Source organism: Mercurialis annua, linkage group LG3 (genome assembly GCF_937616625.2).
Source record: "Mercurialis annua linkage group LG3, ddMerAnnu1.2, whole genome shotgun sequence".
NCBI lineage: Eukaryota > Viridiplantae > Streptophyta > Magnoliopsida > Malpighiales > Euphorbiaceae > Mercurialis > Mercurialis annua.
Genome location: NC_065572.1, coordinates 51,438,493 through 51,510,581, shown reverse-complemented (window position 1 = coordinate 51,510,581; position 72,089 = coordinate 51,438,493). Strand labels below are relative to the sequence as shown.

The window sequence follows — 72,089 nt, the reverse complement described above, 5'->3', positions numbered from 1 at the left end:
CAGAAATCCATTCATGAAATAAAAGAAAGAAGGAAGGCAAAAATAGCACAATTCCATGCCTATGATAAAAGAAGAAGAAAATCTAACTACTAAAGCATTCCCAAACGATGTAGAGGTAGAAGAGGAAGGAGTAGAGATCAAAAAATTCTTGAAGGCTGATGTTGCAATATTCGCAGCTAAACATCCGCTCAAATTCCAAACCTGTGATACAAAAGAAAACAAAGGTTTGCGAAGTCAAATATAAATCCATAGAGGAAAGCACTACATCACCTTGAGACATCAGGGAGGCTGGTCATTTGGTCTTTTCAATTAATAAAACGTGGTGTCAAGACCAAGTCGCGAAAGACGCTGAAGGAGCAAACACTAACTTACTTTATCACTGAGATGACATAAAACAAGAAGAATCAGAGAGGAAAGAAGAGCTCACATGGAATATTTGTGAGATGGATCCTCGAGCGAATAAGGAACGGGACCAGGATTAGTATTAATACTAATCGAGTACGCAATACATCTCCAATTCAACGCCAATAATAACATAGCAGGTACCTAATCTTTTTACTTATTTTAAAAATTTACATATGCAGCCCTTATAACAGGGTTATCAATAGCAAAGAAATCAAAAGTGGAGAATCTGAAAATACATAGTTACTCACAACTAGTCACTAGTCAAATGGCAGAGTAATTCCAGGATAAGAATGCAAATATAGCTAAGTACATTCCAAGGAATATTGGAAGAGTTTGAGATATCATCCCCATACCTAAAGAAGAGAAAGAAGTTCTCGAGAGAAATAAAAGAAGCTATACCATTGGCAGGAGGAACCAACAGGGCAAAATCCCTTGAAAAGAAGAAGACATAGAGCGATGTTGATCTGGAGAAAGATGAAGGCGGAAGCAAGAGGCGGGAGAAAGAAGCAAAAATTAATTCTGAGAGACGATGCAGATGACACAGATGACGCGGATGACGCAGATGACACAAATGACGCGGATGACGCAGATGACGTGAATGATGCAGATGATACAGATGGCGTGAATGACGCGGATGACGCAGATGACGTGAATGATGCAGATGATATAGATGACGCGGATGACGCGGATGACGTGGATGACCCAGAAAAACTCCCAAAAGGTATGTTTGCTATACATGCCGCCGAAGCTGACATTTGTTTTTTTTAAAAGAAGAAGAAATGGATCCATAAATAGAAAGTGTTCTAAGACTGCGGGCCAGTTCAAATCAAACATAAGTGCCCCAACCACGAAAGAACACTAGAAGTTGTGCCTCAATGGGCATATACAGTATAAAGAAAGCTAGCTAAAGTAAAATAGAAGGTATACGCAACCATGTATATCAAGTATAGTATCATTAAAAGAAGGATCTTTTCAGAAGGAAAGGTCCAATTAACGAAATAGAAAGGTCGTTCCATATGAAGGAACGATCTGATTGATTAGAAGAATTGTTCTAGTTGAGCGATCCATTTGATGAGCAGGAAGGATTATATCCATTTGGCCAATAAGAAGAAATGATGATGCTTTTAGAATATTCACTCTATGAGAAGGAGAAGCTATACCAGACATCATTTCATTAGAAGAAATGATAATCTTGTCATGAGAAGGAGATACAGGTACCAGGCATCAATCCACTGGAACAAAGGAATGGCGCTTTATTAAGAAACTACTATACTAGAAGTCATATCAATAGAAGATATGGACACTACCCCAACGAGAGCATATCGCAATGTACTAGAAATACTGAAGTTGATTGCACAATTCAACAACCATAAATAAGTGAAACAAGCATTGATGAATGGAATACATCTCTCCTAGAAACATACGTAAAGCCTCCAAGATCAGACTTTGAATACGAAACTTGATCTTCTTTATACTAGACACGAGGGCCATAGAATTTGAAGAACCCGTATTCTCCAAATGCAGTTTAAAAGTAGAAGACATAACGTCTACGCCCTTTGAGGTCGTTATAGTATGGATACAGAAGCATAAGAAGCAATACATTTTAAATTTTTGAATAAGAAGTAGCAAGTGGCGATATTTTATAAGACAACAAGGCAAAGTTTGCCATGTACATCTGGAACCATCCTCTCTCAAATCACACAAGTATCGGATACCAGACAAACAACCATAAATAGTTGAACAAAGGCTGAAGGGAGGGGAGGGACTAATGATGGATACGCAAGTAATCAGACATCAAACAAGTAGATTCAGACACAGATACGCAGACACAGACACCTTATCTGAAGATTAAGCTGCTGTAACTAACTTATTGCCAAAATCCCTATCTTATAGGGATCATCATTATAACTAAATAAGAAGAGTTTAAACAGAACTCTACTACATGAGACCTGAAGCTAAGTCAATATCAACGTCTATACCTATAAATAGACATGGAAGTTAAGGTAAAAACCCTAATTCATTCTCTTAAAGCTACGTCATTTATCTTTAAACCTTACAAGGTATCTGACTTAGGCATCGGAGTGTTGTCGGACACAACGTCCGACTCATTCTAACTTGTGTTCGTGATCGCAGGTCATCAAGAGAAGACATTACCGTTCAAAGAACCATCACCACTCATAGGCTCTTCTAAATTTAGAATGATGTCTTTCCTCTTTGGGTTATCTGAGAAGATTCTATTTGTCTTGAAGATTCAGCTGGTTTTGTAAGCACCCAACTCTTGGGCTAACTAATTTTTACAAGATTTATCTATTTCCTATTGAATTGCTTATAGTTATCTGAACCTTGTTCAAACAATTTTGTTACTTTAGAAATGTTTCTCACTCCTGAATTTGTCGTGTTGATAAGTCTAAAGACAATCCTAGTGTAATACGCCAAATATTTGGCCCGAGAACTCATTTTATTCATCTTAGAGAGTTAACGAATTTCCCAAACATTTATCGCTTAAAGCTATCAAATAAGTTGGATAGGCTTGAAACCAAACTGGACCATTTGCTAGGTTAGTCTGAACTCCTGATATTAGCTCTTCTTTAAATTCCTTCCATCTTTTGTATAAGACTGTTGCTATTACAGGACTGTCTGCTGGGAGATTAAACAAAGGGACTAATCTTACTTGGACTAAGCCAACATGGATGTATTTGTATTCTTTTTTAGACTTGTTCATCATTTCTCTAATTTTTATAAGTGTAATCAGAGATACATCCAACGTTTCTAATTCTGTGCTAGAAACCTGAGCTGTGGACTCAGATTGGGAGACATTAACTATTGATTTGAAGCTAAATCTAGACATACTATAAATAGAATTGATGTCTACCTTAGGCATTTTCCATTTTAGACAGTTTCTAGATGGATCCTCGTACTGAAAAGATTCTTCATGCACCAGAGTAGTACCAATAGTACTAACTCGTCATCCATGTCAACTCCTGAAGTGTTCATCATGAATAATTGAGCTGTCTATAAACTAGATTCATCATTATCAATTTCATATTCAGAAACTACTTCATAAATTGAATCTACTTCAGAGTCCATATCAGAAAATTCTTCTTCATCTATTGCTTCATATGCTAGACTCTCATTTTCAAAGAATACTCTCCTAATATTTTATCTTCGTTTATTCTTTTGAGGACATGTATCGGCTTTATGACTCTTAGAGCCACACACCCAGCAACAAGAACAGTTACTCAAAGGTTTTTTCTTAGGACATTTTAGTTCTCTCCCATATATTTTCTTGAACGCATCTATCCTATATTTGTCTCTAAGGTTAGTTATTTTTCTAATAAACCTACATTGTTTGTCAGACTTTCTGTTTTCCTCTCTATCCTTTCTCAATATTCTTTGTCTTGGGTTTTATAGGTTCATAACGCAGCGGAATTTCAAAAATTTATCAAAAATCCAAACTAAGATCCATGTAATTTAAATAAATAGATTAATAGCATAATTAATACTTACTTGTATGTCGAATTCAAACGGCAATGTAGGAAGGAAGGAGGTGATTCACTTTGGTGATACCTGGCCTCGGATCAGAAACGCCTCCAAAAGAATGCATCCTCTACGAGTATCCACACGAATAGACCTTAGCCAAAACTAGTGCTTGTGTGCTAGCACTATTGCTTCACAAGCAATTTCGAATTATTTAGTGATTTAGTTAATAATGAATTTCGTGATTCACAAACCCATTCCTTAATGTGTATTTATAGGCATACAACAACATTAGGGTTTGAGACAAATTCATATTTCAATCTCATTATAATTCTTACAAGTTTATGTTTAACAAAAACTCATTTTTGATAATCACACATATATATTAATTATTATAATTATTATCTTCAAAAGATAATAACTTAAAGAAAACACTTATCCTTAAATTTCGAATTTCAATTAATATATATATTACGAATTATATATATAATAAACTATTAATCACTTAATTCCACTGGGCTTGTACAATCCCTAACTGTTTTGGGCATGTTCTTACTGTGCGACCCTGTAGGTTCATATAACGTTGGCAGTAGGTCCGAAATTCCTATTTCGGCCCACAAGTCATAAGTGGCCTCTAGCAAGACATTATGACTATCCAAGGTATACGAATATCGATAATCCGATTTAACCATTTACAATAATATTTTAATCCCTTTGTCTCTCGATATCCTGACTGAATATAAGGCATAGTCATGTCATCTTTATAATATTTAATCATTAGTTTCTTGATTCCAAGTAGACTGAAAATGATAACTCTTTATCAATTCATTTACCATGGCCATGCATTTCCTTCAGTCTATCTTTTTCAAGGGGCCCATAGATATCTTACTTAAATAGATGAGGGACAAATTCCTTCTCAGTCACTCACATTTCTCACATAGTTACTTACATATCCAATGACAATCTATTTTACTATCCTGTAAAGATAATGTAAGACTGTATTAAAACATGAAATAGCTATGTAGAAATCCATGGTGATTTCAAGATCAAAGGATTATACTAATATAACTATAATAAGAATTACTTATGACAGTTATCTATGTAGTAGTATTCTCAAGGTGGGTCATCCAGTGTCTTATTTCTCAAATAGCACTTATGATTTGAATTTATATCTCATATACATACATGGTTAGTTAAACATAATCATTAGTCAACATCATACTAGTCTCAATGTTCTATTTAGATCAGGGATAGATGGAATATAATTCTTTGAACGAAGGATCACTTTATCCCCTGAACTTGGCACAAAGTATCAAAAACGTCCAAATTAGCAAAACTGGATCACTTTTACCCTGAATTTGGCGAAACCGGCTCAAAATCCCCCCCGATGCTGATGTGGCAATAAATTGGAGAGTGAGATTTCAAATTTTAAATAATTTACTCTAATTAACCTAAACTAATTAAACAATTAACTTAATTAATTTTATTTAACTAAATGTTTAATATGATTATAAACCGATAAATTCATCGGTTTTTTCTTTTACACCGCTACCACCACCGTCCCTTTTCCTCCACCTCCACGAACCACCGCTCGAAATCCACAAACCACCACCCAAAGATCCATAGCCGCCCAAAGCCGAGGAGTCTCCGTTGAAAGACGAGCCCATCTGGGTTCGTCTGTCAACGGAGACTACAGATCGTCTCTGTTCAGAGACGAACCCAGATGGATTCGTCACTTAACAGAGATGAAGATCGTCTCTCAACTAAGACGAAGGTCGTCTCCCACAAAGACGAGCTCGTCTCTGTGAGAGACAAAGCTCATCGTCTCTCACAGAGACGAGCTCGTCGTCTCTCACAGAGATGAGCTCGTCGTCTCTGTGAGAGACGGTGATTAGCAGCTGCCGGATTCCGGCAACTACTCATCAATTATAAAAAAATCGATTTATTTGTAAAAAGTACAAAAAGGCCCCTTTTATTTTTAGTTAATATAAATTTAATATGTAAAGTTTTAAAATTAAAAAAGTTAAATTGTTTTTTTTAATTATTATAGACTGATTTTAAATAATTAAAAAAATTCAGTATCAATTTAAACCTTTTACCATGAAAAACCACTTAGGGAAAAAAACCACTATAAAAACCCGAAGAGTGTATATCACTCTGTTAGGTGAGAGTGGGGAGGGGGGTTTTTGTACCAAATTTGACAAGTTCAGGGTAAAAGTGATCATGTTTTGCTAATTTGGACGTTTTTGATACTTTGTGTCAAGTTCGGGGGGTAAAGTGATCCTTTGTTCATAATTCCTTATAAAACCTAAGGGTTCTACTATGAAGTCACATACTTGATGACCTCGAAAGAATTAACCATTCAAGTAATTTAATCACAATATAAAATAATAAAAACTGCCAATCAATAAATAACAAAACGATAAAGTCAATACATGGTCAAATATGATTGACCTAGTGCATATCACTAACACTTTTCTTCCTATATATTTTGAAACTTTTCTTCCTTGTAGAATATCCTGTCTTGGATTTTTCTTCTGCTCCAGAATAACATCCATACCTTCCTAAAATATACTCAATCTGAGAACAACAACTCTTATTTAAATAAGGAAGACATTTCGTGTCTTGCCTTACTTGGAGTTATGTGCATGCTTTTCTCATAACATATTTCACAGCTGGTATCCTTCCTCCTAAACCATTGACCACTTTGTCTTCATTTAAGAGAAGTTGAAATGCAGTCTTTGCTGCTTCCGGCCAAGGATCCGGGAGTGTAGCAAAAAATAATTCTGAAATGTAATTTTGGGCTGCCAAGTCTAAGTTATAATAATATTTTTGAAATTCACATGCAAAGTTATCGAAATAGCACATGTCATAGATTTGTAGCTTCATTAAATCCATCAAATATTGTTCTTTTTCTAATGACTATGTGGACAATGAGAAATTATAAAATTCTATTTTTAAGGCATATACCACTATAGCTAGCACTCCATCAGCAAACACTTCTCTATCGATTTCTTCTTTCATTGGAGTGTGAGATATTAAGGCTTAAATGCACAAAAAATCATCAACTTTCGCGTGTTTTTGGTATTTAACATGAACTTTTAATTTTGACGTAAAAATACATGAACTATCAAATTTTTGCATATAAGACCAAGTTTGCATTTTTTTTCAAAAAACGATGTCGTTTTAAGGCAAAAACGGTGCCGTTTTATGGGAAAAACGGTGTCGTTTTATGCCCAAAATAATGTTCGTGTTATTATTGCAAAAATCAGATAGTTCGTGTATTTTTATGCCAAAATTAAAAGTTTGTGTTAAATACCAAAAACACGCGAAAGTTGGTGATTTTTTATGCATTTAAGCCGAGATATTAATGATTCCTAATATTTTTAAGCATTTCCAACCAAAGTGGCTCTGCACAATTCGTAGGCACCTCTAGAAGTGTAACCACCTGATTTGACCGTAAATCTAATCATAATAATCCACTCGTATATTTTTTTCAGACGCATGTTTTTCACAATCTAAGTTGAGAAATGTTGTTGGGCTAATTACCGGTCTCAGAAGGTTATCCTTAGGTACAAATTCTTATTTTGTCCTATGAGGATAATTAGCTTTGTAAATTATTCTTTTCGTAGAGACTAACTCATTAAATATTCTGTCATCCATATACAGAGGAGTTTCTTCTACCAAACTTATGGATTTTCTAAGTCTTGAGCTAAATTTTTATTGTTCATGTTGGCTGCTTTAGTTGTTGGATCTGCAATAAAGGAACAATTTTTTCTTTTCTAAGCTGAAGAATTTCTTTTTCAAATATTGGCCCTTTTACATTTTTTTAAACCTTTTTCTTTTTCGATTGCGTCTAACCTTTCATTACCAGTTTTCCTACTTCGTTTGCCAAAGTAGATCTTTCTTCTGGGGAATCACCTAAAATTCCTTTTGTATGAAAATGTTCAAGGAATTGGTGCACTTCACTTTGCACGTTGTGTAGTAAAGTCAATTCCGATGGATTACTAGAATTTGAAATTTCGGTTGGATTACCCATTAAACTAGCTTAAATAAGCTTAATTTAATTAATTATTGTTCAAATAGTGGTACTTACCCTATTTCAGAAGTTTATTTGCTTCTTATTTGAGTATTAGAAATAGATGAACTAATTTGAAAATATTTTTTTTTACTTGTCGGTACTGCTGCCTAAAAATTCTAGGAACCAAATCTATCTATTTTTGATATTTAAAATTCTGGTAAGTTGAAGCGGGGACCTACTCTAGATGTATTATGCAAGTACAGGGACCTAAAGTGCAATATTCAAAGTGTAGGAATTTAAGATAAAAAATGACAAAAATACAGGAACTTGGGGATGGTTTATCTCAAAAAGTGCATTGAAATGGTGAATGATGAATCGATTGTTTTATAAAAATTTATTGTTATTGATATTTAGCATAATTTTAATTAAAAAAACTATAATATGTGTAAGCATATTAATGATAATTAGTTTCTTATCCTGCAGTTCTTCTCCGTGGCTGGACTCCCGCTCTGTTACCTAAAACTCACAAGACAACCGTTAGAGAGACGCCAGAGGAATATTCCGGCGTGCCCTCTCCGACGGTCAAGTTAATATTTAGTGAGAGAAAGAAAGAGAAATGAAAGATTGGAGTAATTAGTGAGAGAAAGAATATTACCCGTTTATCTTTGTGGTCTTAGGTTATTTATATCTGTTGACTTTGTTGGGGTTTGGTACGAGGTAGGTCTATTTCGTCCGTACTGTCAGACAGGTTTTGGGGCTAGGTGTCAGTACCTTTTTGGCCTGCTTCTGTCAGTAGATGTTTTATATCCGTTTGGATGTGTTCTTCACGTTATTGGTGATGGTGTGATGTCTGTTACTAAGCACTGGTTCCGGTCAACGCGTTACTCGGCTGTATCGAGTGTATTCGGTTATAGACGAGATTATTTAGATTGTTGTCCTTTCAGTTTCTGGATGTGTATGTACCGGGGATACATGTGCTCGGTTTAAGATGAGTTTGTTTAAGTTGTTGTCCTTTATGTGCCTGACTGATTGTGTACCGAGGATACATGTGCTCAGAATATTCAGGCTGTTATCACAAACCTCCCCCCTAAGAGACCGAATATTTATGTTCGGAGCTTCGTGGATCGTGGTTTGTGTTTGTTACGTAGTCGAGTGTGGCTGCGGGTGCACGTGTCCTGTCTTTTTAACTTTTGGCGGTTACTTGTTGATGACGTTTGGTGAAGCGTTTTTGACACTTGTCAATTTGATATTAATGGTTGCTTTTAATAATGTCTGTTCGCATGTTCATGACTGTTGGGTTGCACCTACTCGGCCCTTATATAATGTTTTGTCATTTTTTCGTTTTTTACTTTTAGCCTTGATTTTCTCTCTCTTCGTTTCTCTGTATTGCTGTTCCTGTGTTGAGGCTTTGTTCCAGACAATATTCGAGTGTTCATCAGTAAGTTCTTAATTTTTCTTCTTTTTTATTTGGCATTGAATCTCGTTTGCGGTTTTTTTCTGTTTTTTTTATGTTTTGTTCTAGATTTGTTCTTCATTTTTCTGGGGTAGGATAGCGATTCCAGATTTTTCGGGTGGGTGAGTTTGATTTTGTTTTTTGTTTCCCGCCTTGTGATTTTTGAATTTATATCTTAGTGAACATGTCTGTTGAAGAGGATTCTCAGAATAAGGTAGAAGGGGCAGATTATGATGAGAGGGATTATGTTATGGAGCAGGTGGAGCCCGAGTGTATGGACTCTGAGGCGACTTCTTCTACTAGGTCTCGAAAGTTGTATAAAAGTAAGACCGAGACCGCTGAAAAGAGGCAAGTGATGATGGAGACTACCTTTGCGAAGGTTAGGTTAGCCGATTTAGTGTACTGGGCGAAACGTTTTAAGATTCCTTCCGAGTATAAATTAGAGTTGTCTCCGCCGTCGGTTACTCTGAACTCTCCTGTGGAGTCTGAGTATATAGTTATCTGCTTAGAGCATTTGCAGTCGGGTGTTAGGTTTCCTTTGTGTGATGAGTTAAAGTCTTTACTTAAGTTTTACGGGATGCCACTTAGTCAGTTTCATCCTAACGCTATTAGGCATTTCTTTACCTTTTTAAATTTGTGTAAGGCCAACGATATTCCCTTCTCGGTAAGGTTGTTTGCTAGCGTCTATAGTATGATCTTTGCTGGACCTTATGATTTTGCTACGTTTAAGATTTTAAGGAAAGAGAAGAAGGTAACTGAGAATGTAACCACTTCTTTAAAAAGATTTAGAGTAGATTGGTTTAGAGTGAGGCACCCTACAGAATTTGCCGATTTCCCCCAATATTGGCTTGCAAGCTCACCCGAGCATAAGTTCGTTAGGTGGGAAGCTGCTGAGCAAGGACCATATGATCTTCTTCGGGCTGTTTTGAAAAGGACTGGGCCGGTTGATACTTATAAGTTTGTTCCTAAGGTGGAGTTGGTGACTATTGACCCTAACGCCGAAGGTTGTTTTTAATTTGTGGTATTGTGCTCGGTTTTCCTATTGTCGCTTTTCTTGGCTTATATTATTTTGTATTTTTGTGCAGTGTTGGATCTTACTGTGATGGAGCATGCCCGGAAGTCTCGTCCCGTAAGTAAAGAAAAGTTGAAGAATGTTGGGACTTCTAAAGCCGGTACCCTTCCTCCTTCTCCTGTTGTTGTTAATTCTGGTGCCGGCTCTTCAGAAGTTCCGATTAGTGTTGTGCCGGTGACAACTGTATCGGTGAAAGAAGGTGCTCCGGAGAATGTATGTGCTGCCGGGGAGGTGCCAAAGTCTCGCACCAAAACAGTTGTCCAGAGGCGTCCGGGTATGGAGACAGACGAGGATAGCCTCCGAACTGACGATGACGAAACGGATCGTGTTCCGTATGTTGTGCTTTGAATGATGTTGGGCCGAATGTTACTGACGATATTACTAAGAAAAGGAAACGGGATGGGAAGAATGTGATGGATGAAGTTTTGGTTGAGGTTCCGTCTGGTGGTTTGGATATTTCTCCCATAAATGTAGCTGCCTGGTTGCGGGGGAAAAGTTTGGTTGCGTCCGTGGAGAATCCGAAGACGGCTATGAAGTTGGCAACTACTACTTTTCTTCCTCGGGATAGGTCTTTGCTAAAACATACTGAACCTAAGGAATTTACGGGATTGGGGATGAGTTATCTTCTTCAGGTTTGTTGAGTATTTGCTCGTTTTTTTTAATGTATGTGTCTTGTGTTGTCTTTGTAGGCTATGAATCATTTCGTTTGTGCTTATGTTTATCAACGAGATTTGGTGAATCAAGCTGCCGAGGATCATGTGGCTGCGACCGCGGTTTTTTCTTCTTTGGAGAATGAACATTGCTCGGAGCAATGTGGAGTCGTTGTTGGCTTATCAGACTGGGGAGTTTAAGAAAGATATTGCCGAGCTGAAGTCCTCTTTGTCCGATGTTACTAAGAAATCTGAGGAGCATGACCAACGCATTTCCGAGTTTGAGAATGAGAAAAACAAGCTTTGGTCGAATATGTCTGTTCAGAAAGAAGAGTATGAGCGTAACCTCGGTCTTAAGCAGAAGGAGGTGGATGATCTGGCTCTCCAGCTGTCTGAGGCCAAATCAAGTGTTGATGCTGCAAAAAGGGCGCAGCTGGTCGAGTCTGGGCAATTGATTCGTTATATCGAGGAGGATTTAATTAGCCGAGTAGGGCCTTTACTGCCAGCTGATGTTGATTCCGATGTTTTGCATTTGGATGTTGCCGGCTTGTATCTGAAGATGATTGCCGACAGAGAGAAAAGGCTAGAGGAAGAGCTTGATCGTGAATTGTAAGAAGCTGCTGGCGCTGCTAAAGTTGTTGACGAACGGGTGCACGTGGATGTGGATGATCAACCTCTTGAGGTTCGTGATTATGAAGAGGCGGGGATGAGCGAGGGTGTATCTGTCTCGGGTACTGGTGTGTCGGTGCCCGATGAAGTGAATAATGTCGAGATCAGTCCTTGAGGATTTTGTGTTTATTAATTTTTGTTAGAAACAGTTTGTTGATATTTTTTCGTTGTATTTGAATTTAAATGTTTGTTTTTCTGTTGGTTTATTCTCTTCCTTGTTATTTGTGGCTTGTTTGTGTATGTGTGTTTGGTGTTATGACGAATTGAATTCCCCCTTCTTCTTTTTTAGCCGAGCAAGAGCTCGTTTTTCGAATGGGTGATAATCTTAGTACTTATTAGAGCAAGGGCTTGACTTTTTCACGGATAATAAATTATTTTTTTAGCTTAGCAAGAGCTCATTTATTGAATAGGTGATAACCTTAGTACTTATTAGAGCAAGGGCTCGACTTCTTCACGGATAGTAAATTATTTTTTAGCCGAGCAAGAGCTCGTTTCTTGAATAGGTGATAACCTTAGTACTTATACAAATTTCTGTTCTTTTTAATTGTTTCTTTCTTTATTTTTGGGGGAAAACTGGCATTCTTGTCTACAACCAACTTTTGACTTAATTGCCGATGGAAAAACCCCCGACCGACTCGACTGATCTTACTGGTAGAATCGCTTAAGGACCTTAGCATTCCATGTCCTAGGTAGGTCTCTGCCAGATAGGTATTGCAGATAGTATGCTCCGCCTTTTCCCACTTTTTTGACCGAGTATGGTCCTTCCCAGTCAGCTGTAGCTTATCTACGCCGGTGTTACCATTCGTGATGTCTGCTCGACGTAACACCAAATCTCCGATGTTGAATGTCAGGTGCTTTACCCGCTTGTTGTGGAAGTTTTCCATTCTCTATTTGTAGGCTTCAATATGTGTTAAGGATGTTTCTCTGCGCTCTTCTAGCATGTCCAAACAGATCTTCATATTTTCTTCATTTTTCTTTGTGTCAAAGTATAACACCCTCAGTGTCGACATTCCTATTTCGACCGGGATCATTGCTTCGCATCCTTATGTCAGGTTGTATGGTGTTTTTCCTGTTCCTGCTGTTGTCATTGTTCTGTATGACCATAAAATGTTATGTAGTTCTTTTGTCCATCTGCCCTTGGCTTCATCTAACCGTTTCTTCAAACCATTGACAATTGTTCGATTGGTGACCTCGGTCATCCCATTAGTTTATGGATGGGTGACCGAGGTGAATCGTAAGTCGATTCCTTTATAAGCGCAGTAGTCCTTGAATCCCTTGTTGTCGAACTGTTTGTCGTTATCCGTTATTACTATCGTTGGTATGCCGAACCTGCAAATTATTTCTCTTCTAAAGAATTTCAAAACTCTGGCAGTTGTAATTTTTGACACCGCTTCTGCCTCTACCCACTTTGAGAAATGATCTACAGCCACTATCATGAAACGGACTTGCTCTGCTGCCGTGGGGAAAGGTCCGACGATATCCATTCCCCGCGTACTGAACGGCCATGGGATGATGATAGGGGTTTGATCGGTGGTTGGTTGATGATGTACGTTTTGGTAAATCTGACATTTTTCACATCTTTTTACTAGCTCGACTGCGTCTTCTGACATGGAAGGTTAGTAGTAGCCTTGTCGGATTGCTTTATGATAGAGAGCAAGGTGGGCGACATGGCTACCACAAGTTCCTTCGTGAATCTCTTTGAGAACATAGTGTCCTTCTTCTTTAGTCAAACACCTAGACCAGGGGTGTGTGTATGACTTGTGGTATAGCACTCGATCTCGATAAGCAAAATGGGGTGCCCTTCTTTTAACTTTCTTAGCTACTTTTTTGTCCTCTGGTAGGATGTCACTCTCCGTATACGCTATGATCTGCTGCATCCATTCATCTAGTGGTCGAGTGAGGAAGATTGCTTCCGGGTTTTGTATGCTGCTATGTCGTTGAATGGAGAATGATATTCCTGGTATCTTGGTTTTGCTGCTCCGGCTTTGGCTAGGATATCTGCCTTTTCATTTTCTGATCTCGGGATTTGCTCCAATTTCTATGTTCCTCTGTCCTCGCTTATCTTCGTCAATAGTTCCTTAACTCGCTCTGCATATCTTTTCATGTCTGCATCTTTGATTTCAAAAGTTCACAGCACTTGGTTAACTATTAATTAAGAATCGCTCTGTATGTTGATTACTTCGGTTTTGACGACTGTGGCCATTCGCAGTCTTGCAATTAGCGCTTCATACTCCGCCGAGTTGTTTGTGGATGGGAAGTCGAAATGAATAGAATGTTGTAGTTTGATTGAATGTGGTCCGTCGAGCACAATTCCTGCCTCTGAACCGGAAGTATTTGACGCTCCCTCTACCTGGAGGTTCCAGGAGACTATGCTCATGTCAGTCTTGCTTGGTCATGCGAGGTTGTTTCTGCCACAAAATCCGCTAACACCTGAGCTTTCAACGCTTGTCTTGGTTCGAATTTGATGTCGTAAGATCCTAGTAATACCGACCAATTCACCGATCTTCCTGATGTTTCCGGTCTGCTCAGCGCCTTTTTGAGTGGTTGATTAGTTTGAATTATGACCGTGTGGGCTTGGAAGTATCTTTTCAATTTTTCCACTGTGAGGACCAGAGCGATAGCAAACTTTTCAATCTTGTTGTATCTCAGTTCGGCTCCCTTAAGAACTTTTCTTGTGTAACATATGAGTTTTTGTTTTCCATGATCTTCCTTGACTAGTACCGATGCTACTGTCTCGTTGGTTGATGATAGATACAGGTAGAGCGTATCACCAGTGTCTGGTCGCCCGAGGAGGGGTGATGTTGTTATGAAGGTTTTTAATTCGTCGAAAGCTTGTTGACATTCTTGATTCCATTCGAAGTTTTTGATGTTCCTCAAGGTTTTGAAAAAAGGAAGACATCGTTTAGCCGAACAGGTCCGAGGGCTGTGATTCGCCCGTTTAGTTTCTGTACCTCTTTGGCCGTTGTTGGTGCTTTCATTTCCAAGATGGCTTGTATCTTTTCTGGGTTTGCTTCGATACCTCTCTATGAGATGAGGTAACCAAGGAACTTTCCTGCTGGAACCCCGAAAGCGCACTTGTCCGGGTTCAATTTGAGCCTGTACTTTCTTAACTTCTGAAAAACTTGTTCTAGGTCCTTTGCGTGATCTTCCACCTTTACCGACTTCACTATGATGTCGTCTACATATACTTCCATGTTTCGCCCGATTTGATCCTTGAAGACGAAGTTCATCAGTCTTTGATACATGGCTCCGACGTTTTTTAAGCCGAAAGGCATTTGCTTGTAACAGTATGTGCCCCCGCCGGTAATGAAACTAGTTTTTTCCTCATCGTCTTTGTGCATTGGTATTTAGTGGTAGCCCTGCGCCGCGTCAATGAAAGAATAAACTTCATATCCGCTAGTAGAGTCTACTAGTTGATCTATGTTTGGCAGAGGGTAACTGTCTTTTGGACATGCTCTATTTAAATCGGTGAAATCAATACACAATCTCCATTTTCCATTCGGCTTCTTTATAAGCACCACATTAGACAACCATTCCGGGTAGTATACTCGGCGTATGAATCCGGCCGCTAACAGTTTGTCTACCTTATTTCGGATAGCTATCTATCTGTCTACTGCGAAAGCTCTTTTTCTTTGTTTTACCGGTTTGTGGGCGGGGTTGACATTGAGTTTGTTTGTGATGATGCTTGGATCAACTCCCTCAATTTCTCCTGGAGTGTTAACAAACTCGACTTCGTTTCGAACTAACATGTCGGTTATGTCCTTCTTGGCTGTAGTGGGTCGATCAGCCCCGACCATGACTGATCTTGGGTTAACACCCCTTAATTCCACCTCTTCCAGTTTTCCGTGGGGCTCTAGCTTGCCTTCGTCGGAGTCGGGTATTTCATTGTCTCGATGGCTAGCGTCTCCGAGACTTCCTCCATTGATACTAAGTAACACATCTTGGCTATGTCCTGCCGGCCCTTTGCTGTTATCACTCCTCTCATTGTCGGGATTTTCATTGATAAATATCAGATGCATGTCACCACACTTGTAGTGTAGAGCATTGACCGACCGAGGATAACATTGTATGCTAGGGGCATGTCGACCACCAAAAATAGTGTTTTGAACTTGGCCGTAAGACCTGTTAATCCGCCTGACTGGTTTCCATTATCTTGTCCGAGTTCAACAGTTAGTTCGGCGACTCCTTCGGCTTGTACTTGGGATCCTCCGAGGCCGACCAGTGGTGTACTAGCCTTTTTTTAAGTTCAGCACCGAGCAACCAATACCGAGATAAGCTTCTTTGGTGATCAGATTAACTGAGCTGCCTTCATTTATCAGCTGCCTCATAACCCAGAAATTTTCGATTAAACCCGATATGACTAGTGGATCCTGGTGAGGAAAATCGATCCCTTCCCCATCTTCCAAGGTGAAACTAACGTCAGGCCACACTTCTGTCGTGGCTATGTGCATCACCAATTTTTGCCTTTTTTTTGACCTCGTTTGTACTCAGGATTGGTTATTCCCCCGTCTATCGTGTTGATGACTCCGGCTACATTTTGCCTCTTTGGTGGGGGACCGCTGTCTCGCCTGGTGTTCGGATTAGTTGGGTTGTTCCTCCCGAGTGTGAACGTTTTATTATGGGCAACGAAATCCTTTAATCGGCCTATTTGCACTAGTTGGTCGATTTCTTTTTTGAGGCTACCACACTCGTCGGTGATGTGTCCATGCTCTTCATGGAATTGACAGTATTTTTGCTTATCTCCTTCATCCTGCATTTTGGGTGGATATTGGACTGGTTCGTTGTTATTCTGTATCCACATTAAGATATGCGATCGGTGGAGTGTTGAGCGGGATAAAGACTTGATCCTCTAGCTTTACCGGTCGATGTGGTTCTCTCCGAGGTGACGGTGGTTGTCGCTGTTCCCTCGGGCCGAACCGGCCTGGCTGGTGGTGTTGGTTGAAAGTCGGCCTCGGAATCGAGACATGGTTTGTTGTTTGGGCGGCTTTTCTCCGTTGTTCCTCATCTAGATTTATGTAATTCCACGCCCGATCCATGAGTTGAGCGTAAGTTTGCACCGGATTGGTGATCAAATTATCGCGGAATGCCATCATTGTTGTATTATCTTTCATGGCGTCTATCACTGTATCGTCGTTTCCTACTTCCACCGCCTCGGCATTGAATCTTCCTATGTAGCTTTGCAAATTTTCTCCCGGTTTCTGATAGCAGAGTTTGAGGTCGCTGGATTTCTTTTTGCGTTGTATGCTCGGGGCGAAGTGTGTTCGAAACGCTCTTGCCAATTCGTTAAAACTTTGAATCGATCCCTCTTTTAAGCTTTGGTACCATATTGTTGTGGGTCCTTTTAGGGTTGTCGGAAATAACTTACAGACCGCTGCTTCGGATAAACTTTGTACCATCATGACTACTTGAAAGCAGCTTAAGTGGGTGACGGAGTCCCTCATCCCATTGTAATCATCCAGCTGTGGTGTCTTGTAATTCAGAGGGAAAGGCTCGTCCCAGATTTCGCTTGACAAAGGATTTCCAACATCCAAGAAACTCGTGTTTCTTGGCTCCCGCCTCTTAATTTTTTCCATCTCGGTTCGCACTCTTTCCGTTATTTCTTGCTCTAAGTTTATCTTCATACCGGATCCAAGCGCCCGAGCTGTGCACACTCTCCTCGATTTCTACTCGCTTGGGTGTTTCCTTTGTTCCCTCGGGTCCCTTTGGGCCTTCGCGTTGTGTCTGCCCTTCTCCTGGGTGTTGCTGGTTTGCCAGTTCTTTCTTAGGTGTGGCGTCTTTAGGCGTTGTTTGTGTTTGGTAGAATTCGGGTGGATGGGGAGCAGGTCCTGGTATGTACTGTGGGGTGGCGATTTGATGTCCGGGATGAGTCTGTAGCGACGACTGGGCATGTCCTTGCTGGATTTGCTGGAGGATGGCTAATTGCTTAGCGTGGAATTCGATGTATTCCTGTATTTGTGCAGGGGTGGGGTTTCGGCTTTCAGTGATCGGGGTGGCTATGGGGGCCGAGGTGGTGATGATTGTAAATGTAAGATTAATAGGGGCTATCCCAGGTCGTAGAGAAAAGTTTTGCGCTGTCTGAGGTGTAGGTGTAAAGTACGAGGTCGGCGGAAGGGTTCCGGGTATTCCCCATGGATGCTGTGTGGTGACTCCGGAGACGGCGCCAAGGAGCGCGTTGGCCCCGGAGGTAGTGGTCGGGCAAAACGAGCTGTCACCAATCTGTCTTCTGGGAGGGGCGTTCATTCCTTCATTTTCTGCATTGTTCTGAGTGTTGATTTCTCTTATCGGGGGGTCATCTCCTTCTGATGTACTCATTCCTACCGTCCTCTGATGAGTTAGAAAGGGAGATCTTTCTTGTCTTACGTTTCCACAGACGGCGCCAAATGATAATTAGTTTCTTATCCTGCAGTTCTTCTCCGTGGCTGGACTCCCGCTCTGTTACCTGAAACTCACAAGACAACCGTTAGAGAGACGCCAGAGGAATATTCCGGCGTGCCCTCTCCGACGGTCAAGTTAATATTTAGTGAGAGAAATGAAAGATTAGAGTAATTAGTGAGAGAAAGAATATTACCCGTTTATCTTTGTGGTCTTAGGTTATTTATATCTATTGACTTTGTTGGGGTTTGGTACGAGGTAGGTCTATTCCGTCCGTACTGTCAGACAAGTTTTGGGGCTAGGTGTTAGTACCTTTTTGGCCTGCTTCTGTCAGTAGATGTTTTATATCCGTTTGGATGTGTTCTTCACGTTATTGGTGATGGTGTGATGTCTGTTACTAAGCACTGGATCCGGTCAACGCGTTACTCGGCTGTATCGAGTGTATTCGGTTAAAGACGAGATTATTTAGATTGTTGTCCTTTCTGTTTCTGGATGTGTATGTACCGGGGATACATGTGCTCGGTTTAAGATGAGTTTGTTTAAGTTGTTTGCCTGACTGAATGTGTACCGAGGATACATGTGCTCGGAATATTCAGGTTGTTATCAATTAATAATTGCGTATCATGTAGTATGAGAATTTGAAAATATATATTATTCAAATATTTATGAATTTATTTAGACATTATTTATATAATATCCTACTTTTAAAATTTAATTTCATCTTTTTAAGTCGTATTTTTATAATTTCACTTCTTTACCTAAATGAAAAACTTAATTTCAAAAAAACGTACTATAAAAACACTGTAGAATACACTACATGAAAACACAAAAAAGTAAAAAAATCTATAAAACCAATACATAAATCTTAAAAGAAATATAAAATTATAAAATAGGTATCTCAGGTAAAAAAAATATGACATGTAAATAAGTTAAAAAAAATGCTAAGATAATTATTTTAAAAAGAAAAAATCTAAAAAAATTTCTCATTATTTATATATTACGTTAATTTTTTGGTTATTTAGAAAAATTATGTTTTGGTATAAAAAAAGAAATAAAAAAATTATTAATAATATTTAAAAAAAATTGTTATTAATGAGGTTTAAATAGGGATTATTTTTAAAATATCTCATTTTGAAATATATTTACAACAAATTTGTGTATCTTTTCACAATTTTCCACTATATACTAATAACAAACATATTTACAAAAATACCTATTATATATAGAAGCTTTATCTAATTTTAGGTTAAAATTTTACATAACCACACTCTCGTTTCTCTCTCTCTTCTCTATCTCTCTCAAAATTCTCTCTTATTTTTTTCTTATTTTTCATTTCATTTTCCGTTTATCTCTTCCGGTTGTTTTTTCGTTCGCCTCTTCCGTTCGCTTTCCGTTCGTCTATTCCGATGAGTTTCTCCTCTTTTCCTGTCGCTTTTTCATTCGGCTCTTCCGTTCGCACTATAGATTTCTCGACATTGTTTTTGTATTTTTTATAATTTTTTAGGTTTTTGTGATGATTTAAACATTTTGGAAATAAATTATTATAGATCTATGATTTTTTTTATTTATAAAATTGTTCTACTATTCATATAATTATTTTGTCTTTTTCATAGATTTGTTTATTTATTTTAATGCTACTGATTTTATAAAAAACGAATTGATTTTTGGTGTATTTGCAGTGTTTTTATAATATATTTACGTTATAGTGTAATTTTGGTATATTTATAGTGTATTTCTGGTTTTTTTTGGTATATTTATGTCTTATTGGTGTATTTTTGCCCTTATTTCTAGTATATATATGGTGCATTTGCAGAGTTTATGATATATTTGTAGTGTTTATGGTATATTTACAGTGTTTTTATGTTATACGCACAAAAACACTACAAAAATGCCATAAATACACAATATATACAGTATTTTTACACTATAAAAACATCATAAGTACACTAAAAACATAATAAATACACTATAAGACACCATAGTTACACTAAAGATACGATAAAAATACCAAAAAAAAAAATCTATAAATTATTAAAAGTGAAGTATTTGTGAAATTAAAAAAAAGGTACTTTTCATAAAAAGAAAAGTTAGAAAATTAAAGAATAAAAAAACAATGTAAAGCTGTAAATAAAATATATAGTGTAGGCAATTCCCTCGTTAAATAGTGTTTTATAAGTGTTGTTGAGAATTCATGGTATTATAAAAATAAATAGGAGTAGTACAAAAAATAGCGGCGGTATATAACTAAACCGAGTTAAGACTCCAGTTTGAATGGCCCAAATCTTAGAAGGGAATACGCCATCAAGTCCAAAAAACATAATGTACAGAAAATTGGGGGCAGAAAGGGAACTCACGTGCATGAAATGCCATATCCCATGGAGACGGGATCCTCCACAGGTAACCTGGTCCATGCTGGTATACAATTGAGCGAGGGCGGGAAAATTCCCAATCATACGTTGTAATCAGATCCTTATCCACAACACCAACATAACATAGGGAGGCAATTGGATACAAAACAAGGCAGTCCTCAACAGATAAAGGCAAAAAAACTCGAGTGATCTGGTCAACATCATGATCGTTCCTCGGGATGCAACCCTGATAACGGGAATACAAGTCTGTATATCGAAGGGTATGACCCTTAATCTTTGGCACAAAGCCCAACATCTCGAAGATGTAATCATCCCGCTCAAAAGAATCTAGAAAAACGCTATTGAATGACACCGCTTGTCCACCAAACTCTATCCCGGTAATGAGTAAGAAATCAAGTGGAGTGACCGTCATCTCTCTTCTCGGTAAATGAAAAGTGTGGGTAGTATCCATCCACCTCCCCATCAGGGCATGGAACGAGGGACCATCACCTTTCCTTGTCGAAGTAAATAGAGCGCATGCATAGTGACTGAAGCCAACATCGTCTATCTGAGACTGAACTAACTGGGGTAGAGACTCAAACCACTGCTGAGTTTGGACAAATTTTCATGATGTACGAAAAACGTCCTACCTTGAGATTGCAAGAACATCAAGTTTTTTAATAGCGGTAATGGAATAGCCTGAAAGTAAGCCCGAAAATCAAAATCCGGTAATGGAATAACCCACCAGTTCCAAAGTCGACCATAAGCCTGGGCGAGCTCCCCCGAAACCCGCTCCTCTCACAAAAGCACCACCGGAAGAAAAACAACGGCAATGAAATTTTATGTTCGTTCTCTGATGAGATTGACACCGATTTCTTGTGATATAAACAAATAGGTTTTTTATGTGCGTTGTAGATGCCATATAATAAAAATAAAGGTTTGAGAGGAAGAGGGAGACAAAGAGAAAAGCGGCTGGATAATTGTTTTGTGTGAATGAAACCCTAATAAGAGAAAGACATTTTTGTAATTACTTTATAGAAATAAGTACTAAAGGTAATTAGAATTTTACGACCCATTTTTGTGTAATTACTTTTAAAAGATGGGTTAGTTAAGGATAATTCCGCATTTAATAGACCATTTTGAATCTCTATTTAATAGAAGTGCATTAAAATGGTGAATGATGAATCGATTGTTTTATAAGAATATTGTTATTGGTAGTTAGCATAATATCAATTAAAAAAAACTATAATATGCGTAAGCATATTAATAATTGCGTATCATATAATATGAGAATTTGAAAATACACATTATTCAAATATGTATGAATATATTTTGAGATTATTTATATAATATCGTACTTTTAAAATTTAATTTCACCTTTTTGAATCATGTTATTATAATTTCACTTTCAACCTAAATCAAAAATTTAATTTCAAAAAGAGAAATTTAGAAAAAATATTCTAATTTTTAAAATATTTGTAAAACTTACCTCACTGTTAAAAAGTTAAGCAAAATACTCTTGTTTTTTCTTATTTTATATTCTTACTCCAATATATTTGTAAATTATTTATTTACTCTGAATATTTCTTACTAATACTCCTTAACTTTTTTAGTTTTTAGTTTTTACTATTCTTCTCTCGTCGATCTCTCATCTTTCAATTTAGGTCTTCGATTTTAATTTTTTTCCGTTTGTTGCCATTGGTGTAGATTCTCAAATCACCACTACAAAAAGCCACAACAATAACACAGACCATGGCTGGTATAAGGTCATATACGCCAAGCGCCAACTGAAGCAATAGAAACCGTTGAAATCTGTCGCCGTTTTCTAGAATTGGTGACGGTACGAACTAGGGAACCTATTTAAATTAGGGACTAAGTCGAATCATTTAATCTCAATTAACTGCAAATGCTGATGAAGCAATGACTAATGTGAGTTCTTTAATCAGAGTTTCTCTTTGATTTTTACTTTAATCTTGAAATAATTGAAACAACTGAGTTTTCTCTTAACTATGTTCTTTTAATTTTATATTATTTGATTGAACTTTTAAATTGATTATTGTTTTGTTAAGGATCTGATAGTAATGATAGATTGTTGTATCCTTTACATTATAGTGTTGATATAAAGGGGAAGTGCTAACTTCAAAAGTGTGCTTTTTTTTTATTGGTGGTTTAGATGACATATGACCTCCTTTTTCATAGAATATTGTTTATATTTACTTTGTCACTAGCAAAGTTAAAATTTTAAGGATATCGAATGCTAATTGCAAAAAGAACATATATTATTACACAGTCTTGAATGCATTTTTAATGATAATTAGTTCAAATATTGTTGTTTTCTTCACAGTTATTCCACCGCATTCGTAGTGAATCCTTTTTGTATATTATATTTGGAGACATATTCAACTGTTAATTTTATCCTTCCTTGAGTAATTATGACATATTCAACTGTTGATTCTGATCGCTGACCTTCAGTTAAGGGCTTGATGCATTTCAAAGCTCAGGTAAGTTCTTCAAGATATCCAGGAAATTGCAGCAAACTTGCAAGAAGTTTGCTGGTAACATGTTACTCGTCTCGCTAACCAATTCGCAGATTTGCAAGAAGTTTACTAACAGCATGTTACTCGTCTTGCTAACCAATTCGCACATGGCTACGCATCTCAGGCAAGCAACGTGGAAGGTTCTATCTAGAATTTCACAATCCTTGTTAAGATGATGGATTCTAGAGGCAAAATAAGAGTGCAACAACAAGAATAGGCTAATGATATTATGAGTAAAGTGGGTTCTAGTTTTATTGTGTTGGTTCTTTGTTCTAGTTTGTACCTTTGTTGTACTATTTTATCCATAAAAAAAGGATGATCATTAGCCCAAGACTAATAATGGTCCTTTGCAAGGATCTTGATTTGACTCAAACTTATATCACTTTTAAATGTCACAGGAGCAAATTTTTACTATTATTATTTTTTAATTTAATTTGTACTTCTATTGTATTATGATTTCGTTTTTCTTCTCTATTGACCTTTCATTATACCCATTAATGCCTTGCTATAGCTTGACCTCTTTTTCCTACTATAATAACTCAATTTTTTGTACTAAAATTTTATAAATATTCCACAAATTCTTATTTTTGTTATTAATCACTCATTGTTAAAAAAATTAGAAAACTAAATCAAAAATAAATATCTATAATAATAGGGTTAATTTCTAAAAAAATCACGAACTTTACACAAAATTTCATTTTAATCATGACCTTTAAAAGTTGTCATTTAAAGGCACGAACTTTCATTTTATTTCAAATCTATCACCAAAGTAAATTTCGGTGTATTTTATTTGACTAAAAATTCCTAATCCTAGATACTCTAACTGAAAGATAATAAGATTTGATGTTGATTAATAACTTGGGTCTTTCATTATTGGTTTAGTGAAGAATTTAGTTAACTGAAATGATGAATTTGAAACAATATTAAAGTTCGTGCCTTTAAATGGCAACTTTTAAAGGTCATGATTAAAATGAAACTTCGTGTAAAGTTCGTGATTTTTTTAAGAATTAACCCATAATAATATTATAATAAGATTATGATAAGACTATGGTAAAATATTATCTAATTCTTCATAAATTATGTAAAGTAAGTTATGCAAAAATTATGATAATATTATGATAAAATTATGATAAAATCATTGATAATATAATGATAAGATTTAGATAATATTATGATAAAGTTATTGATGGTTTTGATGATGGTGATCTCAACTAACTCCAACCTATCAAGGATAAACGGGTTTGAAAGATTCGAGCCGGTGTGTGGCTCGAACACTCTCCGATGCCTAAGTTAGATCTTGGATGACAATAGTAGAAAAAGTGAATATGAGTTGTACCTGACCTAGGTGTTATCTTATATAATCCTTCAGTTATTGTGTTATGGTGTAAGTCTTCTTCTTCATTCGAATTCATCTTCTTGTTAAGATTAGTTCGAGCTCAATCTTATCCCTAATGTTAGTGTTATCTGATTACTCTATATGTTTGCTCGGGTAACCATTCGTACTGGGTCAAAGTCTCGTTGGGCCTACCCTCTGGATCAGTGCCTTACTTCTCTTGTGTGAGTCTGGTACATATGTTGTATCCATCATTAGTCTTTCCATACAAGAGTATATTTTCTAAAGTATTTATGCTTATTCTGTGGCTTTCTTTTGGATTAAGTCTCTGATCTGCTTCATTTTGGATCTGGTAACATAATGTGTCCTTTTTTAGAGTCATGTCAGAACGAATGTGCTATTCATTGGAGTAAAATCATAAATTCTTACACATGGAGAGTAAAAACATTAAATTAATAAAAAACGTGAGGTATTTTAATTAACTTTTCCGCATTGAGGTAATATTTACAAATATTTTTATATTTTAAGTAAATATGTAAATTTTTCTTTCAAAAATACATACTATAAAAACATTATAAAAAAATATCATTGGAAAATGAAAAAAATAAAAAGATTTATAAAAAACATAATTTTTTTTTAAAAAAAGAAAATATATTTTTGAAATTAAAATTGTTTTGTACCTCAAGTAAAAAAAAATATAAATAAGTAAAAAAAAGATGCTGAAATAATTATCTATACTATATATAAAAGCACGGATGGGGGGGGACAAGCAAATTTACCGAATAATCCTTTTCAGTTTATTACTAAATAAAGGTTGTATAGTCATTAACTAATTAGTTATTTAATTAATTACTATTGTAATTAAAGTCCTTATTAGAATAGGTAGCTAAATTATCTCCAATTCAGTTTTAGTATATAATAAATAGCTAAATTGTCTCCAAATTATTAGGAATAAATATCTTTTAGTTTGATTTAACTATAAAGTTAAAATATTGTATTTGGTCAATATATTATTAATTAAATTTATATCTTATTATTTTTAAAGATATTATTAATAAAATTAAGTTAATTATTTAATTATGTTTATTATAAAACCAAAAAAAGAATAAATTCAGCATGGAAAAAAATTTAATAACCGAATAAATTTACTAATATGTTTATTGACGAGTTACGTTACGAGCCATGTGCATAGCACGTAACGCAAAACTAGTGTTTTAAAAAGAAATACTTTAAGAAATTTTGTCAACTGTTTATATTGGCTTAATCACAAAAAAAACCCCACCTTTTATCCCCTTTCCAAATGTACTCTGATGTTGTAATTTTATCTGCTGCACCCTAATTCACATCTTTGGTATTCAATTTTACCATCAAATACTAAATTAATCTCTTTTCTATTTGTAAAAGTTAAAATAAGTCATTCATTTTTAACTTTTTGTGTGAAAAAGAATTCAAACGAGTACTTTATAAGGATTTTTATGATTTTTTCGAGTAAAAAGAGTTCAATTTGATTTTGAAAATGAAATTGAAATTTAAAGGTGCGAATTAGTGACTGCAGCTGAAAGGGGTTAAAAGAGAGGTTTTTTTTTTTTTATTAAGCCATTTATATATTATGTTATTTTTTTTGTTATTAATTAAATTGATGTTCCAAATAAAGAAAGCAATTGGATTTGGTGGAAGAAATAAGTTGAAGAAAATTGCAATCGACGACGGAGAGGAAAAATGGCATCGGCGATGTCCGGCGAAGGGAGGAGTTTGAAGTACGACGCGTTCCTTAATTTCAGAGGCGCAGACACGCGGCATAACTTTGTGAGCCATCTCTACGATGCTCTAAGACGAAAGGGAATCACAACTTTCATGGACCATGGAATCCAGAGAGCGGAGGACGTCAGTTCATCGCTCCTCAAAGCAATTGAAGAGTCCCGTAGTTCAATAGTGATTTTTTCAAAGAATTACGCAGCTTCTCCCTGGTGCTTGGATGAACTTGTGAAAATTTTGGAATGCAAAAGACGGGCGGGACAAAGGGTTTTACCAGTCTTCTACGATATTGATCCGTCGGAGGTAAACTCTCTGCGGGGGAGTTACGGGGAAGCGCTTTCTCAACTTAAAATTCGATATCCCGACAAGATGCATAGCTGGGCGGATGCTTTGAGAGCGGTTTCCAACCTCAGCGGATTGGTTTCAGGGGATACTCGGTAGGTACTCAACTGCTTTTCCTTTTCTTTTTTTCATCAGTACAATACAACAACTACTTAAGCTTTTCTTTTTTATCAGCCCTGAATCTTTGCTTGTCCATGATATTGTTACCTATGTTTCCAAGACATTGCCCCAACCATCATGCAACCTCCACGACGATGGCTTAATTGGAATCGACTCGCGTGTTCGACAAGTGGAATCATTGCTTTGCCTGGATTCGTTTGATACCCGCATTATCGGAATCTGGGGAATGGGAGGCATAGGTAAGACTACCATCGCTAAAGCTGTTTTCGACCGACTGCGTGGAAACTTTGACAACTGCTGCTTTTTCACGGAGAACTTGAGAAAATCTCCACCTCTGCATTTGGAAAGGGAATCTCTTTGTGATAAAACTCCCACGCGTAAAAAAGTTCTTATTGTTCTTGATGATGTCGATAAAACAGTCGATTTTAACTCCTTACTTGGAGGGCTGGATCGGTTCGCACCTGGGAGTAGAATCATTGTAACATCCCGGGACAGACATGTGCTTGAATTTTGTAGAGTGAACAGTGTGTACGAGGTTCAAGCATTGAACAACCATGAATCTCTGCAGCTCCTTTGCCTTTCTGCTTTTAAAGGGAGCTTGCCACTTGAAAGTTATAGGGATCTCTTAAACAGGGTCACAACATATGCTAAGGGGCTTCCCCTGGCTCTTAAGATATGTGGTTCCTATCTCTTTGGAAGAAGCGAAATAGAATGGGAAAGTGCATTGAATAAATTGCAAACCTGCTTTGATTCTCGGATTCAGCAGGTGCTGTGCATAAGCTATGACAAACTAGATAACCATGAAAAGGAGATTTTCCTTGATATTGCATGCTTCTTCAGGGGTCAAGGCATAGATCGTGTCAAGGAAATTCTATATGACTCCGGATTTGATGTGGATATAGGAATCGCTTCTCTTCTTAATAAATCTCTAATATCTATCTTTGATAAAAAGCTTGAAATGCATGATTTGCTACAGCATATGGGTAGGCAAATTGTTCGCCAAGAGTCCGCTTCTAAGCTGGGCAGCCGTAGCAGGTTATGGGACTCCAACGATATTTATCAGGTGTTGGCTTATAATCAGGTAAAAGCTAAACTGTTAAGACTTCTGCATTATCCATTTTTTGCATGTTAGGTCTAACAATATGTTTAAAATTTCTTATCCTACAAGATGTTGTTCTTTTTGAAAAACTTGTGTTTTTCTTTTGCATTAAGTTGGACTCACTCTTTTCATTCGTCTCTGAAGGGGACTGAAGCAGTGAGGGGTATAAACTTAGATGTGTCCAGAATACGCAAGCTGAACATAAGCTCTCATGCATTCACAAAGATGCGCAATCTTAAATTCCTGAAGTTCTATACTCCCTTTACTAAATCCGTGGAAGACGACAGCTCATTGTATGCTTTGGAAGGCCTTGTTCATCTTCCTGCCAGCCTTAGACTACTTCATTGGCAAAGCTATCCATCCAAGTCCCTGCCATCAAATTTTGATCCAAGTCGGCTTGTTGATCTTAACTTGTGCTTTAGCAATCTCGAGCTTCTTTGGGAGGGAACCAAGGTATAATTTGATGATTGAGAGATGCTTCTTTTCTTCAAATAATTCTGATATAGGACGATGTAGTTAATCTTGTGGTGTCATTTCTGTTACAGTGCCTTCATAATTTGAAGCGAATCGACTTGAGTCACTCCAAACGCTTAGTGAAAATGCCAGACTTTTCATTGGCCCCAAATCTTGAGAGTATGAGTCTTGAAAGCTGCTCATCTTTATCTGAAGTTCACTCCTCCATTCAACATCTCAACAAGCTTGCAATCCTCAATTTGAAAGACTGCATTAAACTCAAGTCTCTTTCAATTACAACGAATTTGGTATCTCTCGAAATGCTCAATATATCTGGCTGTTCAAGGATCAACAAGCTCGGAGGAAGCTCACCAAATATAAAAAGTTTATTCCTGGATGGGACTGTAATAAGAGAACTTCCCCAATCAATTCAGCATGTCAGGAAACTTGTTTGCTTGAGTCTCAAAAACTGCAAATTGCTGAAGACACTTCCTAGTGAAATATGTAACTTGCAATCACTCAAGACTCTTAATCTCTTAGGATGTTCAAGGCTGGAGAATTTTCCTGAGATTTTGGAGCCTATGAAGAATCTTGAGATTCTTAGGCTGGATGGGACAGCCATTAGAGAGGTACCTAAGACCAGAGAAATGGATAATCTTAAAATCTTGTCATTTGGAGATTGCAATCTGTTTGAAATCCCCAATGATATTTGCCGATTTTCCTCGATAGAGCATTTAAATCTCTCTGGAAATAACTTTTCTAGCTTACCTTTGAACATTAAACAAATGATTCAGCTTAAATTACTTGATTTAAGTTCCTGCACTAATCTTCGATCGTTGCCAGAGCTACCTTCACATATAGAATATCTAAATGCACATGATTGTACATCTTTAGAAAATGTATCGATTCCGTCAAGTGTGCTCACAGTGTCAGAATGGAGCCGTCCTATGTTTTTGTTTACAAATTGCTTCAAATTGGATTTCAGTGCTCTGCTGAATAGCCAGTTTATACATGATCAGGTGCTCCCTCTCTCTCTTTCTCACTGGATCTTAAATATATGATCGCTAAATAAAGAAAATGAAATGTCATTCTTCTGTAATTGATTTTCCTGGTTTTAATGAGACAGGGGTCTGCAGTGTTGCCATCTTCTGGTATTTGCTTTCCTGGAAGTAAAATCCCAGAGCAAATTAGCCATCAAAGTGTTGGGTGTTCAATGGCTGTTTCACTTCCTGAGCATTGGATTAATGGTAATTTTAGGGGATTTGCGCTAGCAGCTGTTCTTGGATTTAAGGACTACCTTGACAATCATGGTTTTTTTGTTAAATGCAAAATCAAATTAAGAACCAAGCACGAAGAAAATATATCTCTGCAACATGATTTCATCATTTTCCATGGGCGTTCTGGCCATTGGAATAGCTCCAGAATCCTAGGGTCTGATCATGTCTTCCTGAGTTACAATCACTATATCAATCTAGTGGAAATATTGGGAGATATATGGCAGAACGAAAGCTGTCATAGTACAGCCTTGTTTGACTTTTATGCTGTGGACAGTATAGGAAGGCCATTGCAGGGTTGCGAAGTTCGAGAGTGTGGATTCAGTTTACAACTTGCTGAAGATGAGAATGAGTACAATCCAAGTCGTTGTTACTATTAGAAACGTATATATGCATCAGCCATCCCGAGGTGAGATTTATTTTGATGATTATGATAAAGAAGACTTCAAATGATGCTTAACTTTACATATTAGATTCATTTATTGAGCTATCAAAAAGTCCTTTTAGTATGTGAATTATGATACTGTAAATTTAGGATCACATTGGTGAATATAAGAAATTTTACTGCTGTAATCTTTTAATTATGAAGACAATGTTTTAAGATGTAAAATTCCCATTTATATTTCTCAGGTATCATTGTATTATTATCTTTTGCATAACACGGCTTCCCACTGATTCCTTCTTCCGGCCAGGTAAATGTGACGTGTAGTTGACACCTGTAACCACTTTTCCCGGGTATCGGCATTTAGACTAATTTTTACATGTGCTACCTGACTTCAAGGCTTCTGTCCGTGGCAGTTCCCAATTTTTAACTGGTATTGTACCACTCAATATTTTAAATAGTAACTACAAAAACCTTGTTTCTTAATTCCTGGCAGAAACGATATGTCATCATAGCTTGACGTAGGTTTAATTTGCTTGCTAAGTGGCACAGACACTTCATTCTATCAGCATTTTCCGGTTTGGAAACGTGTCAAAAATTTGACTTTTCGGACACTAAATTTCATTTTTAGCATAGGAAACATAGTATGCTTGAGTTTTAAAGATTCATATTTTAGAGGTGAAATTGAGCTTATAGGAATTAGTGTTTTCAAAAGTTATGTGAAAGAAATTGGGTTTTAGGGATGGCCATGGAAAAGAAGCTTAAAGTCAGGTGTGGCAGATGAATTGACCAAAACTTTTGTTGAGGATGGAATAAAGATGGAAGCGATGTAGGCTGAGGATTGAAAGGCTTTGATAGTCATTTCCAGGAAAAGTTGTGAAGATTTTGTTAGCACCAAGAGATGGAAGCATTTACAGAAGCAGATCACTTGTTTTTTATAGTATGAACTATGAAGTCAGACTCGGGTGGATGGAAGCATTTACAGAAGCAGAGCATCATCCAAGTGGATTGCCTGGGTTTGTTCATTTCACCACTTATCTTGCTACTATATGAATCTATGTCAGGTACTTATTTCTTTCAAGCAGATTATACTAGCTTTTGTTCTGTCACTAATATTAGTCGTTAAATCTTTTGTTTTCCATTCGTAAATGTTAGTTTCCAGTGTTCTATGATGAAAGTAACTGCCAAAAGAAACTTTAGAGGGAAAAGTAATATGTTTGGAGAACTTGCTATCTATGAAGCACCGACACTCCGTCGGAGTGCCGTATCTAGGGGGTCGACACGGGGACACGCGGGGGACACGGCGGGGATACGTACCCGATACGCCACGTGGCGTGTCCCCCGTATCTTTGACTGGTCAAAGGGGGGGACACGCCGGGGACACTTCGGGGATACTTCTAGTGGCATTTTAGTTAATTTTAGATTTTTTTGTATGGATTTTCTTTCATAAAAAAAATTAAATAAATGGGTCCAAACCCAAATACAATTAGATAATAACATAAACTAAACCCTATTTTTAATTTTAAAAAAATACAGCAGCCCTCTATTTTAAAAAGAGAAAACCACAAAAATATTACTATTTAAATAGAAAATAACAAAAATACACACCAACCTAATAATTTACATTGATACCAAAAAAAGATAAAAGTTTACATATTCTAACCAAACCACTAAATAGGAGACACATGGCACACATAAAAAGCAAAAAAAAAAGGTAAAAAAACGTATCATAACTGGTCAAAAACGCGTCTGACATGCGTCAGAATCGCGTCTGACACGCGCGTCAGTGACGCGTCAGCGCGTGTCAGCGAATCTAACATGTCAAATTAATTTAAATATGTATCAGTTATGTATCAGCTATGTATCTGATACGTATCCGGAATGTGTCACTGGTTCATTTTTTCATATTTTTAAAAATATAAATAAATAAATAAATTTATGTGTGTATATATACACACACACATATTATTTTAGGTACTATTTATGTGTATATGTATAATATATTTTAAATTTAAAGATATATGTATCACATGCTTTAAGACGCATAAATTACGTTATAAAAAAGTGTATATATTATGGATTAAAAATATACGTATCAATCATATATAAATTATATATATAAATTGCTTTTAATATGTATTCAATATATGTATTTAAAAAACGTGTTTTCCTATTAAATATTTGATGCTTGCTACGTCCTTTTATTTTTTCATGTTGCACGAGGTTTTTCTTTTTAGCTCAATTTATTGTTTATATATATAATGTATTTACGATGTATCGGCCATGTATTTACAGTGTATTGCAAGATATAGATGATACATCGGTAATGTATTAAAATTTTATTATTAATTTTTCTCATCTATATTTATAATGTATCGATGGTGTATTTATGATGTATCGGTAATGTATTACGATGTATCGATAATGTATCCGTCATTTTAAAATTTAATTCGTTAAAATAATCTAAAAAATTTAAACATGTATCATCTATGTATCTGCTACGTATCGGAAAAATATCATCTATATATCACTAATACACACATGTATCGGTCAATTTGAAAATTATTTTGTTGAAAATAATAATTCTGAGTTGGAGATGGATTCTAAAATTTATAATCAATGTTGTATCAACGAAATTCATTTTGTTTAAATAATAATAAAAAAAGAATATGTATCTACAATGTATTAGTGGTGTATTTATAATGTGTCGACGATCTATTTACAATGTGTCGGTGGTGTATATACACGATGTATACATTATTATGTATATACATAATAAATTAAACCAATAATTATATAATGCTTTCACTAAATTTAGCACCGGTTTAAGTTAATCTTACACATATGAGTTTAAATCAAAAATGTAAATTTTTATAATTTTCTAATATGTATAAAAAATTGAAATTTCAGAAATAATTCAGATACGTCTAAAAAATAAGTCGTATGCATTTTAAAAACTTTCAGATACATTTAAAAAATAACACCGATACGTCTCAAATACAGCTCCGCTACATTCTTCGAAATAAAATAAATAATCTAAACTTCTTATAATATATATTGATAAAACTATTAAACTACAAAACAAAACAAAAACATAAAAGAAAAATCAATAAAAAAAAATATATTAATAAACATCATAGGATGACACGTTTCAGATACATCTAACAAATATCACATAATACATAGAAAAATACAACAATGATACATTTTAGATACACATTTAACCAAACATCATTACCAATACAACTAGTAGAAGATGAATCATATATTTGCATCACTAGCAAAGCTTTTATTTATAAGCTCATTATTTAGACTCTTTACATGTGCCACAGCAAATGGTTTTACATTATTATTAATCCCTTATAAGATCGGGTATGGACAAAAATGTTGCTTTGTATATACTTGGCCTTCCTAAACATCAGCATGGACATGTTGGTCTTGATCATAGAGCACATAACTATCAATTGGCCCGTGATTTGTTTCCATCCACTCTTTACTGATTCTCTTATCACATTCAACAAACTACCAAGACACTCAATAGCATAACATTGGCTTTCAATTGGCTCCTAACTAGTCATAACATACTGCAAGGATTGCATATGCATAAAAAAATTAATCGAAGGATATTCTTTCCTCAGCTGCAGTTAGTGAACCTTCGGGCACGATCCCACATCCATTTTCTGTAACAAAAAACAACGATTATGAATGTACACAATCAGAGCAAAATCTCAAACTATAAAGCTGAAAATATCATTATCCAGTATTAAAACACCCATAATATACATTGAAACAAGCATTATTCATCTGTTTGCTGTTTATTTAGCACTAGGGTTAACTTCTAAACATCAAGATTAACTTCAGTCACTTAAATCGACTTCAAAATTCGAACTTTTTTCTTCAAATCTCTAATTTTGATTTTCAATAATAAAGACACCTCAATAATTTATGGCAAACTTTAAAGAGAACTAAATACAAACCTGGATACTAAAGCCGCCGCCTAGAGAAACACTATGAGATTCAGCATAGAGGAAATCGCCGGCGGGAAGTATTACCGAGGGAAGCTTGTATTATCATATGGCGCTCTTCACAATCAACTTCCGAAGCCAAAGCTGCCAAATCGAATCCAAAAAAGAAAGGACCTTGCAATACTGTATTTGCGTTGTATACTTTTTGTTGGTTTAATGGATCCACCGAACATTTCATCGGAATCAGGTGGTGGTGGTGAGGTAGGATTGAGTGTGCCACGGCTTGTAAAGAAATAGGTAAAAAATGTAATAATTTTGCCAGCTAAGCTATTTAATGTGAAGCCCATGAGATAGAAGAGAAAAGATTACATTACGTTGGTATTTGAGAAAATAATTGCCGTGTTCCTAATTATTCCGTAATTTTCTCTTTTAAAAAAGAAGCAGTAGGCTGTTTTAGAAGAAAAAAAAACAAACAAAACAGCAGCCTCTATTTTTTTTTTAAAAATATAGTAGCCCCTATTTAAAAAAAAAACACAGCAGCCCTATTTCAAAAAAATTACAGCAGTCCCTCTCTTTAAAAAACGAACCCTAACTCACTTCTTTATGTTGGAATTGTTAGTTCAACTAACTTACGTATTACTTGCGCATCTTATGACATAATATTTATTGTTTTTTCATCTTGAAACCTTATATACGAGTAGATATATATATATATTTTTTTTTAAAAAAAATTGCCGTGTCCCCGCCGTATCCGTGTCCTATTTTTTTTCTAAAATGCCGTTCCCCGTACCCGTACCCGTATCGGTGCTTCATAGCTTGCTATTATATTCATTCTGTTCCACACTTTAGCAAGAATTTTATTGAACCGTTGTGTAATTTTAATGAAACAATGTTATGAATTGGGGAAGATTTGTCTGAACTCTAATTCTAATTGTTTAGTTAGAAAATGCAATTATTTGTTGATGCTCAGTTGCTTGTTTTTGGTTTGGCTGTAGGCTGTCTGGAGGTCCCTTCGGTCATGCTCGCAACTTCCTTGTCATGGATAGTGTTAATGCTGGCATATCCTGTGTCATGAAAATAATTAGAGGCTAGGAATACGTTCAATCCCGGTCCAATTTTGAATCAAAGAAAGAACGTGATAAATTTGAATCTGTTTGCATTATTTCCAGCAACTTTCCGGAAAACTGTTTGTCGTTTGATATGAGGAAGGGATGGGTGAGATTGGGAGTGAAGATAATGATGATGATTGGGCATGAATATAAGAGTAATTGCACAAAATTTGGATGATATGGCTGCCACGTGGACCAAAAAAGTGTGCCAATAATATTTAGGGTATAATCGAAACACGAAAATGCAAAAGTGGGTAAAATTGGTGATTTTTCAACGTCGGGGTGGAATTGAAAAAGGGCTAAAAGGTAGAGTTTTTAAGACATTAGGCCTTTTCTTGGTAATTGAATTTTATCGTTATTTTGTTTGTTTTCGATTTGATTGGAATTTAAATTTTAGGGTTTTGAAAAAATTGGATTTATAATGAAACTCACCGAGAATTTGGTGTTGATTGGAACTCTTTGATGTTGAGCTACTGATTTTAGAGCTTACTTTTGCTGTTCTAATCATTAAATTCAATCATTATTTACATTTCACTGTTTTACATGTATGTTTTTGGTTCTGAGGTTGTATTTTCACTACTAGAAAACAGGTGTTTAGCGACGGATATTTCCGTCGCTAAACACCTAAGATCCGTCGCTAATTACAATTAGCGACGGATTACCGACGGACTCGGTCCGTCGGTAAATTTTGGGTCGCTAATTGTAATAGCGACCCAAAAGACTGTCTGTCGCCAACTTACCGACGGAATATTCCGTCGGTAAGTTGGAGGCAGAAGGTCGGTAAATTGGTCGGCCAACCGACCAATTTACCGACGGAATTACCGACGGAATTTCCGTCGCCAAGTTAGCGACGGAAATTCCGTCGGTAATTCCGTCGCTGTTTCTTTCAATTGGCGACGGAAAATTCCGTCGCCAACTGCAAGAAACAGTCGTGTCATGTTTAATTAGCGACGGAAAATCCGTCGCTAAAGTTAAACCAGGTAGTCGCTAAATTACCTATTTTTGGCAAAATTTTATTTTTTTACGGCTTATTTTCATATTTTTTCTGTTATTCGTTAGACCTGTTAAATATACCATTCACATACATAAGAAACAATAAATATATATAACCAAATCCGTAATATATATATATATATATAAACGTCAAAAAGCATACAAAAAACATTAATATTAAAGTATACGAACAAAAAACATAAATATGTCAAAGTGTATCACAAGCCTACTCTAAACTGGTGGTGTCATCAGCAGGAGGGGGTGGGGGTGGTGGGAACTGCGGGCGTAACTCGGGTGGGAGTGTAGTCATCAGCCGCGCAAGCTCAGTACGGATCCGCTCGTCGAAACCCGCCTCCACACTACGGATCCGCTGCTCGACCCGCTCTTCGAAACCCGCCTCCACAGTACGAATCCGCTGCTCGAGCCGCTCCTCAACCTCCCTAGCAATACGCTGCTCTATGTCCTCAGTACTAACGTTCCCCTGCTGGGATGATCCGCCGCGGCGCAATCGGCTAGCGCTGCTCTGGCCGATGTAGGATGCTGAAGCCGATCCAATACCGTAGACTCGCTGCTTCTTGACTGCCTCGAGAGACAAAAACAGCTCGTTCTCGTCGATCGGCTCTGGAGTCGACGAACTCCCTTCTCCAGCTGCCTGAGACTGTGTTGCTGCAGCAAGCTCTGCCTGAAAACGGTCCTGAGATTTAAAAAATACAAATTTTTAAATTAGTTAAACCTACATTTCTAACTAAAATTGGGCAGCATTTTGTCTATAATTTGATCATCACCCATTTTTCAGGGACATCCTGCAAAAACTACAGACACTCTGTTCAACTATAAGTAACAGCAATCACAACACCCACAACAAACACGTAAACATCCTATAAACAACGTCTATATAATTAAAGTTATATATAAGTCATATTAAACAGTCACTTAAGGTTAAATAAACTTACATTTTTATCCTTTGATCTCTTGTCAACAAAGACAGTCCGATCTGCTTTGGTCAGGTGCAACCGTACATGCAACTCAGCCAAAGTGGGCTCTCGACCAAGCTCCTCAGTCTATTATATGAAATGAACAAATTAATTAATAGATAAACAAAATATTTAACACGATTATTAATATTAAAAACATACCATAACTGTCTTATGCCTCGTAGCCGATCGCGATCCTGCGGTATGTCGAACAGGTCCGGTGCCAGCTCCGGACGGCTCACTCATCCGATTAGCTCGTGCTATATCGGACTTTTTCTTAGCCTCAGCAGTATCCCAGTCCCGCTTCCATGACGCCCAAGTATCAGCACTAACACTGCCCTCTTTTTTATCCGGCTTCATGTTGTGGAGAGTATCTTTATACCGATTGCCCGCATGTCGGTAGAAGACCCCTCTAATCAGATCCTCAGGGTAGGTCGGGTCCCAGCAAAAACCCTTCTGCAAACCATTAAAAAATAAATATAATTAGAAATCAAAAAGAAAGTTAAACATATATTTAAAATTTTAAATATTTAACAACCTTGAACTCCTCGAAGTAGAAGCCCTTATGCTCTGCTGTAATCTTCTTCCACGAGGAACCCTCAGCAAACCATCTAGATCGGAAAATGGGCAAAATCGCCCTAGATGCTGTCCCGCTGTCGTTCCTGCTATCCAGTAATTTTTCTCTGCACATTACAAAAAACACTTAGTTTTCACATTTTTTAAATTAAATTATTTTTTTAAAAAAAGTTGTCAATCATACCTTGCAGCATCTGGTGTAACTCTAACCCTCCCAGTCTCGTCCGTCGCTGGTGGCTGGCCCTGTGGTTGCGGCTGTCTCGCCACTCTCCGCGGCGCAGGTCTAGCAGCTAGCACCTGCTGCTCAGCCCCGGGATCCGAGTCCTCAGGGGCATCCTGCTCTGGGTCGCCGCGTCCACGTCCGCGTCCCTGAACTGTATCCCTACCGCGGCCCCGGCCGGCAGAAGAACCACCTGAACCTCTCATATCTGCAAAAAAGATTACAAAAAAATATTCGACAAGAAAAAAATAAACACAACTATTATAAAAACCATAACACATAATTTATTAACAAAATAAAGTTACCACATCAACAAATGTAAATAAAAGTCAAAATTCTACATAAATGACACTTAAACGAATCATGCAATTTCTATATTATCTGCCGCTACAATGTCTTCATCGTCTGACAAAGATGGTGGATAATCATCTTCCGTCTCCACTAATGGAGGGTTGTGTAATGCAGCCTCGTCCGCCTCGCCATTCGGATCAACTAAATTTGTCGGTTCTTCATTTGTTATGACATCGAGCAGATGATCTGCACTATCATCTTGGAAAGCTGGAACAGTTGTTGCAGGCATGTCTATCTCAGAGCGAGCTTTTATCTTGCATACTGCCCACCAGTCTTTTTTGTCTCGCCTTTTGCTAGGATAAGGTAAGTAATGTACTTGATCGGACTGTTCAGCTAAAATGAAGGGTTCATATTTGTTGTACCTCTTTCTGTGATTAACATCCACTATGTTATACCGAGGATGGGCTAACATACCAACTTTTTTCGTAGGATCAAACCAATTACATTTAAATAAGACCGTCCTTTTTATCGGTAGAGCTGGATACTCTAACTCGATAATGTCAGTCAACACTCCATAAAAGTCGCTTTCAGCCGGACCGTAGAGTGATCCTTTTACACAAACTCCGCTATTCATTGTAACCCGATCCTCCCCATATTCTTCAGTATTGAATTTAAACCCGTTCACACAATACCCCTTGAATGTTTTGACCGATCTAAGCGGTCCTTCTGCAAGACTTAGAATATAGGGATTGGTACAGACAGTTTGGTCTTTCACCTGTAGCACAATTATTTATACGGATCAACACGATAATATATACAACTACGACGATAAAACAACATAAATACTTACATATTGCTCGAACCAAAAGGCGAATTCACTCTCCAACTTGACTACAACTTCGGTCTGTGTGATTTCGGGGTTGATTTCATACAACTCGCCTTCAAAAACTCTATTTACAAGAATACGAGCGAATTAAGACAAATTGTATAAAATTCTTCAATATTGAACTTAAATGTGGATATGAAGACATACTCTCTGAAAGGTTCGATTTCAGTGCAATTCAGAAGGATATAGCTTCGGGCAGCATTATATTCAGCATCATCCAGATATCTGTTCCGAGAAGCACCTATAGGTCGCCCTTTCGGTTTGAAAATGGATAATCTGTCGACATCATCATCAACGTCCATTTCGCAAACTTCATTTCTTTGCATCCGACATGGTAGCATCGGATCACCATCCTTGAAATAGAAAGATGCAAATTTCACTGTTTCCTCTAATAAATATCCGCTGCTGATGCTTCCTTCCACTCTGCCTTTATTCGAGACCTTATTTTTGAGTTTTCTCAGGTATCTGCATAATCAAATAATTAGTTCATGCATGTACCAACCACTCGATCGATGAAATAGAACTGTAGATGTAGTACCTTTCAAACGGATACATCCAACGATACTGAACAGGTCCTGCCATCATAGCTTCGTATGGAAGGTGTACCGGGAGATGTTCCATCGAATTAAAAAAACTCGGTGGAAAAATACGTTCCAACTTGCACAGTATCTTCGGGATATCAAGATCCAATCTCTCAAGATCTGCCTTTTTCAGCGATGTGGCAGTTAATTCTCTGAAGAAGATACTTAGCTCTGTTAAAGGTTCCCACACTTCGGGCGGAAGAAGCTCACGGAGAGCAATTGGCAAAAGTCGTTGCATGAAGACATGACAGTCATGACTTTTCATGCCCATCATCTTCAAACTGTTTAAATCAACACACCTTGACAAGTTGGACACGTAACCGTCCGGAAACTTTAACTTTTGAATCCATTCGAGCAAAATCTTTTTTAAATCCCTGTCCAAAGCATACAAAGCCTTTGGATATCTACCGGTTTCCTGATCTTGTGCTAGACCGGGACGATCACAAATCTTATTCAACTCTGCCCTAGATTTTGCCGTGTCTTTCGTCTTACCAGGTACATTGAGTACGGTATTAAAAACGTTGTCAAATACATTTTTCTCAATATGCATGACATCGAGATTATGCCGGATTACATTTGTCTTCCAATACGGTAAATCCCAAAAGATACTCTTTCGATTCCAACCACGGCCTTTAGATAGATCAGCATTCGTAGCCTTAGCATCTGTCTCATAAGCCCTCTTAAACCCCAGACCGTCAACCTCTGCTAATACTTCATCTCCAGTCCTCACACCTCCAAATTTGTGCTTTACTTGTTTGCCTTTTCGAAATTCAGTAACATTCCGACGAAAATGATGGCCCGTAGGTAAAAATTTTCTGTGGCAATCAAACCAGGACTGTTTACCACTATCGGGCAACGTGAATGCCTCGGTATTTTCCATACAATGCGGACATGCCAGTCTTCCTGATGTGCTCCACCCAGACAACATTGAATAAGCGGGAAAGTCATTAATTGTCCACATAAGCGCCGCCCTCATTTGAAAATTCTGCCTCTTTTGAACGTCATACGTCCGAATTCCAGATTCCCACAATTGATTCAACTCCGCTATTAACGGCTGCAGGAATATATCCATCTGGTCTTTTGGATTTCCAGGTCCCGGGACAAGTATTGTCAAAAACATAAACTCATCCTTCATGCACATGCCTGGAGGCAGATTATACGGCGTCACAATGACTGGCCAGGAAGAATATTGTGTTCCAAAACTACCAAATGGTTGAAACCCGTCAGTACATAAGCCTAGTCTGATATTTCTTGTTTCATCAGCAAAATCTGTATGCAACTCACTGAACCGTTTCCACGCCGGAGAGTCAGAAGGATGACACATCTTCTCGTCTTCCATTTCATGTTCAGCGTGCCATGTCATATGTTTAGCCGTGGCTTTGGAAGCGTACAACCTTTGCAGCCTCGGAGTTAAAGGGAAATAAAACATTTTTTTATAAGGAACGTTAGCCCTTCTTTTGGCCGAATTGCTTTTCGTAACAGGTTTCCACCGAGGAAATGTGCAAACTTTGCAGTGGGTTAAATCCTCGTCCTCCCCCCAGTAAATCATACAGTTGTGCAAACAGCACTCAATAACCTCAACCGGCAACCCGAGACCTTTCACCAGCTTCTTGATATTAGCAAAAAATTTCGGCATTTTGTTGTTCTCTGGAAGCAGTTCTTGTAATAAACGGCAGGTGTCGTCAATTAAAGATATCGACCCCTGATGTCGACACTTAATATCCAAAATTTCAACAGATGCGGACAGGGGTGAGTGTCTGCTATTTCCGGGCCATATTTCTTCTTCTGCCGCACTCATCATATCAAAAAACTTCTGAGCTTCTTCATTCGGGGTCTCTTCCTCAAAAACTTCAGGACCAGCAGCATCAATAACCATTCTCTGACCGGAGTTTAAATCTCCCCCTCCCTCATTATAGTAATCGTATTCATTAACCGGCTGCTGAACAACAGGAGGGACATTCACCTCACCGTGGTGAATCCAGACATAGTAATCTGGAACAAACCCAGACTGCAAGACATGTAGTTTCACAACTTCGACATCTCGAAAATTCGTATTTCTACATTTTGTCCTAGAACAGGGGCATTTTATCTCTTCTCCATTCATACACTCGGGATGTTGCACAGCAAAATTCACGAACTCTTCAAGATTAGGGAAAAAATCTGGCGGCAGGAAGCCTCTGTCATGCCTCGTATACATCCAGCTGCGGTCTGGATTCATTTCTGGAGGACGTACAATTAGGTACTGGTTCATAAGCTCAGTAGCAAAGTCAATGTAATTGACTGCTAAAAGGGTAGGGTCCTATCCCATTCGCAAAACTGGCGCCCCATAATTCGATCACGATATATGCATGAATACGGAAAAAATATTCGGCAGCCTTCCGGCGTCGTTCCCCAGGTGCATTACATAATATAGGGTGTGTAACGCTAATTATATATTCCGTAAGGAATAAGCGTTACACAACCTATATTAAATAGCCACCCGGAGAACATACGCCAGAAAACTACCGAATATTTTTATACCATATCCATACATATATGTTTTTTCGTGATCAAATTACGCAGACGACAACAGTTTTACGAACTGTACACACGTACAATCCCGTGTCGTTCAATCTCTTGAACACACGGGACGGGTTTCTACGGCTAGGTAAGATTTTATTCGGTGTGAATAAAATCTTTGTTAATTAAATTGCACAGTTATTCAATTTACTCTAACTAATTAAAATGAAATACAAAAATGCAGTAATACTTACTTGTTGAAGAGCAGAACCGCAATAAATAGGAGATAAGCTATGTAAACAAACAACAATGGCTATGATCAGCGGCTATCAGCAATTGTCAGAAACAAACCTACATTAATAGTTTTGGATCAGATTATCATAACAATACAAATTAATACTTTATCAAGATACGTTTTTTTAAATTTTCTAAGAGATATAATATCTTTAACGAAAATCCGGCAGCATTTCCCCTAAAAATGAGCATCACCCATTTTTCAGGGAAATCCTGCAAGCAAACAATACATATTCGATTCCAACATAAACAACAAATCATTTTATTTTAATTATTTCAAATTAAGTATATTAGCTAATAATAAATTACGCTAATTTTATTTAATTAACATAATTAATTAACCTAAATTAAAATTATAGGTTCCTTAGTTTTATAAACTAACTTAATTTTATAACAAATTAATTAATCTAATAAAATATTTAACCTAAATAATAATTTATTCAACCCACCATTCAACAATTTAATTAGCCTAATAATATATAATCATTTAAAAAAATTAACCTTCTTTACTAAAACTAACCTAATTTTCACAAACCTAACTTAATATTTTTTAAACAAAATTAAATATTAATAATTTCAATTAATCTCTTTTAATTATAATAAACACATAATTTAATCTCTACTTTAATTAACTACTCTAAATAAACTAGTGTAATTTAATTTAAAACAATTAGAATAACCTAATTTAATTATAACACTAATTTCTAATCTAATTAAACTTAATAATAATCAAAATTGAAAATTGAAGTTAAAAAAACTAACCTAGGCAGCTTCCACCAGCGGACAGCAGAGGTGATCGGAGGTTGGCAGCGGCGGACAAAACCGGTGACCGGAGGTCAGCAGCGGCGGAGGGCGGCAGGCAGCGGTTTCTATTTAAAAAAAATACAACTTTATTATATAATTAAACAAATAACAAAACAATTAAAATATATAAACTAACTCACCGGAAAGAGGAGGGAGAGAAATGGCGCCGGAATGCTTTCGCCGGAGAGGAGCAGTGGTGGCGGAGAAAAAAGAGAGGGAGGAGAGGAGGCGGTCGGTGAAGAAAAAAGAGAGGGAAGGAGAGGGAGAGGGATTTCGCCGGAAAAGAGAGGGCAGAGGGCGGAGAGGGAGAGGGATTTCGCCGGAAAAGGAGAGAAGGAGAGGGAGAGCGGCGGAAAAAAAAAGAGAGAGAGTCTGAGAGTGAGAAAAAAGGAAGTGGGTAAATTAGGTTAAGGTTTTACCGACGGAACTAGTCCGTCGGTAATTCCGTCGGTAAAAACATAACCCTTAATGAAACGCATCATTTCATTAAGGGATGATTTACCGACGGAACTCTATATCCGTCGGTAATTTACAAAATTAGCGACGGACGTAAATAATCCGTCGCTAATGTACCAAAGCAAATTGGCGCCTCCGTTCCCGCCATGTTCCCTCCAAAAGTAGCGACCGAATTGAATTAATCGGTCGCTAAACATGGTGGATTTAGCGACGGACTAAGTCCGTCGCTAAATCCGTCGCTAAACAGCTGATTAGCGACGGAATTGGCATCCGTCGCCAAATTCCGTCACTAATCAGCTGTTTTCTAGTAGTGTTTGAAAGGTCAATATTATTCTTATTTTTGCTGCAATAGATTGTTTAAATGTCAAATTTGTGTTGTTTTTGTTCTTTAAAATTGTTTAGGGTCCTCTCACATCTTTGAACTTCTCTTAGTAGCTATTGAACACAAGGAAATGCAATATTGGTATCATATGCTGTTAAAATTTACGCATTACTAGCTTATGATAGTTATATAGCAACTGAAGCAACCTGGCACTTGGTGTTTTCAGCAAATTGTGTTCCATGAATTGTTTTTCTTTTTCTATCAAAATAAATGTTTAAAATTTTGGATTCAACTATACTCTCTAATAACATGTTTTTGAATATGTAGAATATGAGCCTATGAATATTGTTAAAATGCTCAAGAATAGTAATTTTGATTTGAACTTTGTATTTGCAAGAATTTTCCAAGAATCCCGCTAAAAGAAGGGTTTTTCGGTAGTGCATATCGATAATATGAAAGTATATCACAAATCCTTTTCATATTATTCAATTTCAAGAAGTCGAAGTAAACGAAGAACTTTCTTATGAGGAGAAACCTGTTAAGATTATAGGTACTCCGCTGAGTAAGCTTCACACTAAGGAGATTCTAATAGTAAAAGTGTTGTGGAGGATTCACTCAATAGAGAAATGTATTTGGGAGACGAAGTCGGATATGCGACAACAATATCCTTACCAATTTTCACAAGGTACGTGGCTATAATTGAAATTCAAGGACTAGTTTTCATAAGAAGGGGAAAATATAACACCCCGTAAAATTATAGATCGTTATACAAGTTCTAATTTTTTTAGTCGGGAGCACATAAATTAAATTTAAGCGTAAATTAAATTTTATAAGTGTTCCTAAAAATATACCGTAGTCATAGGATTTTAAAAATTAAATTTGGGAAATTAAATTTTAATAAGATGGGTGTGACTGGAACTAAGGAAAACTTATAAATTAAAAAAATAATTTAGGCTAATAGGCTGAAAAAACCCTGACCTTTATTTTGATTTTCAATTCCACCCGACGTTGCAATTTTACCTTATTTTTCATTTTTGGTTTTCAATTGCACCTTGAGACATTCAATTGAACTCTTTTCATTTGGTAATATTCAATATAGATCTTTCATATTTATCAAAAAAATCAAAATATTTTTTTTTGTTATAAATTATACAGAAAAACCATCTTCACCATAAAATCAAAAATAAATCAATTAAATAATTTTTTTTAAAGTTTCTTGAGGAGGTGCAGCTGCTCCTCCTCCGGCAGCTCCTGCCTGAGGAGCTGCACGCGAGGAGCATCTGCTCCTCTTCCTGAGGAGCAGGGCTCCTCCTCTTCCGAGGAGCAACAGCTCCTCGGAAGAGGAGGAGGTCCGTCCGAGTTGAAAAAAATGATTTTTTTTTCCGGTGGGGTGCGGCGGTGGATGACGAGCGGAATTTGTTCAATAGGTCCGGTGATGGAGGGTCCGATGAAAGCGGAGTGAGATATATTGAAATTTAATAATCAATTATAATTAAAATTTTATTTAGGATTTATTTGAAACTTTTTTAAGTCTAGGGACTTGTTTAAATTTGTCCAAATGAAGAAATGCATAAAGTGATCCTTAAATGTAATTATTTTACATATTTTTATCCTTATACTAATAAAATCATTTAATGTTTCTAATTCAGGGTTCAATTGAAACCAAAAATGCAAAATAGGGTGAAATTGAAAAAATTGCAATGTGTCGGGGTGGAATTGAAAACCAAAACAAAGATTATGGTTTTTTCAACCTATTAGCCAATAATTTATAAGTTACAAGTGAATATTTTTAAGGTCAATATTCACTATATAATTTCAACAAGCTATCGTCAAAATTTTATGAAATTTGGACGTAGTTTAAAAAGTCAAGTAGGACTAAGAGGGACATCAGTTATCGTTAAAAATTATTATAAATTAAAATATAAGTTCTGTATGAATAAAAATTATATTTTTATTTGTTTTATATTTTATAGAATTTTTAGGTAAACTTTCATGAAATTAGATTATGGTTTCCATAATTGTTACGGACCAATAATTAAGAATTTGAGTTAAAGCGACTCGTAGGTAGCCAAGGACTAGTTTGGCTTTTAGGCGAACTATATAAGACTTTCATTTTATTTGAAATGAAGTAACATAATTACTTCATTTGTTCCTTCTTTCTTTTCTCTATAACTACGGCAATTTAGAGTTTTTGAATTCCGTCCGATTCCTCAATTCTAACTCAAGTTTCTTCGATAATCCGCTAATATACGAGGTAAGAATCGTCAGTTTGAATCCGATTATTTATAATTTGGACTATATTTGAATTTATAACGTTAATTATATCGAATCGATCGAATTCGTATCGGTTTAACGTTTAATTTGCGAATTTGGATTAAATTGAATGTGTTTTAGTATTCAGAGCAAAAATTCGAGTCAGAGTAGGTCGGAAAAGCCCGGGGGATCGTCCCCGTGGCTGTGCGAACGCACAGCAACACTTTTTGTCGGTGTTTGGACGTTCTGTCCCCGTTTCAAGTCGTATATTTGATTTTGATTCAATGGACTTCTAGACTTTAACTAGGATGATCAAAAGGTTAAAAAGAACATAGACATATGAAGATAGTCGGTTAATTAAAATAATGTGACGTTTTAAATAAGCTATACATTAATCAAATTGAATAATGATAAGAAGACTATAAGTTTATACCGAGAACGTTATGTTCTAAGTTGGGATTAGGTCATCTGTTATATGTCTTGTTTTGTTAAATAAGTATACTCTTAAGAGTTAGAATTCTTGTTTTAAATTGTGTTTTAACAATTGGATTAGGTCATCTGTTATATGTGTCTGGTTGCATTATATATGTTTCACATGCGATTTATGTTTTTATTAATGTTCTTAAGTAAAGAATTACTCAATATTGACACGCTGATATTTTTCCTTTACAGATAATGTTTTTGACGTGACCAGGCTTCATGTCCTTGCTTCGGAAGCCGTTTTGTGTAGTGTCACTCTAGAGCTGCGTAGTTCAGTCTATCCAACATTAGTTCATTTTACATAGTTTACTCTGATCAAACTGTTGTTGTTGTATATTGTTTTGAAAGGCTGCGTGTTTATGTAAAATGTTTTGACCAGTTGTTTGATATGTTAAACTGGTTGGACAGTTTTGTATTTGAAATAGGGCGATTATGTTATATGAGATTTATTCTTACGCCCTAATGTCTAGAAATACGATCAACGTTTTGTGATGACGTTTGTTTAAAGATTTTTAAAGTGTTCAGAAAAGAAGTTGAAAACCTATTTGTTATTTCAAAACGCCAAAAATTTATAGAGGTTCTTAGACTTGTTGAGAGTTTCGGAGCTATCACTCCCATTCTCTAGCGCCGGTTTCGACTCATAGATTTGGGTGGTGACAAAGAATAAGAATCACACATTAATGAAAAGTTAAAACGTGTCGAAACAAAAGATTAAAATATGCTTAAAAATGTAAATCGAGTAAGAATCGCGATTGAACAGGTGTTGTGATTATATGTGGAATGCGGGATATACGTGTTTATGTGTAGATAGTGACAAATGTTGATATCTGACAAGCTTGCTACGGGTTTCAGAGCCAGTAATAAGGGTTGCCACTGGCGAGTAAAAATGACGTTTTTGATTTTGGAGGTGGAAATACAACCATAATAATTGAGTTCATTTTTGTACCTTGTCCATGCGATTGATTTAATTTAAGAGTAGCTCATTAATTTTATTTGATTTTTCTTTAGCCTGTAGATTAATTAATTAATTTAAATTTATTTGTCTTGAATATTAATTTAGAGCATGACCATCTAATAATTTAGTTGAAAATAGAAGCACCAATTAATTTTAGCACGAACATTTTTTGATAACCCCATCGAAAAATCTGTAATACGTTCGTTGAAATAAGGAGGAAATTCAAGAAGAAAAATATGAGTTGAAGAAGCTCCACAAGACTATTAAACAAATGCAACTACTGTTTGTAAGGATTCGCATAGCTCAGTTGTTGGTGGTGCAAAATTTGGGGATGGCTTCATCAATCACATTCTCAATCATTTCCCACTCTTTGCAAGCATGTTGCTCAAACTCTTCAATGTCAGACTTCTGCTTAACTAAGTTGGCATTTTTCAAGTTCTTAAGTTCCTCATAACGCGACTTCAATTCAGCAGTCAAATCATGGAAGCATCGGGTGTCTTCCTCGTGCTTTCCCTGTACAGCAACCAATTGAGCTTGAAGCCTACTTATTTGGCTCTCAAGCTGCCTGGCCTTGTCCCTGTTTGAATTCATGGTTTTCTCCACCTTGTTGTACTCCTCTAATAATTCCTGAACTTCAACTGAAAGTTGATGTTGTTTGTGGATCTTTAGCTCGACTTCCTTCCTCCCTTGAGCACCGCTGAGCCTCTTCTGTATAACGGCAGCTGATTCCTGTTCCAGATTTGGCAGCATCATCATCCCCATCGTATTAAGTCCATCCTTTTCAGTCAAGCTCTTCAAAATCTGGAAACTGTCCTTACAATCCCCCAGCTTTTGACTAACAATCTCAGGATCCTCAGAGAAGAATGATTTCAGAGTTAGCAGTGCTTCTTGAACAGATCTTTTAGAAATACTCTGTTCGGATGAATGTGTTACACTCTCAAATCTATCACTATCAATTCCGCGACTACTTGAATCTCCACCGACTAGTTTCTCAAGCAAAGCCATGAAGGCAGGACGACGGACACATTCTTCTTCAGAAGCAAAACAAGACTGAGAGCGACCAACTATTTTTCCATTACATTTTTCCTCTGGTTGTGCCTCGTCTTCTTCAACTGAAATTTGCAGACACCCAGTATTCGAAGGGCTTCCATTCCAATGACTTACAGATTCCTGCTACATTAAATACCCATTATATGATCATTCAAACAAAGATAGCAATACTATATAACAAATGCATTTCCATACAAATGTGTACCCCATATTTCTTAGTCGTTTCTGCCAAACATGCCGCAACTCCCAATGGCTTCTCATATGAGGTTGCTGAAAAAAATGTACGAAGTCAGACATGTTAAGTATCCGAGCATTGGAGGAGACGTGATCTGCATTCATGATGCATTAAACAGACAAGGAAATATTTGTAAATATACTACAGTAGCTAAGCTGCAAGGTTTGCCGAACGATCTAAGAAAAATGTTAGTAATGGATTGAAAAATGGTTTATTTGAATGTGAAAAACCAGAATTATGATCATGAAACTGATCTGACATCAGCACTTGAGATGCAATGCACATGCTTACCTCCGCAGCCATCCATTTAATTCGAACCAACATGCTATTGCTAAGAACTGGTTCACAAACTTTTTGAAAACAATATAGCCATTGATCAAACTCTGAAAGGCTGTAATAATATATCAGGAGCCAATAAAGCAATGAATATGATTCTGGCAACGGAGGGTCATACCTGGAACAACAGCATCATTGTTAAGCCAGTGTACATGCCTCAGAACATCTTGTACGATGAGATTACACACATCATTTTCAGGCCTGCCATGAGTTAAAAGGAGCAAGGCATAACATCCACATAGAAACCAGGTGAATTAAAAGCAATATATATATGTTTGGGAGATATAGAATGTTACTCGTCATTTATAACATCACGCCCCCCTAGATCTGCAACTTTAGTCAGGGCTCTTACCCAAACTTTAACTTGTTGCTCCTCAAAAATTTGTCGCATTTTGGCTAATGAATGTGCAAAGCTCCCGGTCTGGGTCTTCACTTCCTCCTTCGTCACGTAAAAGAAAACCGGGAGAACCATATACGCATCTCCCTCTATTTCTTGTCGTTTAAGCATTAGTACTAGCTCGTCCAAGCAAGCATCTGAACCTCCATAATCCTCTGATATTATGGCTATCGAAGCTGTTGACTCTTGTATCGATTCTCTTATCTCGGACTCAATTTCATTTCCTCGTTTGAAATCCTCATCAGTCAACACTACAACATTTTTCTGTCTCCGCAATTCCGCACACAGATAGCTGAGAAAATCATCCCTGCAATCCGCACCTCTAAAGCTAATAAACACTTTTAAAACTATCGGAGCCATAGCCCAACATTCGTCCGATTGACTCAAGACAACACCATGAATCTAGCTAGATCCGACAACAAACTCAGGTCATTTTGCTTACATTTTCTCCCTTTTTCTTCTGAATACTACGTTTGACTTGGTCCTTCAATGGAATTAGTTGCTCACCAACTAGATTAAAACAATTTGATTATTCCATGATTTTAAAAAGTAAAACTCATTCCCGTGATTTGTTAATTATTTGTGGAGTTTCATAATACTACTCATTAATTACGTTAGTTTCAAATGTATATTTAATTTCCTGCTGATAGAATGCCGGTGCTTTGCATAATAAAAAAAAGTATTTAATATATATTGGCTTAATTTCTTAAAAAACCTCCACCTTGCACTTTTTTTTCGTTTATACCCTGACCTTGTAAAAACACCATTTGTACCCAATTTTGAGTTTTTATGTTTCATTTCTACCCAAAAGTATTAAATTGTACTCTTTTCATTTGGAAAAGAGTTTAAAACATACTTTTTTTTATTTTTAAAAGTACAAATAAATCCTTAAACTTAAAAAATAATCAAATACATCCAAATAATTAATTAATTTTTTAATTTTATAAAATAATAATAAAAAATTATTATTCTTTTAAATTTTTTTGTTGGAAATATTTTTTTTTTTAAAAAAAAAAAATTAATAAAATTCGGAAATATTTTTAAAAAAATATTATTTTTTTTATTTTTTTGAAGAAAATGGTATTTTTGTACTATTAATGACATTAATATCTAATTAGTATATAAGTTAAAAATGAAGGATTATTTTAAATTTTTTTTCAAATGAAAAGAGTACAATTTAATGCTTCTGGGTAGAGATGAAACATAAAAACTCATAATTGGGTACAAATGGTGTTTTTACAAGGTCAGGGTATAAACGAAAAAAAATACAAGCTGGGGGTTTTTTTAAGGAATTAAGCCATATATATTTCTATTCTATCTTTTCTTTTTCATTAGGGGAGGGAAAGTACTTGTAGAAAAAAAATAAACTTACAACCTATCAAAATGCTCTCCAGCACTTATACCAAGTGAGCTGTGAATATTATTCTCTCCATCCCCAAACACATGCAAAGTTTCTATTTTAAACGTTTCAAAATATAGGTAAAGTTTTCATTTTGGTTTGGGTAGTTAAGTTGAAATACTAACTTTTTTCTTCATTAATTACAACCACTTTCCTTAATCACATTAATTATCACATAATCCAATGCCAAAACTGAGAACAAATTTAAATTTTTAAAATTTATTTGTAATCTCAATAAATAATTGATGGTTTCAAAGTGTATAATTAAAAATATCTAGATAATTAAATTATAGGTATAATAGAAAGTTAAGTAAAAATAACTAATATAACTTGTATTTTTTAATTTCCGTGTAAATCTAACTTGACCTATTTTTATAGGACGGAGGAAGTGCTATTTTTTGTTTTTATTTCCTTTTTCTTATTTCTCTATACGAATATTCAAATTTAAAATTTTATAATCTTAAAGGATGTTTGGTTGGTTAAAAATAAAGGGAGAATGAATTTTTTTGACTTTTATTGTTTGTGATGGATACCGAATCCTACTGTAAGTATAATGGAGCCGAGTTGCAGGAGATCCACTCTCAGGCGACACCGGACTCCCCCTGAAGACCGAAAGATATGAAGGAGATGCCGAATCTCTAAGATTCGGTAACACGTTAATAAAGACCGAATCCCGCGTGATCCGCCGAAAGCGCTTCGAGTCCGGGATTCGGGTAAACGACTAAATATGGAAATCTTGTCCTATTTGGACACAAACACTACATATGGAAGGATAAGCTCTAATTTAGGAAGATAAGACTATTTAGGAAGACGTTCCTAAATAGGACTCTTATCAGATTAAGGTAGATCCCGACAAATCAGGAGAATCTCTGTGATACGGCCGAATCCCTACAAAGTAGGATTCACCTGCCTAATACAACTCTACTAGGTATATTCGACTACTATAAAAGGAGCACGAGGTATGCCTAGAATCACAATTACATTCATATACTCAAAACGCTGCTCAAAGCTCTAAACTGACTTTAGCATCGGAGAGTTAATCGGACAACCACCGTCCGGTTAGCTTCTACCCTGTTTTGCAGGTTCACTCACCGGTTCAGAAGGCAGACTCCATCAATTGGCGCCGTCTGTGGGAAAAGCTTTGCTAAACTTCAAAAGAAGGAGCTTTTCTGAACTCAAAAAACAAATCTCATTGAAGAAGATGACTTCTGAAAGAGTAAACCTGAAAGACAAACAACCAATGGACCCAAAAAGCACTCCGGAGATAATCAACGTGACGGAAGACGGGCTTCACAACTCCGGGGAAAAAAGCAACACCGGAGGGCCCTCTTTCTCAACACCCCAGTACCAAACTAATCCAATAAGGGGAAGCATCCCAATTGCTTTCAACCTAGGCACTGAAGAACAAGCACCAAACGCAGCAGCACAAGACTCACACAACGAAATGCTGAAGAAGATACTGGAATCTGTACAGGCAAACCTTGACAGATTGGCTAGCGAAGCCAAAAGAACAAACGACAGGCACGAAGAAACTATGAAAATCCTAAGGGAAAACTTCAGCCCTACAGCTCCCAGAAGAAGAGAAAGAACAGAAAATGCAAACCCAGGCCGACGAGAGGCAAGGGCAGAAAACAATAAAAGCAAGGAACCCCGAACCAGAGGGAACGGAGAAAGAAATGAAGCAAGAAACCAGCGAGAAAATAGAACCAGCGACGAGGAAAGTCCGAACAGAGACAAATCCAACGAGGAATCACCGGAGACACCCAGAAATGAGCACAACCAGGAGGACGCCAGGAGCGGTCTGAATTCAAAGAGAGACGAACGAAGGGAGAAGGAAAAAGAAGACGCCCCGCCAAAGAGTAAGCGACAGGAAAGAGATGCAGGGAAAGAGCAAACTAAGAAAAAACACCAAGAAGGAGAGGGCGAATCGTCAGAGACACCCCAAAAAAGCAAAGCCACATATGTGGTGGAAGAAGATTTGGAAGAGAAGATCGCCAAAGCGCTCAAAAAACTAAAATCTGAAGAATTGGATATAGACGACCTCAGGCTGAAAGGATCACCTCTCTCGCCCGAGATCATGGAGGAAACTATCCCGCACAGCATGAAGTTGCCAATCCTTCCAATTTTCAATGGGGAAGGAGACCCCCGAGACCATACTTCTAGGTTCACAGCGACCATGGGGCTACTCAGCGTATCAGACGCCATTCTTTGCAGGGTTTTCCCCACCACACTCACGGGCACGGCCCAGAGATGGTATAACAAGTTAAAACCAGGCTCGATCAAAAGCTTCGCTTCGCTCTCAACGGAGTTCCTTAATAGATATCTCACAAACATCCCAGCTAAAACCACCACGAGTATCCTGAGAGCCTGCATCCAAGAAGAAGGAGAAACCCTGCGAAGCTACATCGAACGATTCAACAAGCAAGCTATGAAGATAGACAACCTGAACGTCGACATGGCGACAGAAGCATTGCGAGAAGGGACGCGATTCGGAAAGCTGGTGGACAAGTTGCTAGTCAATAAACCCACAACTTTCTCGAACCTAATGGGCATAGCCCAGAAATACTTCGAGTTAGACGAAGGGCGAAGGGCGATTCGCGGTAAGGAAGCAAAAGGAAAAGAATCGAAAGAGAGATCCAGAGAAAAAACCAAGTCCAAACCTGATGACAGGAGAGGAAGACCCGAAGAAAGCAGACGATTCGCCCCCCAGACAAGATATGAATCGAGATACGATCCCAGAGATGACGAGAATAACTTCACTCCGCTAAACACCAGCCGAACTAATGTCCTCATGTGGATCAAAGAAAACGTCAAAAACGTGGTATGGCCACCAAAGATGAAAGCAGAGATAAGAGACACTAGAAAGTACTGCAAATTTCACGACGATTACGGACATGAAACGGATACCTGCAGGGACTTGAAGGTCGAGATCGAAAGAATGATCGAAACAGGCGAGCTGAGGAAATTTGTGGCCCGAAAAGAGAAGAGCAATGACAAGGGAGAAAAAAGAAACAGAGAAGACAAGCCGAAAGAAAAGGAAGACGAGCGCCCATCCAAAATTCTGGGAACCATACACATGATTAATGGTGGAGGGCATAGCAGCTCCACGATCAGGAGGAAGCAGAGGAAGGAAGTAATGAACATACGAGAAACTCACATGCCGCCAGTGATCTTCGATGTAGAAGACTATGAACATGTCAAAGCACCCCACAACGATGCTTTGGTAGTAACTACTATCATTGAAAATTGGAACATGGAGCGGATCCTAATCGACGAAGGAAGCGCGGTAAACCTTATGACAAACGCAGCATACAAAATGCTGGGAGGAACAGCGTCAAGGCTACGCCGAGTCCCAATCCCGCTATCAGGACTCGGCGGCCCCTCCATCACTCCACTGGGAGCAGTCACCTTGGAAGTAATAATCGGCCCAGAAAGAGGAATAAACAAGAAAATCATGTCACTATTTAACATAGTGGACATGGAATTGACATATAATGCCATCCTAGGAAGACCTTTCCTCCATGATTCGGCAGCAGTAACCAGCATCAGAGCGCTAGCAATGAAGGTACCGACTGAAAAGGGAGTAGTGACGCTGAGAGGAGACCAAGGAATAGCCAAGAAGTGCTATGACGAGTCAGTGGTGGATCTCCAAGAAAACAAAACCGAAAAGAAGGAAGAATAGGAACGAAAAACGACCCATCATCAGTAACGACTTTACGTCTTACCGGATGGCGTCAAATCTATCTTTAATTTTTTGTATGCCATCTTTTTATCAATAAAGTTCAATTTTGCCGCTATTTGATTAGCCAGACGAACCAATAAAGAAACGAAAATCAAGAACAATCACAAATGATTAAATCAAAGATGAAAGAAGAAAAAAATAGAGATCAAAATCAAGAAAGGCTAAGAGCCAAGAAAATGAGTTTAAATTAACTCAAGGCAAAGTCGCCGGACCAGGCGAATCGCCACAAAAGCCAAGAAAATGAGTTTAAATTAACTCAAGGCAAAGTCGCCGGACCAGGCGAATCGCCACGAAAGCCAAGAAAATGAGTTTAAATTAACTCAAAGAAAAATCGCCGAACCAGGCAAATCGCCACAAAAGGCTAAAAAATGAGTTTAAATTAACTCAGAAAAGGCAAATTGCCGAAAAAGAGTTTAGATTAATTCGAAACAAAAACAGAAATAAAAGAGTTTAGATTAACTCTATAAAAAGCAACGCCAAGAACAGGGTTTAGAATAACCCTCGAGGCAAGACAATTTCATAAAAATTAATATAAGGCGAAAACGCATTCCGAAGAAACACGAAGAAAGTATATTCATTAAATTGCAAATTACAAAAAGCAAAATTAGTACATCAGCCAATACAATCAAAAGAAAAACTACTAGACGCGGTCTTTAGACATCTTGACGAGGAGATCACGGGCGATGGCCTGGGGATCCAACCCGTTAACCCCAGAAAGATCAATATTGGGATTCTGCTCCAGAAGCTTCTTCCCAATCGCAAGGCGATACTCGCTTATCAGAGCAGAGTAAAAAGCCTTCGTATCTAGCAGACGGATATGAAGACCTTCAACCTCCGATCTAAGACTGTCCCTCTCCCCACCAACAAGGGAATTAATCCGAATGAGCTCCTCAATCTCTTGAGTCAAGTCATCGGTCTTTTTCTCAATCACTTTCACTTGGCGATCATTAATCGCATCCTGCGCCTTGAGCTGCGCCAGAAGGGAATCATGCTCTTCCAAAGAGGCCTTCAATTTCGCCCTTTCAGACTCGGAAGTCGCCAAAAGAGCAGACAGACGCTCGACCTCCTCCTCGGCACACTGTCGGCGGTCGTTCAATACCAGAACAGATTGAAGAGCCTACACACACCAGAAATAAACAAATAAGAAAACAACTGAATACAAAAAACATATTATACTCAAGAAAGAAAGCACTTACAGAGAAACCATTAAAACAAGCTAGATCGGAAAGCTCATGACCCGGCCTACCACAAAACCACGTGACATCAGCAGGAATCGCCAAAGTCCGGATATATTCCGCTAGCACTCTCGGATTCAGCAAGCTGGCAGGATCCTGACCTTCGACCCATTGAACCAAGTCTGGAGCAGAAGAAGAGCTTCCAGGAAAACTCTCCCTCGTTGGAGAATCACCGCCAACTCGACGTCTTTTTCTAGACGGAGAATCCGGGTCTCGACCTAGAGAAATCTCTCCCGAATCAGCAACAACAGGCCCCTCTGAGGCCACACCCCCAACTCCCCCCGAGACGATAGATGATGCTAGAGGGGGAAGTGGCGACGGAACCGCCTCGTCACCTACTGGAACAGCCGAGTCATCACCATCATCATCATTTATAACAATAACCTCAGGCAACGCTATCTCGGCGGAAGCTAAGGGGATATCAACAGGAGCCCCATCCGCAACAATGTCGCCAGGAATAATGTTGGCGATAGGAACGTCAGGACCACCCATCGGAACGTCCAAATCTACTTGAAATCCGGAAAGGAAATCGTCAGAAGAAGAAGACATCCTACAAAAGAAACATTAAAAAAGAACTTAAGCAAATTAATATACCTTGAACAAAAGAGTAGCAAAGATCCGCCAAGCCTCGAGGAGGATCCTCCAAAGGAAGCCATCGACGCCGAAGATGACTATTGACCAAGACATCTAAAATAGGACGCGATTCAACACTACAGGAAGATATGTCGAAAGCAAGTTTTGACTCGGATATACTTAAAGGAGAAGAACAGCTCCGAACTGGATGAGAAGAAAAACCATCCGAAAAATGAAGAAAAGCAAATTTATGATAGATAATAAAGAAACGCCTTCGCCAGCGACTGGTTAGGCAAGGAAGATAAATACGAGATCGCCCTTCTCTACCAAGGGCGAAAACGAAGCAGCCATCACACTTCCTAAAGTCTACAAAATGATATAACACTTTGAGAGAAGGGGCACAGCCCCGGAGCCTACATGCCTCCGAAAAGGCGAGCACTACTCTAATCGTACCAGGGTAAAGTTGCCCCAGAGCAACCTTTAAATCCCTACACACTTCTACTAAAAATGGATCCAAAGGAAACCTAAGACCAGCAGCAAATTGCTCTTCGAAAAGAACCGCCCTACAAGAAGATCCGGGAGAATCAGACGCAGCCATATCGGCACCGGGTAATATTACCCTATAATCGAAAGGAAAACTATACTTAAAATAAATATCTAAGACTTCATCCCTACGAAGCTTTGATCGGGTAAAAGCCATAGCAGCGCATGCATCTTCCACTCGACTAAGAGGCATCCTAGAACAGGGAATCACAAACATAAACACAAAATAAGGATCAAACGAAAAATATATTGAAGAACACGTTGAAGAACACATCGAAGAACAACAAGCACAGAAAAGGAATTTCCAGAATATAAACCATGAAGAATATATACAAAGAAGAAAGCCATATTAACATCCAAACAACGAAAGAAAACATACCTGAAAAATCTCTTGGAAACAAGTCACGAAGAATCAAATGATCAAATGAAGAACGAAAAGGGAAAAGCTACAAGAAATGAGAGTAAATTCGAAAAACAAGTAAGAGGGAAAAGAAGAAATACAAAGAGATTAAATACAAAACGCTTTTTGAATCATTAACCGTTGAAATCATTAAATGCTGACACGTGGCAACACAGAATCTTACTAAAGAAGAAACGTCACCCACAAACATATGAAACGACTCGCCCGGAATACAAATCGACTCGCCCTTATAAGAGAACTCAGCTCCAAAAGAGCCAAAATCCACTAAGGCATAAATGCCAAACTACTTCAGCTCACTTGCGGGGGGGCTAATGATGGATACCGAATCCTACTGTAAGTATAATGGAGCCGAGTTGCAGGAGATCCACTCTCAGGCGACACCGGACTCCCCCTGAAGACCGAAAGATATGAAGGAGATGCCGAATCTCTAAGATTCGGTAACACGTTAATAAAGACCGAATCCCGCGTGATCCGCCGAAAGCGCTTCGAGTCCGGGATTCGGGTAAACGACTAAATATGGAAATCTTGTCCTATTTGGACACAAACACTACATATGGAAGGATAAGCTCTACTTTAGGAAGATAAGACTATTTAGGAAGACGTTCCTAAATAGGACTCTTATCAGATTAAGGTAGATCCCGACAAATCAGGAGAATCTCTGCGATACGGCCGAATCCCTACAAAGTAGGATTCACCTGCCTAATACAACTCTACTAGGTATATTCGACTACTATAAAAGGAGCACGAGGTATGCCTAGAATCACAATTACATTCATATACTCAAAACGCTGCTCAAAGCTCTAAACTGACTTTAGCATCGGAGAGTTAATCGGACAACCACCGTCCGGTTAGCTTCTACCCTGTTTTGCAGGTTCACTCACCGGTTCAGAAGGCAGACTCCATCAGTTTGTGTTCATTTTATCAAAATTTACTTACAAATGAAATATTAGTACCCCTTTAATAAAAATCAATCATTTTCTTTTGGAATATTAGTAAAATAAATTCTAACTTTTCAACTTTGTAGCGATTTCATCCTATTGTTCAAAACGTTACAAAATAAATTCTAATCTCTATTATTTATTTTTTTCATTTTGTAACCCAAACTGTTTTCCGACAAATTTGTGCATATGTGGCATTCCTATTAGATACATCTATTGACATATTAAATACCAACATTTTAAAAATGTTAGAAAACAAATTTTAACCTTTACCATTTTTGCACTATATAGCCTAAAAATGAGATAAAATTTCCGAAAAATAGATTAGTGCTACAAAATGCAAAAAAGGAAAAAGTTAGAATTTATTTTGTAACGTTTGAACATTGAAATTAAATTACTATAAAGTTGAAACATTGATATTTATTTTAGGGTTAATTACATATAAAATCACCACCTTTACACGAATTTTTAAAAATAACACGACCTTTAAAACGTGTCAATTTAGGGCATCACCTTTCATTTCTTTTCAAAAACAACATGGACACATTTTTTGATAAAATTTTTCTGACTTGGACACCCGATGAGAGTGCCACGTGTCACGCCATGTAAGCAAAAATGCCACTAAAAATGTGCCCGTGTTATTTTTGAAAAGAAATGAAAGGTGATGCCCTGAATTGCCACGTTTTAAAGGTCGTGTTATTTTTAAAAATTCGTGTAAAGGTGGTGATTTTATATGTAATTAACCCTAAAATAAATATCAATGTTTCAACTTTATAGTAATTTTTGAATCGACCCATTTGTTTTTGTTTTTGGATTATGCTAACTGAAAAATGCTCTTTGTGGCCTCATTGGGTTATTCATAATAAACTCAAGAAGCTGAGCTACTGGGGCATAACAAAGCCATACAAAGCATCTTGGAGCTGGAGGAACTTAGTTAAGTTGAGAAGTATAGCTAAGGATCTTTTTGAGTATAAAGTTGGCAATGGTAGGGATACTTACTTCTGGTTTGATCCCTGGGTTCATGGTAAATCTGTGATAGATGTTTTCCTTAGAATCAGCATAGAAGATGCAGACATTCCCAAGGATGCAAGAATTGCTGATCTATACAGGAATGGTACCTGGATCCTCCCAGATGCAGCAGATGAGGTGACCCTTAATGCTTGGGAGTTCCTCAGAAACAATTTCACAGTTAATAATCAGGAGAGTGATAAGGTAATGTTCCTAAAAATGAATCACTTTACCATTAAAGATACTTGGAAATTCCTCTTTCCTGATCCTCCAAAGGTCTCTTGGTATTCTTTGATATGGAAGGGTCCTAATATCCCTCGGCATAGTTTTATTACTTGGATTGCTATCCAAAAAGGTTTGAACACTAGGGACAAACTCTTCAGGTGGGGCTCTGTAAACAGCTCCAGGTGTGTTTTATGCAATGATGACTCTGAAACTATTGAGCATTTATTTTTCCATTGTAAATTCTCTGATGTTGTTTGGAGGGGAGTTCTGAAAGGCTGTGGCATCAGCAGAGATCCTTTAAGATGGGGTAGAGAAATCAGTTGGTTTTCCAGGAAGTTCAAAGGCAGAAATTTGAGAAACAGGCTGTGCAGATTGGCTTTCTGTGCAGCTGTTTACTACATTTGGATAGAGAGGAATGATGTAGTCTTCAAAGATTGCAGGCCTAGGGATAGTGAAGTTATTAAGAAAGTCAGATTTGCTGTTTGTAGTAGGCTTAATCTCCGTATTGATACTGATGTAAATAGTTGTTGGATGTAACAGCTTGTATTAGAGGTAGTAGGCTGTATTGCTTGGCGTTTTAGCCTCTTTTATAAAATCTCGGTTTATTGACCAAAAAAAAAAATATAATTTTTTTTACTCGGTTCAATTTTTTAGTTTTGTTTAAGTATTAAGGGTTGGTTTATATTAAACTTATATAAAAAATAAACTTATGTTCAAAACATAACCAAACAAAAAACTGATGATCTATAATATCAAACTAACTGAATCAGATCAAATCAAAATTTTTTATAGTTTAAAATTTAATCGAGCTGAACCAAAATCTTAATTTTGTTCGATAACAAATTGAACGGAAATCTTAAGGCTTTAAATTTGTTCGTAACAAACTAGACCCATTGGTTTGGTTGATTTTTGTTTCGGTTATTTTGGTTCAATTTATTATAATTTAAGTAGAAGTATTATGTTTAAAATCAAACTGAACTAAGAAACTGATTATTTTAAAACATCAAACTCCACCAAATTTTGTTCTGTTTTTACACTCTTACACATTTCGATGTCTACACTAATTTATTGAAACAAACGACATGAAAAAAAATCATTCTCATTCCCTTAACTCTTTATACCTATTTCTATTTCGATTCTCATTCATAACCTTGAGCCACATGCCCCATTATTGTTTGTAAGTTATATTTTATGGGTTAGTAAAAACTACATCTTTTACTAATTATAATGATAATATTCAAAACTGTCTAAATAGTTTATTATGTTTGTAAAAATGTTTTTTTGTTTTGTAATTATATTGTTTTGTTATTTTTAACAATAAAAAATTGTTAAATATGTATTACATGTTACCAGTACGTGCCCTATGGATATTTAATCATGTATATTTGTGTGATTAGTAAAGATATATATATTTCATTTGAACTAAGTGTTCATTTAGACATAATGTCCTTATCTCCTTGTGAAAGAATCTATTATTAAGTGTTAAAAATATAAATAACAAATTATTTTATACAAATGATTTTAATAACCGTTCACGATTGATTGTGTCCTATAAATAAAGCAATCACATTATCCAGATCGTCGTCTCTATTTATTCTCCTAATTAGTATAGAGTTACTAAGGAGTAGAGGTAGTGAATCTCATACTACTAGATGGAAGATCAAAATAAACATGTGGACACTCAAAAGTTGAATAGTGTAATATTCCATATTTTAAGATTATTAAATTGTGCCACATGTCCTATTTTGGGATAGTTAGAATTAAGAAGGTCGAGAATAAATTAATATATTTTGGATTAAAACCGAATTAGGTCTAGTATATAGTCGCAAAATAATAATTAATTTGGAAATTATTATTCGTTATAGCGGGTGTGAGCGAGACTAAGAAAAAGCTAAGAAACTAATATATCAATATGCATATCTAAATGGAGAGCTAAAAGTTTTGGACAAGTCTCCGAAATTAAAACGTCAAAATATGGTATTTTGGACACAAAAAATTGAAAGATGTAAAAAATAACGATTACGACAAGTGGCGATGCATCAGCGGAGACAAGCGGCGTGCATGGGCATCAACATGTGGCACGCATGCACGGCGACAAATAACGCACATGCATAGCGACACGTGGCGCGCATGCAGAGTCTTACGAAGCGTAGTTTAAAAAACCCGATACAAAATAAACTTTAGAAATCAGGGTCTTACGAAGCGATATCTTGTATCCAACAATGCCCTGTTTCTCTCATATATACAAACAGTTTAAAAACGCAGTTTAAAAAAAACCTTTCATAAATATCAGAGTATAGACAAACATACAAAACCATTTGACAACTATTTACATACTATGACTTGACTATTGTAGCACTACCGATTGACTTCTTCGTTCAGTACTCACAGACTACTAGAAGAAGGATAGAAGTCCGTTACATCCGTACTATATACCTGAAACATAACACTATTGGAGGGGGGGGGGGGTCAGTTAACACTGAGTAAGTTCATAGGTTTGCAGTTGAGTATTAAATAAAAACGTTCAAAACAATGCAATAAAACGTTCATTCATATGCATCCACTTACAGAACCGGATGAAACTCCTATGCTCATTATGTTTCTGATTCATTATGTTACTTTGTTACGTTCTTCGATTACGATCATATCGATGCGATTCAAATATTAGTTATTGGTCTCAAGTCCTGGGATAGTTCGACCGAGTTAACTGGGGAGATACAAGTCCCGAGATAGTTCCACCGAGTTAACCTTATATCTCGATTAATGGAATTCCGAAATAATTCCAGCGAGTTAACTAGCATTAATCATTTCCTGATGCAGTCCCGAGATAGTTCAACCGAGTTAAACAAGCATTGGTCGATATTAAGGGATGTTTTTTTTATGGCTTTACATCTTATACGATATTGTTTGTATGTTATGTATTGTTAGTATATATGACTGGTTTCATCGGCTCTATATTGGATTTAAAACAATGATATATGTACTTCAGTCAAAGCAATGAGTTTTATAAATGATGCTATGCATTTCAAAGCAAAGTATACATTCATATATGATGCCATGCAATTCGTATAAAATAATTGCGTATAAAGAAATGCATTTTTAAATACTTCAAATGTAAACACATATAAACTCACGACTTGCTTATCCATAACTTTAACCAAACAAAATGACTTTGCGTTCCTTGAGTTCCAGGTTCCTTCGGTAGTTGCCTCGCCGGTTCTATACAAATACGATAATTAGACTCGATTAAAATGGATTCTAATCCAAAGACGTTCTAACTATAGATTACTTAGCGAATAAATCAATTTATATCACCTCGAAATAAATTGATACGTGTAGACACCTTTTTTCGGACAGGTAAAAAGTGATAAGGAACTGAAGCGTCCAATGATGATTTCCAGAGACATCTGTCCGGGTGACGAACTTTCGATTTGCTTACTCGAATCTAAGCAGGTGTAATCTGTGCATATCTGCAAACTTAGGACTCGAGGTGTCCAATTTTTATCCAGCAAGATAATGCAAGGACACATATTAATTCTATTGATGTGGAATTTTGCCGAGCAGCTAGAAAATATGGTTTTGACATTCGTTTGATGAGTCAACCTTTAAATTCTCCCGGTTTAAATATATTAGATCTTGGATTTTTTAGTGCTATTCAAACTTTGCAATATAAGGAGTCGGTTAAAAGTATTGATGAGCTTGTCAACGCCGTTTACAAATCGTTTGAAACTTTCTCTTCAGTCAAATCTAATCGTATATTTTTAACTTTGCAAATATGCATGATAGAAATAATGAAGGTGAAAGGTGCTCATAAATAGAGGTGGCAATTTATACCCATATCCACCCATTATATATGGGTTATGGGTGATATAATGGTAGTTATTTATTAATGGGTGATAAATGGGTTAAAACCCTTACAACCCATAAATGTACGGTTCACATTAGGATTGGGTATGGGTACCCATTCTACCCATTAATTTCTAAGATAATCTTTGTTAAAAGACCCAGAGGCCCTAACTAATAATTCCAACTAATAAATTAGATACTGTTCTTTTTTCATCTTCCTTTCATTATTGGCTATTATAATTATATATTTATATCTTTAATAATTATTAATAATTTGTATTTTAAAACTTATAATTAAATAAAATACCACATTTTTATTTTCATTATTCCATAAAATGTAAATATGCATATAATTTTAATTAGACAAAAAGTTTAAATTTTAGTTAAATAAAAATTAAACTAAAAATTATATACATTTTAAAATTTTCAGATTTTAAAATGCAAAATTAAATTGTAATTTTATTATCACGCACGGGCGGCGTTATAGGTCGAGGCTGCCGGCACGAGTTTTGTTACAGACGGAGAGCAACGATAAGAATTGGCTGCGAGCGACAACGCTGAAAAATCCGATGGCGACGAGCAACGGGTAATGTAGCCATCTGCCGGCTAGGATCTGTCGGCTACTGGGGCTGGCTGCGATCTACTGGCGACTGAGGTGGCTAGTGTGGCGACGGAGGTGGCTATCGGCGCTGCCATGGATTTTGAAGGTTGATACTAATAGTTGAGGTGAAGGGTAAAGATAGAGAAGAAGAATGACTAAAAATAAAATGGAGAAGAATATAAAAATAAGCTGAAACTCTTGGATGATATAAAAGATATGGGTAAATGGGTGGGTAGGGTTTAACAGGGTTATAAGGGTATGGGTACCCATATAAAATTTTAATGCTTTATAAATGGATATATTACCCATTTATAACCCTACTCATTTCAATTTTACCCATACCCACCCAAACCCACCCATTTGCCACCTCATAAATATAAAATTCCACATATGAACAAGGAAAAGATGGAGAGTGACGACAATCTTCCGACTCAGTTAAAATGTGACGGTGCATTGGTACAAATAATTCTTACTTATTTAAGTGAAATATAAATTTTTATTTGTTGAAATTATTGTACATCTACTAAATATTTGTCAAGTTTTTTTGTTATCTCTATTGTTGTTATGCTTAGTAACATTACATGCAAACTAGATTAATATTAATGCTTATTTACATTATACAAATGGATACATATAAGATTTGAACCATATATCCGTATTCATTTCAAATATGTTGTCATTTTAGGTGAAAAACACAACTTAGAACACTATATATTGCCAGTTAAAAAAGAAAAGAAAAGAGAACACTATATATTGCTAAACCAAAAGTTATAAATATCCATGATCATTTCGTGAGACAAACATAATAATATAATCTAATACATACTATATTATTTTAATAAAATTATGAAACATCATATTCTAACCGTTACCCATAACACACTCCACTATCAACTCAGTTGTAGACAGAAAACCAATCAAAATTGGCAGAAATGTGATATGAACAACCTGGATCTGCATAAATTTCAGATAAAAAACTACTATGCTGCATTTTTAAGCATAGACTGGTTCTTTAACCTGATTCGCCTGTAACCGCTAGCATTCAGTCCTCATCTTACGAGTGATCCAATAGTGACGCCATTCCAAATTACAAACGTTGTAATCCATCTTGTGTCTAAGATTGCTACTTAATCAAACAAAATCTCTTTTGCAATATCATGATTTTATCAAAATCTGATTATGCCCAAACAAACTCTTCATTCAATAAACTCTTAAAAGCAATTTTAAAATTCAAATCACTAATAGAATTTCATGAGAGTATAAAGAGATTACCCCAATCATTCATCTTACAAAGGCTCTATAAAATCCTCAAATAGTGTGTTTAGAAAAGTCATACCTTTCTTCTTTGTAGTTTAAAGTGACATATTGATCTCCATCACAAAAATCATCTTCTTTGTGTCAAGTAATTTCGTCTTGCGAAATCCTCCAAATAATACTTTGCCATGATAATCATAATCCAAAATTAAATCTGAAAAACAAATTGGCTCTGATACCAATTGTTGTAACATTGATATCGATGTTACAACAATTGGTATCAGAGCCAATCTGGTTTTCAGATTTATTATGGATATGATTATTATAAAAAAAATTATTATTTGGAGGATTTCGCAAGGCGCAATTACTTGACACAAAGAAGATGTTTTGGAGATAGAGAAGCCACCAATTTTCAAGTGCCGAAAGTCGTAGAAGACAGACTTGGGTATTAAAATTCGTAAGGAGATTTTTGTGATGAAGATCAATATGCTACTTTAAACTACAAAGAAGAAAGGTATGACTTTTCTAAACACACAATTATTTGAGGATTTTATAGAGCCTTTGTAAGATGAATGATTGGGGTAATCTCTTTATACTCTCATGAAATTCTATTAGTGATTTGAATTTAAAAATTGCTTTTAAGAGTTTGTTGAATGAAGAGTTTGTTTGGGCATAATCAGATTTTGATAAAATCATGATATTGCAAAAGAGATTTTGTTTGATTAAGTAGCAATCTTAGACACAAGATGGATTACAATGTTTATAATTTGGAATGGCGTCACGATTGGATCACTCATAAGTCAATTTGTTTGGAGATAATTAGATGAGGACTGAATGCTAGCGGTTACAGGCGAATCAGGTTAGAGAACTAGTCTACGCTTAAAATTGCAGCATAATTGTTTTTTTATCCGAAATTTATGCAGATTCAGGTTGTTCATATCATATTTGTGCCAATTTCGATTGGTTTTCCGTTTACAACTGAGTTGATAGTGGAGTGTCGTTATGGTTAACGGTCAATACATGCAGAATTTTGGGATATTGGTTCAGTCAAGGGTAAGATGCATAATGAGGCAGTTAGAACAATAATGTTTGTTCAACATGATTTCTATATGTACATGTCTGGTATCTCAATATATAAAATTACGAGTTTTATGGGTTATCTGGCGATGAAGTGAGATTGGATGCTGCACTTGTGATGTATGCTCATTGGGTTGGTCGACTTATAAAGATTAAGGGATATGCTGCGATCTCAATATTTTTTTTTTGATTTAATCATTATAGGCTACTAATGACGTTTGTTTCTGGTACCAGTTTTAAGACTAACAAAATTCGAAGCTTCGTGAAATTTTGATTGATACACCCGAAGATAGTAAATCTTCAAGTCATTTTGGTTTCATCAAGTTTAAGACGTTCTTGAAGCTTGTATGGTCCTCCTCAAAGAACCTCTTATTGGAATAAGTTCAGTTTGGACTTAAATGGAGAAGGTGGAGCACAACAGTAATCACAGTTTATTGGAGAATTTAAAGTCAAGGTGGAGATTGTTGGAATATGCCTAGAATTCTAATTTTAATTTGTATTAGGATTTTAATTAGTGAAGTATTTGGGAGAAGGATAACTTTGTTATCATTGGTAATTAGGAAGTATAATACAATTAGGATTAATACTCCTAATACCATATAGATTAATTATTCACTATATATAGCCTACCTTATTCACCTTTTAGAGTACACCAAAACCGAACACACAATGTAGACATTGATGTGAATATAGGGCAAAGGATTGTGTGTGATGTGAGGAATATAAGTTAATTCTTACCCTTTTGGGTTACTTCCTGTAGAGAGAGAAACACTTTGTGGGTTTTTCTTCTAAGGGCATATTTACTAGAGATGTTCTCTATTTGGTGATTCTCCACCAATTTTGTACTCCTTTTGATGATTAGTGGATGGCTCGATTCTTTCGCCCGTGGATGTACGCTTTAATGCAGAACCACGTAAATCTCTTGTGTTATTTATTATTTTGCTATATTGTTATTTGTTGATCAAATCCATAATTTTATTTGGGAAATTTTCTGATATGGCTATGACAAAATTTGAAATTGAGAAGTTTGATCGCACCAAGAGTTTTGTCTTATGGCAAATCAAGATGCGTGACTGTTTGACACAAGCTGGATTACGAAAAGCATTATTGGAGAAGGAGAAGCTGTTAGAGAAGATGACTGAAGACGAGATTGAAGATTTGGATGAGAGAGCTCTATCTACTATTCGACTATGTTTATCTGATGATATTTTGCGTGAAGTTCTACGCGAAAAATCCGCTTTGGATTTGTGGAAGAAACTTGAAGCGCAGTTCTTGAAGAAAACTCTCACCAGTAAACTTGTTGTCAAAAACCGTCTATATATGCTACATATGGCTGAAGGTACGTCTTTGAAAACACACCTTGGGGAATTCAATTCTATTATAATGGATTTGGAGAGTCTGGATATTTAATATGATGAAGAAGATCTGTCTCTGATGTTGCTTCGTTCATTACCTTCTGATTATAAGCAATTTCATGAAAATTTAATATTTAATCATGATACGCTTTCTGTTGAGGGAGTTAAATCTGCCCTATTTTCGAAGGAGTTAATGGATAAGGAACTAATGGGGAATGCTAGTCAGATGTCTGATACTGCCTTTACAATTAGTACTAGCATGAAGACAGATTACGATAACAAGTGTCTGAAACACAAAAACTCTACTTGTAATTATTGCAAGAAGAAGGAGCATCTAAAGATTGATTGTTGGAAAAATCCAAAAAGCAAAAACTACCGAAAGCCTAACGTTCAAGCCAATATTGTTGAAGATGAATCAGATGAGGACCATGAAGATGTGTTATCAGTTTGGAGTGGAGATTCAGGTTTTAGGGGGAGCCGGTTCTACAACCTGTTTAACCCAAAGAATCGGCTTGGTCCAAAAGTGCAGCAGAAATCTATGAGTTCAAAATTTTATGCAGATTCGGGTTGTTCATATCACATTTGTGCCAATTTCAATTGGTTTTTCGACTACAACAGAGTTGATTGTGGAGTTGTAGTTATGGGCAATGGTGGAACTTGCAGAATTTTGGGCATTGGTTCAGTCAAGATCAAGATGCATGATGGAAAAGTTAGAACATTCACCGACGTTCAACATGTTCCTGAAATGCGTAAGAATCTCATCTCTCTATCTACTTTAGAAATTTGTGGATATGAGTTTTATTGCAGGAATAGGGTTTTGGATATTGTGAAAGATGCTGTGGTGTTATTGAAAGCTCATAGAGATTGGTCGTTTGTATGAGATTGATGGATCAGTTACGACTTCGTCTCTTTCGCCAGATTTTACTGATGACATACCCAAGATCAAGGCCAACAAATTCGCAGCTGCGTGCCAATTGGTTGATAAGTTATTTGATTTATCTATTGTGTCATTTTGCATTGACAAGTTCAAGAGGTTCTTAGGCTTGTTTGGAATTTCTCAATTGTAGTAACCTGTTATGGTGAAGTGGAGAAGGTGGATTGGTTTTTATTCTAATTTATTGAAGATGCAAGAGAATTCTTGTTAAGGGGGAGATTGTTAGGATTATTCCTAGAATTCTAATTAGTTTAGGACTTTAATTTATCCTAATATGTGTTGGATGTTTATTATATCATTATCGGGTCTGTGTAGGAAAAGGAAGTCTAAATCCTTTTTGGATTTGAACTTCTTATTCCTTTGACTTATTTAGAACTCTATAAATAGATAAGCTATGATTGGGGTAATCTCTTTATACTCTCCTGAAATTCTAATAGTGATTTGAATTTAAAAATTGCTTTTAAGAGTTTGTTGAATGAAGAGTTTGTCTGGGCATAATCAGATTTTGATAAAATCATGATATTGCAAAAGAAATTTTGTTTGATTAAGTAGCAATCTTAGACACAAGATGGATTACAACGTTTGTAATTTGGAACGACGTCACTATTGGATCACTTATAAGTCAATTTGTTTGGAGATAATTAGATGAGGAATGAATGCTAGCGGTTACAGGCGAATCAGGTTAGAGAACCAGTCTACGCTTAAAATTGCAGCATAATTGTTTTTTATCCAAAATTTATGCAGATTCAGGTTGTTCATATCACATTTGTGCCAATTTCGATTGGTTTTACGTCTACAACTGAGTTGATAGTGGAGTGTAGTTATGGGTAACGGTCAATACATGCAGAATTTTGGGATATTGGTTCAGTCAAGGGCAAGATGCATAATGAGGCAGTTAGAACAATAATGTTTGTTCAACATGATTTCTATATGCACATGTCTGATATCTCAATAAATAAAACTACGAGTTTATGGGTTATCTGGCGATGAAGTGAGATTGGATGTTGTACTTGTGATGTATGCGGAGATATTTCTTCTAGGGTGCTGTCTAAAGTCTCTTGGAAAGACATTTGCAAAGACTTTAAATATGGAGGATTGGGTATTCATAATCTAAAAGTAAGAAATCAAAGCTTGCTTTTTAAATGGATATAGAAGGTGAGAATTAACAATAGGGAATCACTTTGGTATAATATTATTTCAAGTTGTTCAAACATCACGGATTGGAACTCGTTGTTGAATGGTGATGTAAAAAAAATGTCCTTTATTTGGAAAGGAATTAAAAAATCTTGTTGTAATGACAATCGTGCTTGGAGAATCTTTATTAACAACTTGAAATACAATGTTGGAGATGGGTGTTCGATTTCTCTATGGAATGACAATTGGAGTGGTTTGGGTCCTCCTTGATTTTTGCTACTGCGTCTTTATAATCTATCGAATAAAAAACAAGCCACTATTGGCGTTGTTTGGAGAGATGGTTGGAGATGGAGAAGAAGATTAATGTTCTTCCTCAGAACTTAGGACAAGTTGATAATATTTGGTGGAATATAGGATCTAATTCTTACACTGCAGCATCTACGGTTCGTTTTTTAATTGGAAATGAAACCATGGATTGGAGCTCCAATCGCTTTCCCTCTATGATTGATGGAAGGATTTTAAATTCTGCTGCTGTTACGAATTTAGGGACTGCTGCTATTCAGAATCTGAGTTCTGTTAATGCTCGGATTATGGATGTCACAACTACTGATTTGAAGATTACCTCAGCTGAGATGAATGGTTTTGTTGCTGGAATTGGTGATGGAGATGTCATTGCCGCTGCTGTTGAAGATAATAAGATTGCTACTGCTGATGTTCGAATAATGGGGACTGCTGCTATTTTGATAAATAATGCAACAGCTGTGGACGGTTTTGATGCTGAGAATGGTGACAAAAATGGTGAGGGAAATGTTGTTCTCGCTGATGATGGTAACAGTGCTGTTGTTATTGAAAATAATGATGAAACTGCTGCCGACGGGAGAAGGAATAGGGATGAAAACACTGCTGCTGGGCGTGTTATTTCTAGTGCTGGAGTTGCTAATTTGGTTTCTAATCCGGAAACAGTTTGCACAACACCATTTATGTCGGTATGGAATTCGAATGCTCCACCACGAGTTAAGTTTTTCATTTGATTAGCCTTGCATAATAGAGTATCTTCGCTTGATTTTCTGGCACGTAGGTCAATTATCCCTGTGTATGATTCTATTTGTTTACTCTGTGGAGTGGTGGAGACACATGACCATATTTTCATACATTTTGATTTTTCCAGAACTGTTTGGTGCACTATTTTGTGCAAGATGGACATAGTTTGGAGTTTCCCTTCTTCGTTTGTGGATTTCATGCATCAATGGCAATATATCATTCCGAGAGGTAATTATTGTCATTTGTGGAGGATTTTATGGTTTCTAGTTGTTTGGGAAATTTGAAAATGCATGAACAATAGATTGTTCCAGAACATTTTGCAGGATAAGGAGAGTGTTATTTTTAACTGCTTCAATAAAGCAGTTTTTCTGTTTAAACTTTGTAATAGGGAGTTTGCTTATTCAGGCTTGGATTTCTATCGAAATCCCATTTGTATTCTCCTTTCGGGGTGCTGATTTTCTAGACCTTTCTCTTAGCAGTAGCCTCTAGTGCACCACCTTGAGTGTGCAACTTCTTGTGCGAAAGCTTCGAACTGGTCTTTTGCCACTTCTTGTGGTTAATATACTTTCTATTCATAAAAAAAAATAAAAAATTGGAAGATAAATTTTTAACATAGAAATAACAACTTCATGGAACCTTTTTTTTCCCGAATGATTCATCTCCCTCTTCTGGAAATTTGTTTAAATCAAAACCCATGTCTGCACGCAGATTTAAATCAAAATTGTGGACAATTTTTTCTTGGACAATTTCTTCACTTTGCTGGACACTTTTTGCATATTGGTGGACAATTTTTTCATCTTTATCTTTTTTGTTTATGTCATTATTCTCCACTTTTTGCTTTTCCTTTTCCATGTTTATTTTGAATATATATGCATAGTGATAATCATCTTAACATACAGTATATATATGTCCATGCATGTGTAGGCGAGAGAGATGAATTCTTGGAAGTTGCACATATTTATGAATGACTCTTTATTTGTGCATTGTATTATTTCAATGTATAATTAATAAGGGTAAATATGGAAAAAATATAAATTTTACCTTGATATTTCAAATGCGATAAATATTATGGACTAATTTTTTTTCTAAATGCGACAAATATTACGGACCGGAGGGAGTACCTAGAAAATTCGATCCCCTCATCTAGATTAGTCATAGCCGAATTTTACATATCGCACACACACACACACAATCACATCGATTCCGGTCCTGAAAACACTAATACGTGTTAATTCTCTAAGAACACAACATCCGTACAGATTCGAAGCTGGATTCCGCATCAACTTCGCCAGCAGACGAGCCAAGGACTCAAACCGGTATTTCTG

General features: G+C 36.6%; 4 protein-coding genes and 2 long non-coding RNA genes across 14 annotated transcripts; 2 read left to right on the top strand and 4 right to left on the bottom strand.

Annotated features, from left to right (window-relative positions):
* Window positions 1–25,980: 25,980 nt before the first annotated feature.
* On the top strand, window positions 25,981–35,291 carry LOC126671109 (disease resistance-like protein DSC1). 9 transcript variants are annotated; one of them, XR_007638930.1, is made up of 9 exons: window positions 25,981–26,529; window positions 26,609–27,635; window positions 27,798–28,106; window positions 28,199–29,125; window positions 29,233–29,789; window positions 30,011–30,072; window positions 30,162–30,195; window positions 30,503–30,826; window positions 34,723–35,291. XR_007638930.1 is itself a non-coding variant. In XM_050364820.2 (6 exons), exons 1-5 carry the CDS (start codon window positions 26,057–26,059, stop codon window positions 29,758–29,760), a joined length of 3,264 nt encoding a protein of 1,087 aa, XP_050220777.1. In that variant the 5' UTR covers window positions 25,981–26,056; the 3' UTR covers window positions 29,761–29,789; window positions 30,011–30,916. The 9 variants fall into 9 exon arrangements, 1 of the variants encoding a protein (XP_050220777.1); XR_007638931.1 differs by lacking the exon at window positions 30,162–30,195; XR_007638927.1 differs by having other exon boundaries at window positions 30,162–30,826.
* On the bottom strand, window positions 32,919–34,153 carry LOC126671110 (uncharacterized). The gene is made up of 2 exons (XR_007638933.2): window positions 33,740–34,153; window positions 32,919–33,442 (listed from the first exon to the last, which is right to left on the bottom strand). It is a non-coding gene; the product is annotated as an uncharacterized LOC126671110 (long non-coding RNA).
* A 733-nt stretch (window positions 35,292–36,024) lies between the features above and the next one.
* LOC126672599 (uncharacterized) lies at window positions 36,025–37,805 on the bottom strand. Its single transcript, XM_050366552.2, has 5 exons — window positions 37,564–37,805; window positions 37,342–37,486; window positions 36,966–37,259; window positions 36,783–36,890; window positions 36,025–36,523 (listed from the first exon to the last, which is right to left on the bottom strand). The coding sequence occupies exons 1-5, from the start codon at window positions 37,803–37,805 to the stop codon at window positions 36,056–36,058; spliced, it is 1,257 nt and encodes a 418-aa protein (XP_050222509.1). The 3' UTR covers window positions 36,025–36,055.
* Window positions 37,806–37,960: 155 nt separating this feature from the next.
* Window positions 37,961–41,790, bottom strand: LOC126672598 (uncharacterized). Its single transcript, XM_050366551.2, has 4 exons — window positions 39,315–41,790; window positions 38,924–39,241; window positions 38,741–38,840; window positions 37,961–38,665 (listed from the first exon to the last, which is right to left on the bottom strand). The coding sequence occupies exons 1-4, from the start codon at window positions 41,606–41,608 to the stop codon at window positions 37,961–37,963; spliced, it is 3,417 nt and encodes a 1,138-aa protein (XP_050222508.2). The 5' UTR covers window positions 41,609–41,790.
* A 2,022-nt stretch (window positions 41,791–43,812) lies between these two features.
* LOC126671111 (uncharacterized) lies at window positions 43,813–46,957 on the top strand. Its single transcript, XR_007638934.2, has 2 exons — window positions 43,813–44,417; window positions 46,658–46,957. It is a non-coding gene; the product is annotated as an uncharacterized LOC126671111 (long non-coding RNA).
* Window positions 46,958–47,567: 610 nt separating this feature from the next.
* On the bottom strand, window positions 47,568–49,996 carry LOC126675140 (uncharacterized). The gene is made up of 4 exons (XM_050369738.2): window positions 49,338–49,996; window positions 49,160–49,242; window positions 48,676–48,740; window positions 47,568–48,590 (listed from the first exon to the last, which is right to left on the bottom strand). Exons 1-4 carry the CDS (start codon window positions 49,796–49,798, stop codon window positions 47,724–47,726), a joined length of 1,476 nt encoding a protein of 491 aa, XP_050225695.1. The 5' UTR covers window positions 49,799–49,996; the 3' UTR covers window positions 47,568–47,723.
* Window positions 49,997–72,089: the final 22,093 nt, after the last annotated feature.

Coding starts and splice junctions, on each gene's coding strand:
- LOC126675140 (XM_050369738.2), bottom strand. CDS start 49,798: ATGGCTCCGATAGTTTTAAAAGTGTTTATTAGCTTTAGAGGTGCGGAT. Junction 49,243..49,337: donor CGTGATGTTATAAATGACGA/GTAACATTCTAT, acceptor AACTCATGGCAG/GCCTGAAAATGATGTGTGTA. Junction 48,591..48,675: donor AAACGACTAAGAAATATGGG/GTACACATTTGT, acceptor TTAATGTAGCAG/GAATCTGTAAGTCATTGGAA.
- LOC126672599 (XM_050366552.2), bottom strand. CDS start 37,805: ATGAGAGGTTCAGGTGGTTCTTCTGCCGGCCGGGGCCGCGGTAGGGAT. Junction 36,891..36,965: donor CGAGGCATAAGACAGTTATG/GTATGTTTTTAA, acceptor TTCATATAATAG/ACTGAGGAGCTTGGTCGAGA. Junction 36,524..36,782: donor AGAGATCAAAGGATAAAAAT/GTAAGTTTATTT, acceptor TTTAAATCTCAG/GACCGTTTTCAGGCAGAGCT.
- LOC126671109 (XM_050364820.2), top strand. CDS start 26,057: ATGGCATCGGCGATGTCCGGCGAAGGGAGGAGTTTGAAGTACGACGCG. Junction 27,636..27,797: donor AGGTGTTGGCTTATAATCAG/GTAAAAGCTAAA, acceptor TCGTCTCTGAAG/GGGACTGAAGCAGTGAGGGG. Junction 29,126..29,232: donor GCCAGTTTATACATGATCAG/GTGCTCCCTCTC, acceptor TTAATGAGACAG/GGGTCTGCAGTGTTGCCATC.
- LOC126672598 (XM_050366551.2), bottom strand. CDS start 41,608: ATGAACCAGTACCTAATTGTACGTCCTCCAGAAATGAATCCAGACCGC. Junction 39,242..39,314: donor TGGATGTATCCGTTTGAAAG/GTACTACATCTA, acceptor TTGATTATGCAG/ATACCTGAGAAAACTCAAAA. Junction 38,841..38,923: donor GAAATCGAACCTTTCAGAGA/GTATGTCTTCAT, acceptor TCTTGTAAATAG/AGTTTTTGAAGGCGAGTTGT.